Source organism: Hirundo rustica, chromosome 2, assembly GCF_015227805.2.
Source record: "Hirundo rustica isolate bHirRus1 chromosome 2, bHirRus1.pri.v3, whole genome shotgun sequence".
NCBI lineage: Eukaryota > Metazoa > Chordata > Aves > Passeriformes > Hirundinidae > Hirundo > Hirundo rustica.
The window spans coordinates 48,898,465-48,970,195 of record NC_053451.1 but is presented as its reverse complement, the minus strand read 5'-3'; the positions used below and the strand labels follow the sequence as shown (position 1 = coordinate 48,970,195).

Below are 71,731 nucleotides of genomic sequence, written 5' to 3'. Positions count from 1 at the left end.
CAGAAGAACTAGTCCTGAATCTACAAAAAGCATATTTTCTGGTCCTGATGGATTGCCATGTATTCAGTTACCTCTGTAGAAGGTACTGAATTTTCCCTCTAATTTTTCTCTAATGAACCTTCATAAAAAGTCTGTGCTGGATTTTTTTTTTCCAGATTTCTGCAATGTTAACTACTTTATACCAGCTAATGGTATGGCAAGTGATGAATCCTTTATGATTAAGTGCCTTATTTCAATTTTTACAGTGCCTGTGCTTTACCCTGAGGGGGGAGAAGTAGGAAAATGAGAATAGATCAGTGATACAACTTTGCCTTTTCCCCTTTTGCCCCAGTTTAATGACTTTGCTTTCTAATTTAACTTTTAGCAGACACATGTGGAAATCCTGTGTGCAAGTTTCACTTTGATCTCAGTATCAGTGACAGGGAGGAGGTTCAGGAGGGCAGTTCCCTTCATGCTGCAATGTACCACAAAACACAGCACCATAAAACAGATTACTGGCCAGTTTAATCTCACTGGTACAAGGGTGTAATGGCCTAAATACTTTGGTTTGACACAAAGGTTTGACTCTCCTTTTGGAAGGAGAGAAAAAGATAACTTGATTCCTCTACAGCAAGCTTTTGCAATTCTTTTCACAAAGATCCTTTATAAAAATCCTTTCTTAAAGGATTTTTGATGCTGTGTATTGTTGCATTCGCATATAATGTGTTTCTCAAAGTTCCCAAATTTACCCAAGTCTTTATAACTGCTTTGCTATAGTGGCATTACTAATAGGGGAGAATTTACATCAGTATTCAGTGTGGCTTTATCTTTGTGGCACAGCTTTTCTCAAACTGTATTCTGAGATTCTTGAGAGTCCTTTGCCATATCATAGATAAGCGTCTTATAAATACAAACTTTTATTTATTCAGAAAATGTGTGAAGTATAGAAAAAAACCTCAAATGCCTCAGTAAAAATGTTTAAGATTATATTAGGGGAAAACACTCAAAATGGACCTAATTTAGACTGCCTTTTTTGGGTCATTATTAACCTTAATTGCATATATGAGTATTCCTTAACCACATTTATCTTCCCAACATAACAGACTTGTGAGTTAACTCAGTCTTTAAAGGAAAGTTTATAAACTCACAACACACATCAGATTGCCTAAAATTCACTCTTTGTCCAATTCTGAGTCTTAGATTACTAAAATTTATATGAAATATGTGGGACTTGTCATGACAGTTTTTTCCTTTACCATTTCTTTTTCTGAAAGCTTTAGTAGAACGAAGAATTGTAAGATTATACGGAGTTCATAGAAATTACTTTTTTACATGAAATTTTAAAGTATTTTAGGCCAAGAAAAACTTAGAACCTCAAAAGAGATATGGATAAAGTAAATAATAAAAAGGGTAAAATCCTAAAATTTGTCTATTGTATAACCTCTTTCACATAGGTTTGGTGTAGCATGTTCTGGCAGACTACCACTGCATAGACTGGCTACTATTGAAGTATCTAAATGATACATACTAATTTTTGGTCAGATACCTTGCCCCTCCTGAAATACTCCTTTTATTATTTACTGCTCCCATTTTGTAATAGGTTTGATTTCCTGAGGGTGTGTGTGCTGCAAATGACGGAGCCCAAATAAGATAATTTCTCTGGAATACCAAATATACTTGTATAATTCATAAAGAAGCTCTCATTTATCAGGTTGGCCCTTTATTCATGTGGATTAGGGGTCCTGGTAAACCCTTCAGGTGAAGTCACTGAACTGGCAGGTGAGCTGCTAAAACTGACTGGAGGTTTTAACTTTGTTGTTACAGCAGAGCATCTGATTGTCAGGGTGTCTACTGCTCTGGTACAGGTAAGGTTTGTGTTCCATGCATATATTTATGCTTTGTGTCTCCCTGTTATTAAGCCACAGCACAGCACCTTGAAAAATATTCCAAAAAGAGAGATGTGTTTGTTTATTCCATGAACCTTGATCAATTACCCTAAACTGGTATTGATTTCAATGAATGTTAATTTGGAGAGCTTTCAGCTGACTTTCAAAAGTGGTGAAGGAGACAAAGCTGAATAGAACAAAACAGAACCTTAGTATAAAATTTCTTATTTTGTTATCATTAAAAATGCATAGCAGGCATAATAAAACCTCTTAATATTTTAGATTTTGGATTGTCTTATAAACTGGCATATAATTACCCTGGCTAAAGGAAGTAAAAATTTTTGACCATGTATTCCCTCCTCAGAATGAAAGTTGCATAGAAAAAATAGAAAAAGCCCAAAGGCATCCCCTGGGGAATGAAGAAACCTCATCCTGTCACCTGTAGGCCCTAGTGATTTAAAATACAGATGAAGGCTAAAGCAGAAGAGACATGAGAAAAGTATAGGTCTAAAGACTGAGTGCAGTCCATAAATCTAAGCCCCATGGGCTCACCCACCCACGGCTCCAGCAGGAGAGTGATTAGAAAAGGCCACACTGGCTTCCTGCAGGTTTTCCTTCCCTGAGCACCTGCTATGTGCCACTTGCTGAGCCCTTAGCATCACTTACCCCTGTGCTCTCCAGGCAGACTCCAGAGATGAGCTGTGCCACCCAAAGGCAGGGACAGCAGGACTCTGTCTTTGCACATCAGCTCTGATCTATCAAAGCAGAGGCAGAACAGCACAGAGATCCACAGGTGCCTAGCAGGAGCCCTGTGACAGCATCAGTGCCTTGTGCTGCCTGCTGTCAGGTCAGAGCTGAGGGTCCCCGGCTGCCTGGGGGATGCTAGTTGAGTAACCTCATCATGCTCCCATTGAAAAGCAATTGTGTGCTTTTGGATATTTCCAGCCCAAACTGAGCTATGGAAGACCATACCTACACAATAACTGTTCATGTGTGCTTGCCTGTGATTCCTATCAACAGCCAACTAGGGAATGAATTTGTAACTTCCCATACAATTCCCAGTCATACACAAATAGAGGTCAGTAGATAAGAACGTGTCGATGAATGGCATCTCAAAGAGGCCACGCTTTGTTCAGGGCCAAGCACAAAAGCTGACAACTGCAAACTGAGTAAGGGCCTCCGTAATGCTGTTTCAATGCAACAAAATGTTAAAATAGTTCTCATGCAGAGCATGAACCAGCCCCTCGTGGGTAAATAGCTCCCACTAAACTGCAAGGATGGGAGTGTCACAGGATGCTATGCCAAAATCCTTGCTGAGTTTATGGTCAATCCTTACCTCCCACTGCAGTCAAAGTAGGTTAGTCAGCATTTAGCCAATGGGCCATTAAATTGCTTTACTTGAAATGCTACACAGGGGCGAATTTTGCTATGCTGTAAACAAGCCACTGCAATACCAAGGACAGATTTGTGAGAATGAACAAGGGGAGAAAAGAGATTAATGTGGGGGAGAAAAAGTGATTGTGATTTGTTTCGGTTATTGTAATACAGGGCAGGATATTTCTCATTTAAATCCTTATTTTCTCTTATCGTGTTTGCTCAAATATGCACACATACAGACTACCCTTCAAAGAGTTTATCTGTGCTGGAACAAGATGCACCACGTCCATTGTGGTGGCCCCTGCTCTGAATTCCCAAGGATGTGATATTTGGTGCTGTCAGCACACACACCCCCCTCGCTATCAGTCACGCAGAGAGGCTGAGCTGGGGTGGAGATGGACATCCAGGCTGCTTGTGTGACTGATCAGCAATTTACAGTCTGTGACAGCACAGCACAGGCTGCTTAATAGTTGTGCACTGCATCATGTGGAAGCCTGCATCAAAACCCAGAATGGCTGGATGCATGCCAGCAGCAATTTTTTCAGAGAGAAAATGCTTTTACCTCCTTCCTTTCACGTGTGGTTTGTCTGGAGTTGCACACACAGTGCCAAGCTTGGCTCTACGTGGTGTACACACGCTGAGAGGTGCGAAGCCAAGCAGGGTCCAGGAATAGAAGAAACCTGCAGGAGAGCAAATGGTGATGGCAAAACCATTTCTCAGTGATGGCAGAACTGCTGGAAGAGGAACACACAGGGACTGAAATTAGAGTCAGAAGCAGTGATCCCAAACCTTCCTCCACTGATCATCATGCTTACAAGGTGTTTATTTAATAGAGCTCCCTAGCACACTACCTGTATCAGACTTACCACTCACCTCAAATATTCTCTGGGTGTCTTCTAAGAAATTATTATTTTTTACTCAAAACTTTATATTAAAAAAAAAAGGAAGAGAGAATGACAAAATATTCATATTTAATGAAAAAAACCTCAACCTTAAAATAGTTAAAAGTGTTAGAGCAAGTCCTGTTATCCAGGGAAAAATCAGAGCTCTCCTGGATCCCTGTGTCACGGCAGGGCCAGAGGTCCTGCAGATCTTTCCCCACAGGAGAGGTGTGTTGCACTGTCACGAAATGAAGAGACTTGTTTTAAGATGCCGCAAAATCAATAATCTGCATCTACATGTTCATGGATTAAAAGCAGAGGGAAAATAATTATTACTACAAACTGAGAAACAATTCACAGTTTTCAAGAAACATATAAGCATAGTTTTTTAAAAAGCACGCCACATACAGCACAAAGCTGTAACACGTTGCTGGGACATGGGCGACATCCTAATGTTAACTCCTGCCTTGAGGCCCACTGGAAATGAGACTCACTGCTCCAGACCCCAACCCAGCCACGGAAGGCTCTAGAACTATTGCTTGGGTACCACTTGTGACTGCGGCTTGGAAAGCAATAAGAAGAAAAAAAAAAAACCAAAACACACCTCTATGTCCACTACAAGCCTACTTAAATGTGAAAAGACTTAAGTTACTCGACTTGCAGAATTCTGAATTACTTCCCTTTAACAAATGATGTTAAATGAATAAAACACATCATGTTGACACAGCAAGATGTCCCCATTACTGTGTTGAACAATAAATCTTTTTCTGAAGCAAGTGGTAATGCATTGATAAGCACTTCTTACAGCTCCCTTCACAGCCTCACAAGGCCACTGCTGGCATCAGGTATCACCACTGACAGCTTTCAATAGGGCTGGTCAAAGAAAGCTGGAAAGATTTTACACCAGAAAAACTTGAGTCCACTGAAATGCAAAAGCCTTCTGAATGATGGATTTTACTAAGATTTCACTTCAGCACAAAACCTTTGTAAAGACCAGCCTGTTTAAGCCTTTTCAGAACAAATTCAGTTCTGTTTTCCTTTAGAAATGCACTTCAATATAGCTTTGTATGATAAATACATTGCAGAAGCAACCCCGTAAAAGTCAAACCCGACCATTTCAATCTACCTTAAATACTTTCCTTAATGTTTGTTTTGCAGAGATTGATGGAAGCTGGGTGATATTTATTGTTTTCCCAAGCAGCACTTGCCTTTTCCACCAGCACAGTCAGTGGGAAGAAGAGCGTGAATTTCATGGCAGTTGCAGCTGGAAGTCAAGATCCAAACCATAGCGTCACCTCAGTAACAAAGTGAAGCAAGGAGAGCGAGCGGACAGCGGCTGTCACACAGGATATCGCTTTTGCTGCCGTGGGGCTGGATGGAAGCAGAGAAGAAATGCAAAATAAACAGTGTTTGTCCTCATGTTTCATTCTTTGGCAGGTTATTCGGCTTGTTCAGACCATACATATAAACCTGACCCTGCCCCAAGCTTGGTGGCACCAGATTTCCAGTGCCCATCCCCGCAGTTTAAACTGCCTGTCCCTTCCCAAGTTTTGGTTATTTCTGTCTCTGACTCTTCCACCTAGACCTTATGAGAGGCAGCGACTGAGGATTGTGCAATGCTAAGATTAAATTAACATCTTAACACAAAAATCTCATTTGCCTGAATTAAATCAAACCCAAGTTTGTATCTGTTGCGCCATGCTGCCTTACCCTATGCAATAACTTACTTCTCTAATTAAACACTTGAAATACTGACCCAAGGTGGATCCTTACCATGTTGTTCTGCCAAAGGGCAGAGATTCCTAAGTATGAATGGACCTCATCTGCCAAACCCTGGCCCAAAGATACCAACAAGGGAGAGGCTGGTTTAGCCTCCATCAGAAGAGCTTTGTCCTCCTTGGCCTCTGATACACTCTCCCTGCTTGGGGAACAGGAAGGTTCCCCCCTACGCAGGCAATATGGCCCTAACAGCAAAAAGAGATGGCCAGAAAATGGGAAATCCACTTCAGGGATGCCAATTTTCTGACTTCCCCCCTACATTTTGGACAAAACTGTCTGCTTTTAGTTTTAAGATAGAGTGAGCAAGAAGAGTGTCCCAGAACAGCCACCAACTTAGTACAAGATTTTTCCCCTCCATTCAGTACCATTTCCAATATTGCCCAATTTGTTGAAGCCAACATATTTGGTTTCAACCAGTCACCAAACAGACAAAACCTCTTTTGTGGTCAGCAGCTGCTGATGCCTCCCTGGGAGCTCCTCGAGGAATCCTGGACATCATGAGGATAGAGCAGGCTCTTCACATCAGCACAAGTAACAAACATTTCCTCTGCATCCTAAATCTCTTGCCATCAGTTTGGCTACCCAACAAAAGGCAGCTGGATTCTTCTCTCACCACTGGCAAATGCAACTTTGCACCAATTTAATTTCTCAATGAATGGTCCACGAGTCTTCATGTGGAGGACAATAAAACCTCATGGTGTTTCTGCAAAGATGTACAGACACACCCAGTTCTCTGGGCTCATTAGTAAAGCTGACCTCAACAAAAGTGCTTCCATGTTCCAAAGTCAGCCCACAGCCAAGCAACTGGGTGGCTTCTTAGTGGGGCAGAGAGGGCAGATGGACAGTGTAACACCACTTACCCTGGGGAAAGATCCCTGAGGCTTTGTGCATCATGGGCACAGTTTTGGTTTCCAGCCCAAAAAGCCAGTTCTACTGATGGTAGTGATTTTTGGTCTATTTTATTGTTTACCAAGCTCTAAACACCAAGTTTGGGTTTTCATTTAAAACAATTTCACATCATTTTGTGCTAATAGATCATGTCTTTCTTTCTACTTAGAAAGCACACATTTATTCCCACACAACAGCCACAATACACCCAGAAAAACATTCAGGACATGGCTCTGGATGTCTTTGATTTACCAACATACTTTTCTGAAATTAGAAAGAGATGTGGTACTTGCACATTGTTAATTCAAGTACTCAAACATGAGCAAATTTACCCACTGGTCTCTAAAGGGATGGAATAGTTATAATTTTCCACTCTGAAATTACTGTTCTTCTTGGAAACTACATAACCTCTCACTGATGCACTTGGTCCTCTGCTTAGCATAATAGGTTTTTGCTTGTGGACTGTGCAAGACTAAATAACTCCAGTTCAGCTGTCTTTAAAGGAAAACGGAAACAAAGAAAATTGGGATTTTGAAAAGTAGCACAAACTTTCCATTAAAATTCATAGAATCATAGAAATGTTAAGGTTAGAATAGACCTCTAAGATCATTGAGTTCAACTGTTAGCCCAGCAACACTGTGCTTACAGCAAAACCATGTCCCCAAATGCCACATCCAGCCTCCTTCTTTTGAACACTCCCAGGGATGGTGGTTCCACTACTTACCTGAGCAGCCTGTTTCAATGCCTGACCACTCTTTCAGTGAAAAATTTTTTCCTGATATCCAATCTGAAACTCCCTATGTGCAATTTGGGGCCCTTTCCTCTTGTCCTGTCACTTGTCACCTGGGAGAAGAGACCATCTCCCCGCCCCAGCCTCACCCTCATTTCAGGCAGTTGTAGAGAGTGATAAGGTCTTCCTTGAGCCTCCTTTTCTACAGGCTAAACACCTCCAGCTTCCTCAACAGGTCCCCATAAGCCTTGTGCTCCAGACCCTTCCCCAGCTCTTGCCTTCTCTGGACATGCTCCAGCCCCTCAGTTTCCTTCTCATAGCGAGGGGCCCAGAACTGAACACAAGAACTGAGGTGTGGATCCTCTGTGCCAAGTGTAAGGGTACCAGCACTGCCCTGGTCCTGCACCTTATACTGCTGATCCAGGCCAGGATGCCACCAGCCTTCTTGGCCACCTGGGCACAGCTGGCTCATGTCCAGCTGCTGTTGACCAGCACTCCTGGTCCTTTTCCACCTGGCAGATTCCCAGCCATAGTCCCCAGCCTATAGCTCTGCCTGGGACTGTTGTGATCCAAGCGCAGGACCAAGCCCTTTGTCTTACTGAATCTCACACAATCAGCCTCGGCTCTTTGATCCAGCCTGTCCAGATCCCTCTGCAGAGCCTTCCTCCCTTCCAGAAGATCAATGCTCCTGCCCAGCTTGGTGCTGTCTGCAAACTTACTTCCCACTCTCATGCCCCAGTTTTGCTCTCTATTGAACAGTGCAGACAATTTATTTTTTTAGAGATGTGTCTGACTTGCACCCACTCTTGGGATGGGCAGAGCCAGGCTGGGCAGCTCCCTCTGCTTGGGTATATTTCTGTTCTTTTCTTTCCAGAAGCAATAGTACTCATTTCTTTCTGAGGCATACACATCTGACTAATCCCTCAGGAATGTCTCAGGGGAGGAACCTCCCACAGAAAGGCACAGTTACTTGCAGTATAAACTCCCACCAGATGCATCTGACCCTGGGACAAGGCTTACACAATGTCAGGGAAAACTTTACTTACTCCTGTTCACCTCTCCACAGGTGCAGTCACAGATCTCATCACACTTTCCTTCTGCAAGAAAAAGAAAAGCCCAATCCACTCTCATTTATGGCCTTTAAATGATTTTGAGTTTTCCAGAAATTTGAGAACTGCTTGCCCCTCTTCAGAGCACTCAGACAGCGCCTATTGTTGTAACCCCCTCTCCTCAGGCCTCCATCTCTGCCTCCTGCAGCCAGCCCAGCACAGGGCTCAAGCACAACCTTCTCTGCTGCAGGCACCAGCAATAGTGCCTGCAGAGGTGTAACCAATAGAAAAAGAAATGTAGCTTCACCCACTGCTATCAAGTCAAACAGGTGATTCCCGTCTCTCTGTGAGCATCAAATCTGGGAGCTCAGATAGCTGCTTTCTTATTTCAAAAACCCACACTTCAAATGTCTTTAAATAAATTTTAAAAATAAATTTTAAAACGTTTGGACTTCGAAAGGTATTTCAAAGGTTCTGCTGAAATTCTCACCCCTTGTCCCCACTTTCATGCCGTGGCTTTCTTTTCTGTTGAACATCACGTCCTTATGTCACCTTTGCTCGGATCCCTGACCAATACTACAGTGGTGGTCAGAGGGTGAGTAGGAACTTGGATCTGTTTGTCCAGAGGCTGGGTGGACAGCTGCCCAGACCCAGGCTGAGTCTCCCTGGACTCTGGTGGGTATCACAGGACAGGACAACCATCACATAATGTGCAAGACCTGCTCTGTGACTGTGCTCAGAGCACATCCCACCCTCTTCCAGGGAGGGATGGAGACAGTGGTGTTGCTAGCTAGTTTTAACTTTAAGTCCAGTGATTTTCCACAGTCTCTCCTACAGAAGTTGCTCCTATTTTTGTGGGAGCTGCTCAGATGCTTCAGAGGAAGGCTGGAAATCAAGCCATCTCAAGGCTGGAAGTCAAGTCATCTGAGGTCACCTCACAGGGATGTGAGAGCCCAGTGAGCAGCAGATAGACCCTCTGTCTTACTGGCACTCCTCCAGGGTTAATCTAGCAGAAACTGCTGTGGCAGTACCCAGCACGGTTGCTGGGTCTTACTGCCACTCGAGTCATTCACCCAAGGGAAAACCCACAGCAGGCTCTGGACCCACACAGTGCAATGGGAGTGGGAGCAGCATAAATAACAAAGTCATGTTCCTGGGGGCAGCTGATGAGAAGATGCCTGGGATGTGCAGCTAGAGAGCAAGGTGTTAAATAAGCACAGCCTGTGCCTCCCACGCTCGGGAGGGAGGAAGAGAAGCAGAGAAGGAGGGAGGGACTGCAGGCCATGCTCTACGTGCCCCAGGGAAGACAGGAACACGTGTAGCTGCTCAGCATCAGTTTCCCAATACATTAAGCAAAGAGGAGAAAGAAAGACACAGGGCTTCAGTGGCTCTGAAAGCTGAGATAAGGGCAATGAGGCTCTTAGTCCTCGCAAGCAATGTGGTTCTTATCTGCCCCGATAGAGCACTCCTGCTGTCATTTTTTTGAGTTGTGCTCTCAAAGGCCTCACACCCACTCAACCACAGGCTTCAGGGGAAAACCACAATGCAAAAACACCCTCTCACCCTTTCTCCCCAGCTGCCCCCTTTTTTCCTCACTTTCAGGAAGTGAGGAGAAAGCACATCCACAGTGACACAAAGGGGTTGCACGCCAGGTGCATGAAAGCAAGCACACAGCTCATCCCTGCTTGTCCTTGTGCAAGCTGAGAGCCAGCAACTCTGGAAGTCCACAGAAAAAAAGAGAAGGAAGAAAAGCTCAGCCTGCCTGCGGAGGGAGGTGGGAAGTAGAGCAAGAAACATTCTGTTCTTTAGAGCATTTACAAGATAGAACTGAAACGATAGCTTCAACTCCAGCATCTCTCAGTTCCTAAGTATTTGACTTCAGATGAGTAAATGCACACCGACTGCCAGCAATGGGCATGGCTTGCAGTAGCCCTCTTGTTAAAGGATAGAAATGAGCAGAGACACAGACTTCTTGTTTATCATAGCATGATTTTTTTTTCATGTTGCACCTGGTTTATTCCTCTTTACAGCTCAGCCATCCCGACTGCAGCTATTCACTGGCTCTGGCTGCAGCAAGCCCCTACCGTAGGCTTCCCTTGCAGCCTCTGACTGCTGGTTATTTCCTGCTAAACTATGACTCCATGGATTAGTTTGCACACTCTGAATGCAGGCTTATACCTAGATAGACTATGGCTGCAGGTTCCAACAACAGGCTCTAACCACAGAACCAGACTGACCTCACAGCACTGAGTCTCTCTCCCCATCTTCTTCACGAGCCTCTCATTCCCTCTTCTTCAAGGTTTCTCTTCCTTCACGATTCCCCCTCACGAGCTAACCCACTCCCTTTTATCACACTTACCTTTATTGGATACAGCTGTGACTCATCAGGGGCGAGGCTGTATTGGGTAATTAACACAGCTGTTACTTACCAGGGACGAGGTCACCTGTGTTCCCTTCCCCTACAGGCAGGTGCTTATTTGCAGAGATTATATGTGAGTTACACATTCAGGAATTACACAATTTCTGCATAGAAAGAAAGAGATTACTGTAGCTTCTACAGACCTCAATAGTGGACATAGGTGATATTTTAGATAATCACTCTATGACTATATGATTTTAGTATCTTCAGATGTGTGAAGGTAAAAGATGGGTTTCTGAACGTGCCTGCACATTGGCTGAAGTTTAGATAAGAGCAGCTTCATGTTAGACATGAAGACATTCTTATACAAACCTGTGAGTGCCTTACTGTGCCAAGTCAAATGTAATGGTCCCAAGTCTCTCAACCCTTGTATTTTCAAGAGTGAAGTTATGAGACTTTCCTCAGGAAGGTTTGGGCAGTGGAAGCAACCCTTCACTGAAGGAAAGCAGTGGTACTGCAAGCGTTTGCCTGAAGAAAGCAGCTCCTCTTGTTGGTGAGTTTTGTTCCATGGCTTCCTTGTGCCCCATCTCTGCCTGCAGCCATGTCCCCTTCAAACGCAAAGTCACCTGGGCTCCTGGCATCCCCACTCTGATTTGGGACCCAGCAGATTTGTAACCAGGCTTGCAAGTGTTTTGGCAGCACACAGCAGTGCTGCAGGGCCCTGCACAGAGCTGAAAGCCCTGTGCACCTGGGGAGCACCTGTGTGGAAAAAAAATGCTGTGGGATTGAAAGTTTAGAGTTGAAGAGGAGCTCCAGGCAAGCCCCCACTGAAGAGAATTTGTGTTTCTGCAAAGTATTTCTTTATAGGAGTGATTTTACTCTGGGGCTCGTATGAGCAGAGGAATTGCTGTGTTGAGAGCAATGAGCTGCTGTGCTGAGCTCTGGGGTGTCTGGCCATGTCTGAAGCAGTGCCACAGAGCCATGGCCCTGAGCTGACAGCCAGGACAGCACAGCTCTGCCCCCAGCTCCGTGCTGGCACACCACATCCCCCGGTCCGACAAGTCAGGCACTGCCCAGTGCCCTCCTCCTGTCACAAGCAGGTGGTAATCCTTACTGAACACGAGTGCCTTTACTTCCTCGAGGGTTCTAAATATGGTCTGGTCCCTACAGCTCTCCCTGGAGGAGCTCTCACAGCCAGCCTCAAGGCATCCCATTCCCCCTTCCTCTCCTTAATCAGCAGCTCAGCATGAGGACCACCAATGGTACACCCTGGAAAAGCCTGGAAACCTCCCTGAGCACAGCCAGGCAGCTGCAGGGGCCCACGCCACTGCAGTACCAACCACCCTTTGTGAATTCAGCAGTGTGATCCTGAGTCACTACACGTTCCTCTTTTTTAATTTTAGAAGTAGTTAACTCCTCTCCTTTTTATTATCTCGATGTATTCCTCCTCTCATACCCATAGGATTTCTGTTACTCAATTTCCCACCAGCTGGCACAAAACTCTTTTGCTCTGCCCTAATATGTGACCCCAATCCCAGACTCCTGGGTCTTTTTTCACTTTTCCTTGAACTTCTTCAATTTCATTTGTGACTGTTTTCCTACGAAGCAAGGTGGACTGACTGCAGCTTTGCTGGTGTCTCTGCACATGGCAGAACAAGCACAAATTTGCCTTCTGCCAGCAACCCAGCAGCTCTGGGCAAGAGGGAGCAGATGGAGACACTGTAGGGACCAAACATTTTGAGAGAAAAGTTAAAAATTAGGAGAAAAACAAACAAGTCTCTCATCTCATGCCAAAACCAAAATTGTTTTCCTACTACGGAGAAAGAGGAGAAAGAAAAGCCCAGGTCATGGAGAAAGCAGCACCACAGATGGAGCTGAGGGCCTCTCTTGCCTTGTAACCTGGAAGTTGCACAGAGGCAGATAGGGTACATCTGCAACTTGCTGCTACCAACAGGGTTCCAGAAAACACTGCCACAGAGCAGAATAATTATCTACTAATAATTTTATAACCTTGAATTAGCAGATTCTTGTGGGTGGTGAGCAAGTGTATTGTGCTTCACTTGTTTTGTATATTATTATTATTATTATTATTACTGTTACTATTATCCCTTCCTTTTCTGTTCTATCAAACTGTCTTTATCTCAACCGCCAAATTTCACTTTTTTTCTCACCCCTGTCCCACTGGAGGGGTGGTGTGAGTGGCCATATGGTGTTTAGCTTCCTGCCAAGTTAAACCATGGCAGCAGGAAGATGAACTTTGAGAGTGAAAGCAATGGGTGTTCATGGTCAAATCATGAAGTAAAAATGTAGCTGTGGTGTGCCAGTCTCAGCTCTATAGAAAACTTTATGTGTACCTGCTGCCTGGTGAAAGGAAACCATCGACAAAGTGGTATCAGCCTTGTCTCCAGTTACCACATTTAGTTTGGAAAAAACCTATAAACCTCTTGACATTTATTGGTTTTGGAGCGTAAATGGGCCATTAACCTTGTGCACATTGTGCTGCACCAACAATAATATTTGAGTAAGTCACAGGGTTACTGTAAAGTAACAGCTGTACTTTGCTTTGAGCTTACTGGAGGGAAGGTGCTATTCTTGCATATTATTACAAGAAGAGATTTGGGGTATCAAAACAGCACTCTTTTTTTTTTTTTTTTTTTTTTTTTTTTTTTTTTTTTTTTTTTTTTTTTTTTTTTTGTGCTGAGTACATGGGGATGGAATGGCACAGGGGCCTGAATTGGGAAGGGAAAGACTGAACGCTGGAGGTTTTGGATTTACCATGCTCCTCATGAAAACCATGATTTTTAAGAGGGGTTGCTCACGTGGTTAATCAGCAAAGAGGGTGTCTAAGTAACCGAAACATAAGGACAGTTGCCTCATCATAATTGTTGATCTGGATGACAGTAAAGGATAGCTTAAGGGGAAAAAATATAAGAAATATTGCACCAGCAGTTAATTTGAACCATTTCCAACAATTCAGCTAAGCCTAGAGAAAATAAATATATGGGTTTAAAGATGGTTGCTATAGAAACCAGAGCAGATTTTATAGTTGCTTATGAGAGTAAAGAAGGTTCTGATTGATAAGACGATCGCATTCAAATAGTCACTATGGAAACCCAAGGTGACCTGGAGGAAACGTGATTCCTCTCATTTTGTTCCTGCGGGCAGATGAAGACAGCCTGGATGGGGGAAGGTCTGGGCTGAGTGCTGAAGGACACCACAGCAAGGCAGCACTGAGCTCACCGTGATGCTCGAGGTGCTCAGTGCTTCATACTGCAAAGCTCTGGCAGCACTGACCTCTCCATCTGTGAAATAAATTTATTTACTTACCTGTAAATGGCGGGGAGGGGGGGGCTGGGGAGGTTTGTCTCACTGAAATTAATAAGAACTCTGCAGATTTGAGAGACCTTTCTATGTATCCAGTGCATCAAAGCAAAGAAGGCCATTTTCACACCTCCTATGGAGCTTGGTGCTCAGGAGCTGCCTCTGCTTTGCTGAAGTGCGGCCACAGAGTTGCTGAGCACTTTTTGCCTTCGCTAACAGCACTTTCTGCCAGAAGTAGGACAGAAGAAAAAATGTGATTGTGCAAGCTTCTTTCTTGTAGATTGGTTATTCAAGGACCAAGGTGGGTCAGGCTGCACATGACGTAAACCAAAAACTGAGCAGTAGCTTTATCATACCTCAGTAACCACTTGTCATTTGCTTTCAATATCAATTTTTTCAGACAGTGGTGGAATATTAGATTAAAGGGCAGGTGCTCAGCACTCCTGGACACAGATGAAAACTAAATTTATCCCAAACGTTTGTTTTTGTTAATGCCATGGATATCAGTTCCAAGTTTTTGAAACACACCAACTCCTCACAGTAGGCCAGACCCTGCCTGGTTCCTCTGCCCAAGCCTAGCCACACTTTTCTCCTGTATTATTTAGAAAATCCTTGATTCACACTCCCCACATTTGATCAAATAATAAAGATATTAATCATCAGAAATGTTTATTATTGGTGGTGATAGCTATCAGCCTCAGGAAAACACCAATATTTCTGTAACTTCACCAAGCTTCCAGTGTAAACATGCAGATAGGGAGAAAAAAAGTCATTTGGAGAAAACCTGAGGACTGAAAGAATAGAGCACTGAGCAGCACAGCTTCCCTGAAGCTCTCACTTTCCGGGGTTAGCTGCCATATCTGGTAAAAGTGGTCAGGAAATTCATCCAGCACAGCTGCCAGGTTGCTGACTTTTCTAATAAGCTCTGATGGGTTTGGAAATTGCCCTCCCATGTAGAAACCCTAGCTGTTTTTGTACATCACGTAATCCATAATGAAAAAGAAAATAAAAAAGAGAATACTTCTTCAGTTTGCATCATCAAATGAAAAGTTTAAACCTGAGGCTGCTCCTAGAAATGCAGATAGCACTGACAGACACTGAAGCAGGGAGAAATGCTTGGACAGACATTATCTTGAAAGAAATTCCTACTGGTTTTAAAGATAAGCAAATTCGTTACCTGTTATTAAAGCTGTTGACTTGTGGCTGGAAATAGAAATTACTGCTTTAATGTAGACATAATGACTCAGCTGCAAGAAAGAGAATGAGATTAATATTGAATAAAATATGCTCACAGAAAGGTGCAGTCTGCCAGGTAAGCTCCTGTTTTGATCTGTGTCCATAGAAAGGAAATACATGGGTAAATAAAATGTACAAGTTAAGCTCTTTGAACAGAAGAAATGAGTGTAAATGTGTGACTGACTCTTTTATCCTCAGCACTGCTGCTCACGCTCTCCATGACCACATGACAGAACACCTCAGTTTTGGGGTTTTTTTAAAACCATGTAACTAAATCTCTATGCACCTTTTGGGAGATATTTGTCACGCTGGGAGACAGAACAGATATAAGTCACACTGGGAGAACAGCTATAGCTGTTCTGGGAAAATATTCAGCATATAAAAGTCTCCCAAAACACATGGGAGAGTGCATGGGAGCATGACGACTTTCTGCACTCATCGGTGAGGATAGATAGCGCTTCTTTACCAGTGCTGTGCATGGGTAGGGAAGATGCTTTTCTGCGAGCTTATTACCCTTTTTCTCTGGGCTGAAGGGTGTCGGGGCTTTCCCTGGCATTCAGGTGGTTTTAGAGTCTTTCTTGCCCTCTGCAAAGCTCTGAGCCAAATGGATGAAAGAGACGGAGTGTTTGAGCTCTGATTTTCAAGGTTGTGTACTTCGTTTATTGTTTCTTATCTGACAGTTTTCTCAGTCCAACAGGTGTGTGCTGCGGCTTGGACTTCTGAAGACTCCTCCTGAGCTGAGTTGTCCTTATCTTTTATACTAATTGCTACGTATTTTATATTTATTATTTCTTACCAATGTCTACCACTATTACTAAAAAGGTCATCTTTACTCTGACCCAATCCTCACTAACTACTTTGTGCCACGTCACTGCAGAAATGGAGTGAGGGAAGGAGAAATGAAGAAGAAGGAGGCAACGCCCCAAATTCTCTATCTTGTCCCTATTCACTTTAATGCTATAAACCTAAATATACTGTTTTTCTACCCTGTGATATACTAAACTACAGTCTTTCACACTCTTGTGGCCTGCAATGCTTCCTGCAGTGCAAGAAGCCTCTCCCATGGACTGAAATCAAAGCCAGTGTCTCTCTGAGCTCTGAGCTGGGGTCCCAGACCCCCCTGCCCAGGTCTCTGACCCTACAGGGCAACTAAAGGAATGCCCTGGACTCCAACATCAGGGGTCTCAGAGCACCCCTCCTGGAAGCACATGCTGCTCAGTATTCCCTGTAAATCATCCCAACTTGAACTAGCTCCTCTGGGCCTCAGCTACCCCATACCAGAGGCATAACCTGTCCCTTACAGCCTGCTTTTGTAAGCTCCACTTTGAAACCCATCCAAGGAGATAGTATGACTTGCTCTCTTCTTCACCCTTTCCAATTTTAAAGAGAAAAAACTCCCAACAGCAACACAAACTGCACTAATTATTGTGATAGCAGCAAAGCGTAATTTTGAGAAAAGTTTGTGAAAACATCCAAAAATCGTAGGGAGTTGAAATTCTAAAACTCTCAACATTGTGGGATGTGTTTTGCCTCCAGAATCCAATCCTTCATCTCTTTATAAAGTGACGAGTAGCTGTGAGCCTTATTGGTGCTCCCTGGTGAATACCATAAACTAACTGATGGATAATGTAGGGTTTCTCCAAGGAACGTGCAAAGGCAGTAAGCACCATCTGCTGGCTTCAGCATGAAAGAGAAAACCAAGAGTTCTTCATCTAGTTGCATGTCTCTTCGGCTCTTCTGCCTCCAGTTTTAGGGCAAACTCAAACTGATCCAACAACACCAAAAACCTCAAACAGGACGGGTATACCTAACCAGAGCAAGACTGCCCAGGGAGCACCAGTAATGCTGCAGACAGATCAAGATAAGATGGGACAAAGTAAGTTAAATTAAGTGATAATTCACAATAACTTTGTCAGCATTCAAACTGAGCATCATTAAAAGCCTTAACTTTTCACCTGGCTTTGCATTGTATTTTAAACAAAAATGCTTACCCCTGCAGAGAATGTGAGCCATATGTTGACAAAGCCTTAAAAAAAAGAAACAGCCAAGAAATCTTTTGCAAGAAAATCATGTGTGCAGACTTGTTTTGCCCCCTCAGTCCCTGATCTCGGAGAAGGATGTGGGGATTTGGCACAAATAGAGTGGGGCAGCATTTTGTAGACGGTTAATTCGCATTGTAGATGTTTGTTACCAAAAGACCAATGATTAAGCCAGTGAGAGCTGAAGTTTTGCCACTGGTTTGGCAAAACTTCTCAGCAATTTGCAAAAATTGAACCCAGAGCACCGATAAAAGTAAAAATACGTGAGGACTGCCCGTTTCCATAAAACCAACAGAGCCAGCCTCAGCCTTTTGCATTCAGAGCAGGACAGAAGTTGCCACATTCTGGTTAATTCACAGAAAGGCCCAGTCCTGCAGCCCTGGGGTCCAAGACCATGGCACGTGCCTGCAGTGGGCATGCAGAGTCCCTGGCTGTCCCTTGGCTTGGCCTGGGTGGCAGTGGGGCCCCTCTGGTGTGAGCTGCCTTGTCCCCCTGCCATGGGAGTTGCGTGTGCCGGCCAGGCCAGCACTCAGCAGCTCAGGAGAGATGAAGGGCATCTCTGTGTATCAGAGGGGTATTCCCTGCTCCATCCCTCCCCAGGGGGTGCTGGGGTGTGATTGGGATACGCAAAGCAATCACATGGAGACGAGAGACTTTCGCAGGGCAGAGAGTTCCTCCGAAAGAGCTCAAGGCTGAGCCAAGCCCAGAGCCCCTCTGCCTGTTTATTTCTTACTTTTTATACATTTGTGGGTCTGGCTGTGGATTGGCTTCTGGAGTTATCACCTCCCAGCCGAATGGCCAGACCAACTGTCAGTTACAATTGTTTTCAGGTTAGAAATATGCAAACAAAGGACAGAGAATGAAAAACAAAGGATTTGTTTATGTTACATGTGTGGGAAAAGGTAGAAACTGCTCCTAATATTGTACAGTAGCTAAAAGGTCTGACTCCATTTTATGAACAATCAAAAGGCTTTAAAAAACTCAGAAAAACCAGGTTGACACTGGGGTTTGTGCTGGGGAGCACTGATGGAGGAAGGCTTGCTCAGGTGCACCAGACCCGGCTTTCTCCCACCTTCCTCAGCCTGAGCGCCGCACACCCGGCTTTTTCTGCCAGGCAGGGATAACAGGAGCAAGACACCTATTTTGTTGGCTCTAATCGAGGGATAATTCTTCCTCAGAAGATGCTTCAATTAGCATTTGGAGCTGTCTCCTTAGACCACATCTGCAATATGAAAATGTTGAGTTTTAGTTGTTTTAACACTACTCTAGCTTTTGGTTAGAAGATGAAGCACGGTGAGTAATCCCATCCTGACTAGGTTTGTCCTGACAGCCAGCCATGGAAAATGATGGCAGTGGCTGTCCTGTGCTTGCACAGCAGGAAAATTTAGGAGATGACTTAGCTCTCTGCCTTGCTGTGGTCAAGTCAGTGATCTCTGCAACATCGCTGCTCTCTGGTTTGATTAAAATGAATCTCTCAGAGTTCCTTGTATCTACAACCCCTGACTTGTTGAGGACACTATGAATGACAGGTGTTTGAGGTTTCTCTTCAGCACAAAACCCTCAAGACTCTTATTTTAGTCTTTAATCTTCAAATTAGAGAGGTTAACGGTGAATGTTGACTTTGCTCATGTGACCAAAGTCCACTGAGAATGCCTTCCTGAGATCATGAGCCATTATTTCAGTGTTAATCCCAGCACACGGGATATCTAATGCATCATTAAATACAGCTTAATCATACCAGTATCTTTAAAAACTGTTTGTCAGCAAAATCCAACTTCATTAAAGACTCTGCTAAAGCATCCTCATTACTGCCTGACTGTAGCTCCACCATAACGTGTTCACGCATCGCGAGGTTTATTGCTTTATCATCCCACTAACCCCAGTCTTTTGTTTGGCAGAAGTCCTGCCCTTACCTTTGTTTACAAACAAATAACACTATGCTTCCCAGGAGCTTAATTGCTCCTCTTTGCAGTACTACATTTTAATATGGGCAGCTATTTGTAGGTACTTATTATGTCTCCTCATAGTACCTGGTAATAGACTGTGAAGCACCATGTGCAAAATTAGCTGGAACATGGCTTGTTAATTATAAAAGGTGTCATAAAGCACATGTTTCATTTAACAAAATGATTAGTTATAAATATTTTATTGCAACAGCAGGCTGTTTGGTGTACCATGCAGTAGTTACCGGGGACGTTTTCTTGCATTGGGTCCAACCCCGCTTTTTGTCATCTGAAAGAAAACCCACTTACTCAGTGCTCTCCTCAGGCAAATGGCCTCCAACTCCCACAGCAGAAGGCAAAATGCCTTTCCTTGGGAGAGGTAACATATTTTCCTCCATCCCCAGTGTAAAGCAGGGAATGGCTAGGCATGAGGAAACTGGTCAATTGGCACTGATTGTCAATCAGTGTCACCTCCCATTTGTACCGAACACGTCTTACTGCCAAATATTTTGGAGGCAGGCCCTCAAAAGGCATTAACTGCATTTCACCTTCACTCACATCAAGGACAGGATGCACCCATGCACTATCATTTATGTCTGACTTCAAGGTCAATAAACACCCAAACACATAATGTGGGTAGAGTGATAAAATTAAGATTATAATGAAGAGAGACAAAGTGACCTATTTAACGATCAGCTTTGTACATCCAACAGAATATTGTGGAGGAACATCACCTAAGACTTGAACTGATATCAAGGCCAGGGGGATCCAACAGTGCAAGCAGGAACCACTTGCTGTCTTCCCAGAAGGAGTTCGTTGTACTGTGGAACAGTGAGATTCAACACCCACTTGGGCTTCTCCTTGAAGTCTTCTAAAAAAAGCACATGAGGAGCTGCCACCCCCACGCTCCGTGGGCAGACAAGGTGCTGCCGCCACGTCAGGTCTCTGTGTGCGGCTGTCCTCTCCTGCAGCCGAGGGGAGACACCCCAGACACCTTCCAGAGAGGGAAGGCAAACAGTATGTGACCCTCACCAGCCTGAGTGCAGCATAGCAGCGTCCTATTAAATACAATGGAGGGTGGAGAGACGACAAATCCACCTGGGATCAGCATCCAGCTCATCACTTAAGGCACGGACAAATCAGTTATTCCACAACCCTCTTTTCTGCCAGTGGGGCTTCACAACACATGGCTGCATTTGGGAGTGTCATGGTAAGGCTCCTGTGGTTTTTAGAAGAGTGTCCAGCAATTATTGTTGCACAGGGAAAGAGGCAGGGATAGTGGTGTGGATCCTGCCTTTGGGCCAGTTTAAGCAGGATCAGGAAATTAGGATAATTTTCCAAATATATTGTTCAATTTGTACAAAACCTAAGCAAATTCTTGTCTAAAATAGAATGAAAAATTGCACATTAAAGGAGAATTTTAATGTGAAATTTGAATCTCATGTAATACTTGCTCTCTTTAATATACTGCAAACCTTTACTAAAATCCTATTTATGAATTTCTGGGGCTGCAGTTCTTATTCCTGTTTTTGCTTGAAAGATTTATCCTCCTAGTGAGAAAAAACAATTACAAGACCCCAGATCTGTCCCACATGCACACACACATACTGAATTCTTCCTGTTGCAATGCAGACTTTTCCATGAATAGTTTTTCAACTTGCCTATGGCTCTGAAGAGTGTGTATGGTACAACCCTAAAACAGATGTTATATGAAGAGTAATTGAATCAGAACACTTTATTTTCACAGCAGATTTTTACTCAGCTGGAAATATTTTGATTTCATAGTCTTTGTCTTCATGTTGATTTCTGGACAAGTATCATAACTTTAGGAATATTTTTTTTCCCAAATATGGATCAGATTAGGGTTCATTTTTAATTAAAATGTTGTATCTGTCATGACAAAGCAAATGTGAATGTAGCCCAATTTTGTTTAATACTGTTTGCAGGGTTATCCTATAGTTTTTACTTAAGGCAAAAACCTCACCCTCACACATTCCGTAACCATAAACAGGTAACCACTCTGGACATGGAGAGAAAAATGAATGTTTAAAACGTATCTTTTCCATATTTTAAATTGCTAATATTCTGGGCAATTCAGTGTCTACAACATTATATGGCTGTTAAAGGATCTCCTGTCCTCAGGATGAGGTCCACGGAACAGAGCTATGCTCTAGCAAAAAGCAGTCTTGCTTTTCAGGTTTTAGTTTTTAGAAATTATAGTTCATAGACAGTGTTATGCGGACTCATGCACTCTTTCATTACCCACTTGAACTTCTCCACAAGCATCGACCTGTGGCCTTTTTTTTCCCAACTCGTAGGAATGGAAAACACATATTTGAGAAATGTTATTTTGGGTTTGCTTAAGGATCATTCATAACTGAGCATGTCAGTGTGAGCTTACACTTCTGAACAGTTCTCTCTAGAAAAACAATAATTTTATTAAATCAATCATGAGTTCAGTATTCCAGTAGCTGATAAATTCCAGATTTGTATTTTCTTAGGCTCTTGGGAAGGATCCTCTCACCTGACTCCAGCAGATTATTGCAACTGGGCTTAATTCCCTTCTTCTTTTATACTATTAAATAAAGTGAAAATGGCTATACTGTTAAATAAAATGAAAACCTGTTTGGCTACTTTTTAGACATCTGGATACAGTGGTATAATTATAGTTTAATAATGAAGAAAAACTAAATCCAGGAAAGAAGCCCCGGGTTTTTTCTGCAGTTAAAAACAAATTATGGTAGTTTCAGGATCCTTTGAAATACATTGTTGAGAAAAGCATAGTTTGCAGCTTGTGAAAAGTCTCTGTAGGTATGGTAAAGCGCTTTAACGGTGTCACAGATCAGGTTAAGTTATGGATCTTGTGTACAAAAGAGTGAGACACGTTTTTCTGGATACCCAGAAAAGACCCTCCTGGGACTTGTGAGGTGAAGAACAGCTTTGGAGCAGCGGTTGGCAGGTTAGACTTCTCCCCAGGCACCTGGAATTGCAGAGCTGTTCTCTCACTGCAGCCTGCACATCCGTTTGCAAATGTGGATACTCTAACCTGAAAGTGGCCACTTTTCCATTCTTCTGCCACCTCTGAAGCTTGCTTTCTGATTTGGACTGATTTTCTTCCTTCTTACATACCTTGTCTGTCTTCTGACTCTTCCTCCTCCCTGGCTCATCAGGCTTGCTCCTTTCCCTCATCTCTCAGTTCCACTTTTCTCCCTTTCAGGTCTTCTTTTCCACTTTTCTTCTCCTTCCTGAGGCTCAGAGTCCAGTCCACAGAGCAATTTCTATGGAAAAAGTGGAGAAACTGTGTGAGCACTGCATCCTCTTCCCGCAGTCCTGCCCTCTGCCCAGGCTGTGTCACCTCCTCAGGCAGTCCTCCCTCGTGGCCATCAGGGCAGAGCCACAAATCCATGCACCAGTTTCGAGAGATGTGATCATGTCAGGTCTGTTTATTATGTAAAAGTTCACAGCACTATCCCCAGGACTCCACAGCAAGCAATCTGCCAAACTAAAACCTTGCGCTTTTAATTTTTTGCCAAAATTCCCATGCTGGATCAGCATCCTGAGCTGGGGCGTAGCTGGAAGCACAGGCAGAGGTTTCAATCACGCCAGCCCAGAGCCACGTGGGAACCTCCCAGCACAGCTCCAGCTTTTCATCTTGTGAGCAGTATTAGGAAAAGGGTGTGCATTTAGCTACCTAATTACAAATAGTTTGGAGGGTGAGCAAAGGAATAGCACTGCCTCTTTTGCAGTACTGCAGCCTGCTTTTTATAGGGTGCCCAACCTACACCTGCCTTTCTAGGCAAGTGCCAGGCTTCCTCCTCCAACAGAAAGGAACTTTACCTCATCACAGCTGTTGTCTCCTTCTCTCCTTGGCCCACTCTGGGCATTTGTTCTCATGCTCTAAGAGAGACAATAATTTTGCTGGCAAACCCATACCTGAAATACAGAATTCAGCCTCTGAAATTCTTCAAGAGTCGTTTTTTTGTCCAAAGTTGCAAAGTAACAGAAGAAAGCAAGTGTTAAAGACAAAAGTCACCCATGGTGCTGCTAGTCACACCCACTTTGACGCTGTGCAGTATATTGCCCCAGCATGTGGAGTTAGTGCTTCTAGAAGTGGCAGCTCTGGATTAATCAGCAGACGCTTCTTTCCCTCTCAGATTATTTTCTTAAATAAATTTACTATATTTATACAAGCAAGATCCCGTTTATACATACTCCCAAAATAAGACAATGAGGATACAACTTGAGGATACTTTGAAGGAAGCATCCTGTATTTAATCCACTGCTGTCTCCTCGTTTCAAGCTGAGCGTCTCCTGGTGAGCTGCTGGGAACACACTACGCTCACAGAAACACAGAATGGGTCAGGCTGGAAGGGACCACAGGGGTCATCTGGTCCAGCTTCCCTGCTCAAGCAGGGTCATCCTAGAGCCCATGGCACAGGACTGCTTCCAGATGGTTCTTGAATATCTCCAGTGATGAAGAATCCACAGTCCCTCTGGGCATTCTGTTCCAGTGCGCTGTCACTCTTTAATATGTGTGTAGCTCCTAGTAAAATCAAATGTGATTATAGAGAAGCAAAATATTTTCTGTACCTCTGCAGTCACCCAAGGAAAGTGTTTTTGTCTATTTTCCTCCCCCTTTCTTCAGATGAGAGAGATGTGGCATTTGCTGCAAATGTTCTGTACACTGTTATTTGTCCAGGAGAATGACAAACAAAAATTTCAGATTTTCACAGAGCTGCTTCCATCAATACTTTACTGCACGAATAAGCTCCTTGAGCAGCAGTAATTAGCAAGATCCTGAGATGGTGAGTGACGGGGCAGAGCAGCACTTTGCTTCATTATCAGTACACACACTGCAGGTGGCACCAGCAGGGATGGATCCACACTGTCACATTAGTAATGTTGTACAAACAGCCCAGAGCCAGGATCCAGCTGCTGAGCAGGAACCAGGTAGATCCTGCAGGAGAGGCAGCAGGATGAAAGCAGCAAAAGGGCTGGCCACAGCAGGCATTTTTGTATTCTGCACGGGAAACCTTTGGGAAGGGTCTTGAGGAGAGCAGGATGTAAGAAGGGCAATACTGAAAGTGATGGAAATTTGCTCAGCTCTCTTCCCCTTCCAAAGGCAGTCCCAGCAGGTTTGTACAGGTATCTCCAAGTGACTGTGAAGCCCAGCCCTGACAGCTCCAGCTGCTGCTCTTGTTGGTGGTATCTCTATCTCCCCTGCAGCAGAAGGTCCCAGCCAGACTTGACTTCAACATTCTTTTAAACCCAGGCTATATCCATGCCAGCCTTGGCTCCTTCTCTTGCTGATGCCCTGAGGTAGAGTTGCTGTCTGACTCCTTTTCCTTTCTTTCTTGCACACCCTGACTGCATCAAAGCCAGATATTGACAAGGCAGGGCCCCACACCAGCTGCAGCAATGCCTATTCATGCAGCCGTCGCAATAGGAGCATGCAATACTTAACATTTATATTAGGAATTTTGCTTCATGGGTAACAGGCAGATTAAAATTCTAGTTCTGCCCTCAAATACCAGTGTCTGCTGCTATTCTTTCTCACCCATCCTGCTTTCTTGAAATTGAATAAATAATTGGCTGAAGAAAGAGATGGCATTTCTTTATTCAGAGAGATTTGGCTTGTGGAAACCTGTTATTCATGTCATGCACGCTCAGGTCCTGCACACAGCCTCAGCATTGTCATTCCCCAAGAAGCAGCTCATGTCACTGTGTCCTCTCAGAAACCCAGCCTGGCTCAGAAGACAAAGCAGCCAACATTCATGGACAGAAATTTCCTCCAGTTAGTAATTTCTCCTATGCCTGTCTAGCTGCATCTGCTGCCAGAGGATTCACCTCCTTGGTAGCTTTTCCTTTCTTCAGACAATCCCATGAGCTCCAGCATCCCAGCTTCTGTTTCTCAGTGTAACCTCTGTTACATCCACACATTCTTTTACTTTCTCCTCCATCCCTTGGAGGCTGAGCTCAGTCAGGAGAAACAGAGCTTCAGCTCAGCTCCACCCTTGGTGGGTTCTCTGTTGGTTGTGGCCTGACAGACACAGGCAAGTGTCTGCGAATGGCTGAGCAGCAACCCCCTTTTTGGGAAGCTCTTACTATGAAAATGAGAGGTTTGATTCCTCTGTCAGATCAGAGCTGCTCACTGCAGAGCCAGTATCTCGGACTATGTGGAGTTACAATTGCAGAGCCATTTGGATATGGTTTGGGCTTATATGCCACCTTCCATCTGAACAGCCAGCCATGTAATCAGCATGCCAAACCCATGGTTTTTTCACACATTACTGGTAATTAGGTTCTCCCAAACGGCCTGTGATAGCTCTGTATCTGGCTATCTGGCTCTCCTCTTTGCCAAGTCCTTTTCATGGAAGAGACATTTAGGAGTTGAGGGACGCACAGTGCAGGATTCATCACACATTTCCTTTCCAGAGGCTCTTTTCAGGTTTGAAGTGAGCTGAGCACTTGTGCTCTCTGGTGCATTTACTATGAGAGACAATTCAAAGGAGCATGTAGTGACGAGACAAGGGAGAGTGGTTTCAAACTGAAAGAGAGCAGGTTCAGATTAGGTATTAGGAGGAAATTATGTACTGCGAGGGTAGCGAGGCACCAGAAGAGGTTTCCCAGAGAAGCTGGAGATGCCTCATCCCTGGAGTGTTTAAGGCCAGGGTGGATGGAGCTCTGAGCAACATGGTCTAGTATAATGTCCCTGCCCATGGTGAGGGGTTGGAACCAGGGGATTTTTAAGGCCCCTCCCCAACTAAGCCATTCTGTGTTCACTAAGCTTGTTTCATTTGTATCCCCTCCTTTACCATATTACACAGATTTTCTTGTGCTAATGTATTTGATATGTACCTATTGCAAGCACTTCTGGTATAAACTCCCATGGTGTAGCTCATAATTTCCTGGATTTATGTAGTCATTAGCTCAGTGGGAACCTGCTCCAGATGCAGGGCTCTCACCTGTCACAGCAGCTTCTATCAACAGGAACATGTTAATAGTGAAAGCAAAAGAATGATGCCTTGCTTGGTGTTTTTCCAGCATGTACTCTGTCTGCATCTATGGAAAACACAAGTGGAAACTAAATTAGGGGAAGAAGAGAGCTGTGATATAAAACACAATCCTGAAAAATTCATTTTCATGTGACAACAAGTCCCATGCTGTGAGACTGCAGAAAAGACTCGGTTTTGCCAGAAGAGGAGACGGTGATTTCTAAAATGTTAGTAATCAAACACACTGTGTAACTGAGAACAATATGCACGTAGCCCCAATCCCTATAATCAAAAAACAGCTTGTCTCATCCAGGCTCCAGCATGCAGAAAAAGAAAATCCAAACATCCCTGATGCACACTTGAGCAGAGATTACAACGAGCAGCACACTTACAATCCCTGCCTCCTGTAAATCATGCCCGTGAGCATCCGTACAAAATTGTTTGATGCAGCTGTGGTCCATATTCCAGGTCATATGTGAGGCCATCCTGTAGCACAATGTCACAGCTGGTCAGCACAGCTGAGCTTGAGGGCTGCCTGGTTCATGCATTACAGGGATTTTTCTGTTATCTTTTGCAGCCACAGAGTGAGAGTTATTTCTCCTAGCACACCAGCAGTGGGGGAGGAGGCGGGGGAAGGCTGTACGTGACTGCCACATTGAGTTGTTAGCATGAAATTCATGCACAAAGCTACAAGCAGGCCGAAAATCCTCGAGTGCTGAGCTGTTGTCACATAGGCTGGAATTTGTGTCGTGTCCACACATAAGCCAGGTACCTGGCAGAGAACTGAGTGGTACCAGGAGCTTTATTTTGTCTTCGACAGCCTGTATTGCTCCACTGCCTGAGGTGTTACAAAGAGCTTATGAAATAAAAACAAGGCAAGGCAGTAGGGACAAAGTAAGGGAGAGGAAAGCTGCTCCAATATTAAACTTGCTAGTGTTATGAAGTTAACCAAATAGCACAAAATCCCTGAAGCATTTGCTATGAACTGTATTTGTCTGCTGCTACAGTGCTTCAGCAGAAGTAATGGCATGGCAGGGCGAGGAGAACACTCCCTATCAAGTTGAGCACTGGAGAGCAATTTCTTGCCCTGTACACGTCAGAATTCCTTGCAGATTTGGGATTTAGAGGAGAAGCTACTTGCAGCGTCTCTCCATACTTTTCTTCTGCCCCTGTGCACCACTCTTCATTTCACAGCTCTTCAGTGTGATCATATGCAGCATAATGTTTCCACCTGAATAATTTACAAGCTAAAAGCACTTAGGAAGGGTATGACAACATTTGCAGAGATACAGATGCAAAGATGGTTTTCACCTGGCCATTGCAAAGTACCTTTTTTTTTTTGAAAAGTACTTTTTTGTTGCCATAGGAAGGCACATCTTCCAGTGAATAACTACTTTGAATGTAGATCAGTTTAGTGAAATATGAAGTGCATTTTAAGCTTTGTTTGGATCTCCAAAGCTGCCTTGCTCTTTGCTTAAATCTTCAGGACACGGGAAAAATAGATGGCAAAATGTAAAATAGCTTCAGATCAAGCTTTCATGATAACCTTCAGCAAATGGCAGTAGCATCAAGGGAACTAGGAGGGACACACTGCTGCTGCCCAAATGATCAACAAAACACACTCTTACTGGGACAGGTAGCACCAGGTGGACGATTTTTGTTTGTTTGTGGTCTTTTTGTTGGTTGGTTGGTTGGTTGGTTTTCTTTGGAGTTTTTTGTTTGGGTTTTTTTGTCATTTTTTTGCTGGTTCTTTTTTATAGTATCAGTTTTAAATGCAAAGAGAAAAAAGACAGAACATGCAATACATATGGGTTTAGGATACTTTTTCTTCTATTTAGACATTTTTAAGGAATACTAATGGCTTGCCTAAAATGATTTTCTCTGTAGACTTCATATCATGGGAGGTGAGCAACAGAGCTCTTCTAAGCAAAACATCATCAGTACTGATATCAACTATTGCTTTGGAAGACAACATTCTTTCTGGGTTTGAGTGTGTTTTTGTTTTTTTTGGTTTTTTTTTTTTTTTTTTTTTTTTTTTTTTTTTAGGGGGGCATATTTTATGAAAAAGGAAAAAAATCATACCATTAAGTTTCTGTTACCTAAAGCATCCCTCAGCCAAACTCATACAGAAATGGAGAGGCTTAAAAAATAATTTAAAGTTACAAAATTATTCTTTCCAATTGTCAATACAAGCGCTAAATAGATGAATAAAAGGCTTTTGATGAAGGTGTTTTCCAGGTTTATCCAACATCTTGAAAATCTTTCGATGAAGGTGCTTTCCGGGTTTGTTCGCCAGCCCTTGAAAATCTTGACAATACTGTTAATTTTTGTTTCCAGCTCTCAGGATGTTCTTGTTATTATAAATGTAATGTATTTGATATTTATCCTTTACTATCAAAGAAAATGGAAAAAACTCCACTTCTTTCATTAGAAAGCAAGTTCCTTGTCCACATACCTAGAAGGAAAAACCTTTAAGCATGATCTAGATTCCTTAAAAAGGAAATAGATTTTCTGAATAAGTGATTTGGAATAAATTATTTTTGATCCAATATTATGATTTCTGTTATCTAATTCATGCTGTAGAAGAAACGCCATTGTCAATACCAAATTTATTTCTAGATAATCGAATAATTCTTCACAAAAAAGATCAGCTGAAATGAGTGAAGTGTAAGAAAACTTCCTTCTTTTCCTTTCACTTGTAGCTTATAGTTCACTCTGAAAAAAAGGTTGTAGCTATTTGTCTCTATCACTCCTGCACAGGCTGTTGTTAAAGCCAAACAGAACAAAACTGCAGGAAAAGGCCTGCAAAAATGCCAACACTGAAAGTGAGAGTCTGCTAGTCTCACTTTGAAACAAACGATACCGATAATTTCATGTGCTGTATCATTCGTTCAACATTTTCCCAGCAATGTACAAGCTTATCGTGATAAGCAGTGATTATTATAATGATATGGTTTATAATAAAGAGTAAAAATAAAGATTCTTGTCCATAAAATACTGATGTGGTGCTACACCTACACCTTTCACTGACAAACGTGTAAAAGCACAACTGAAAAAACACACATTTCCTGTGAAACACTTCCAGACTCTCTCATTTCCAGTAACTCCTCAATGGTTCTCTGTAAGACCGATTTCTCAATGCAAGGAAATTTTAGTGGCGAGACTAAACCCCAAAATAACCTAGATGCTTGGAAAAATCACCTAGAGAATGATAATCGTCTTCATGAGACACTTTTTAAATTGCTATTGAATGGTTGTAGAATATTGACTCCTTTAAGAAGGAGACCATCTAAATGGGCATGAGGCTACTCAGCCATGAAACTGAACCTGTAAAAGCTCCACTAATGAGGACTCAGACTCCTTAACCACTTTGCTGTGAGGCTGTGGCTTTCAGGAATTAAAGCATCAATTTAGGCTGTTTTCTCTGTGTGTGCAGATAGGTGGTTGCATGTTTAGGTCTCTTCAAGGAGCGCTCTCAATTTCAGGATCCAGAAGTGCCTTTAAGGCCTGGGTGTCCACCACAGTCACATCCTGGCTCCAACCTGGAGTGAGTGGCACTGTCTGACATGTTCTGGCTGAAGGCAGAACCTCACCTGACTTTGGTGATGGGAGACCCAGACCCCTGACCTCCCACTCTTCCTCCCCACTGCGTGACTTCAGGAAATTAAATCCGCTTTAAAAGTTATTTACAACTTGTAGGTTAAAACAACTGGCCTGACCTAGCTCTGTGTAACTGCTGCACTAATGATGGCAGATCTAAAACACAGCCTGTCAGCTTTCCTTCTTTACCACTGCTAACAGAAGCAATTTTTCAGGACATGGAGGTGCCACTGCAGGACATGGAACATAGAAGAGGAAGCTGGGATGGGCAGCGAAGCACAAATTGCATGTACATTTGCACGAATAGAAAATCCCTCTGACCGTGCTATTTCTATGCAGCTGCCAAAGACAGAATCCAACCAAGGGAAACCAAGGAATTATTTTTCCCTTTGAGACTTCATGATATCCTTGCTTGCAAGGAGCTGCTGCTGTGCTCATACCATACAAGGCATAGATATAATACCTTTTTATCTAAACTTGTACACCACAAATCACATCTATGAAAAAAGCTGAGTCTGAAGAGCAACTGAAAATAGCAATTATAGGCTTAATATAAAAGCATTTAAATATTTCATGACAGATTGAGGAAAACAAATCAACTTACCCCGCTCCAAAGAACTCTGTCTCTCTAGGCAGGACCCCAAAGCCAAACATAAGCGATGAAGTACGCGTTTAGGGGCCGGATTTTCAGAAGCGCTAAGAAACCACAAATTCCATCAAGGCAGAGGTATATAACAGCTGTGAAGACTAAGCTACTTGTATTTAAGTGCTTTAACGGATATTTAGCAACCTAACCTCATGAAACAAACTTTGAAGGTTTCATTTACATACCAAGGGCAAACAATCCCAGTTTCAGGAAGAGAAAAGCCTGGGCAGCAAGAGGATAAAGGCGTTGCTCATCCTCTAACCTGAGCAGGTGGCGTGGCCACCTCGGCTGCCCCCAGGGATGGGGCTGCCTGCCTGCAAGTGTGCAGGATGCAGGTAGGTGACCAGGAGAAGGGACAGGAGAAGAGCTCGTCATCGCTGCAACAGCGGCAGCCCTGTATCCCTGAGCAGGTTGCAGCAGAGGTGCTCTGTTTCCCTCTACTGGTAAGATTTCAAGTGGTCTTTTAAAAATGATTCCTGCAGGAGGTTTTCTGCTAGAAGTGTCCCAGGACCACTGTGGACTGTTTTGCATGTGACCCCTACTCAGACTTCTGTTGTTCTTCCTAAAATTCCCCCTTGGCTGGTGTCCTTTGCCCTTGTCTGTCTTGCAACCATGCCTGTTTAATGTTGTTGGCTTCAACAGGGTTGGGCAGGAGTTTAAATTACTGAGAAATATTTCAAGGTGATTTATGGATATTTGGAAAGGCTTCATTGACTTCTTAGCTTGAAAGTCATTCCACAACACTGGAAAATATTCTAGTCAACTTAACAAGTCTTTTAATGAAATGTTGCTCTTTGGTTGCGTTCAGAAGCCAGAACAGAGGTTCTGTTGTTGGAAAGCCTCAAGATTACGAGGTGGTAAGAAGATGCAGTCATTGTACACTGAGTGCATTATCCAGGTATTTCAATTGCTCAGCTAAACCACACGGCCTGCAGCTGGCTCCAGTAAGACTTCATGCGTGACCCCCTATTTGCAGCTGCCAGAGAAAACATCAGTGTCCACGTCCTTTAGTGGCCTCTGGAAGTGTGCAAAACTAATTTGAGAAGGTGTTTTCTGAGCTTTCACAGAAAGCACCTTAAAGAGGGGCGGGTTTCCCATCTTACAAACTTCTGTTGCCTTGGAGACCGGCAGGCTTTTCCTTCCCTTCCACACAATCTCCCTGATGCCAGGGATTTCCCATGTACTGTCCAAGCAGGTGCAATTTTGGTCTGTGGTAGCAGTAGCAAGGATGAGGTTTTAAACTGACAATACACTTCATATGTAAACTTCCGTTTGTAACAAGAACAAATGGAGAATTTTAACTCCAGAAAAACTAACTTATGGTTAAATTTACCCAGATACAGAAGTGTCAATACTGTTCTTGAAACATCCAACCATTCACGCTCAAGGACTAAATTCAGTGTGACTGACAGACTGATTGAGCTATTGGACATGTCTTGGCAGTATGTTCAAACCAGCTTTGGTTTGGCAAACTGACAGGTGCCTTGAGTAAAACTGCAGTTAAGGCCATACCACCTCGTGGGTCTTGCGGGGAGTAGGAATTTAAATTACAGTTGAAGAAAATTACGGGAGAAGGAGAGGAAATTGAATGCTCTGAGGCAAAATCAGTCTGTAAATGCCTAAATACCCAATTAAACCTCTCCTGATCATTTATGAACACAGCAGCAGTTGGAGTTTTTTAGAGATACATTTATAGCTTTTGTGTGCACACCGAAATGTCAAAAATGTATCATAGGTTTTAGGTTTCACTGACTCTTCCAGTTTTCACATCAATTTGTAGTTACTTTAGTTTTGCTTTTTGATTTAATTGGGATGTATAATTTAGGAGTGCAAATTACCAGCTCAGATGAAACAGCAGTTTAATCAAAAAAAAGGAAAGTATTTAGTGGTGAGCAGTGTACACTTCCCAGCGTTGTCCCAGGAGGCCTGCAGCCAAGGGCTGGGAGGTGCAGGCAGGTGGTGCTGGGGTGGGAAGCCTGCAGTCTCCATGCATGCACAGATATTTCCTATCTGGAGTCACTTTTGGAAGCTGTCTGTTGCTGAGCAGCTGGCTGGAGCACTGCATTCTTGCAGCCCTCATGAAGGAGCAGGATTACGTCCGGGCTGCTCCCACTTCAACACCTAATTTTTCTAAAAAACAAAAACTGCCAGGACCTCACTGATCTGACTGTAAGAGCTCCAGTTTCCGGCCTTGCTCATGGTCAGTTTTGCTTTGTTCACTGATGGCTTGTATTGACCACCTTTAAACCAGGTACTTGTGCACTGTAGAAGATCAGTGCCAATGGGTTTTGTCTGCTTGCATTGCTGCCAAGAGCACACCTCTGAGCACTGCCAATGCAGCCGAGAAAAGGAGCACTTCACTGCAGCCCTGGATCCGAGCTGTGTTGCAAAGTTGTTAACACTGCATGTTAGCCCTGCAACTTCAGTACGTGGTAGAGGAGGAACTCGACGGAAAGTAACTGCTTAAATCAGCCTAATCTCTACTGCTGAAGATAATGGGATTCCAATGACAGTACTCTGAGATTAGCTGGAAGATCATGACTGCCTGCAATAACTGTGGGCATAATTCAGCTTCCTTCTGCACTGTTGTTAACGTGCAAGAAAGCGTGAGCTCGTGTGGATGAGCTGATCTCTGATTTGCAGGAGAAGCCATTAGAAGAAAAAACAAGGATTACGTAGTAAACTGAGCACAATTAACAGGCATTTGAGCACAATAGACATTTTTCCAGAGACACTTCTGAAAACAGAAAGGGCCACAATGGAAAAATCACATGATTTAGAATTTCTCTAGGGAGCACAGTGTGGGAAAGAATGGTTCTTTTTGTCAGCCCTGGGTAAATGATGAGAAAACGGGCAATTTCAGATCTCATTGCAACTTGGAAAAGAGAAAGCTGAGTGATGCTGGATCATACATCTCATTGCTCACAAATTCTCAGTATTTTATAATATATTTTGCTTGGCTGGAAGCCTCCGTTTTTGTGCTTTTTCCCAACTGAGATGTTAATGAGCATGAAAGCTTTAATAATGGCAGAAGGACTGGTATCTTCCTATCTGATTCTGCTCCTTTTTGGGGTCAAACATTTGCACAAGATGATCAAGCCCTAGATAATGAAAGGGGAAAAGGAGGCATTGAGTCTTTTCCATTTAACATGATCTGATCCCAAACATGCCTAAGCAAAATATCCAGAGCAGGAATCCCCGATGAGAAGTGCGAGACTTCGGTACTTCAAACACACATGCAGTAATTTACAAGTTCTTCTTTTTCTCTACCCTTTTCTGTCTGTTGCTTCTGTGTTTTGGTGCCCGGTGCCTCCATTAAATTATGCAGATTTCTATTAGAAGAGGAGGAAGACAATTTGCAGTTAAAATTTGTCACAGGACAGCAAGTCTTGGTGGGTGGATATGACAAGTCATGTGGTCTTGCTCTCAGTTTTGCACTGATTTTCCAAGTATCTGTCGTCTCTGTTTCTGTGTCTGGAGAAAGGCAGGATTACCTAACTCTGTCTGTGAGGTGCTTGGTGCTAATGGGGAGAAAACAGGTAACAGGAGCTTATATTCTCCATTTGTCACTAAGAGGAGAACCATAAAATGAACCGAATCAAGGAATTTTGTGCCCAAGAACTTGAAGGCCTCTTCCATCATGAAGAGTAGGGCAAAACTCTTACTCTCTTTCATGGTCTGCTATTGGACCTAGACTACTGAATGTCAAAAATAACTTCTTTAAAAACAGGCTAAAATACAATTCACTACCTTCACTATTAGCTAAGAAAAAAAATGGGGGGGTCTATATGTGAGACAGGAATCTCAGCTCTTATTACAGTTGATGGAGACTACTTGGTACCACCAGCACAGTCTAGACAGTGATTTAAATGGCCACAACTGCAACCTGCCTTTTTTGCCAGGCAAGTTTGTTTGGTGAGTGCTTGTTGCTGCTGTCAATTACTAATGAAAGAAGACAATGGACTTTGGTTCAGGATAGGCAGCAGATGTCCTACAGTCAATATATCTGCTCATTAGATGAGTTAATCTTTTTAATTTCAGCCCAATACGTGATCTAATTATTTTTACACCTTTTAGTCACAATTTCATTTAGCCCATATTTTCCTCTCCTGCCAATGAAAGCTTCACATGAGACAGCAGAGTTGTTGCTGAATTCTAGATGTATAACTTATGTTTCTTATGTTTCTCCTTTACTCACAAGACCTATCACGCAGAAGAGATGTGGATTAATTTGACAGATTGTCCTCAACAAATTCACTTTATCTCTTACTCATTTTCATGTTTACAAATTGCTAATTTGTCCCAGAATTATTTTTTCCCCCCAGAATTCAAGGTTTAAAAACCCCTATCCTATTGTGCTGACTTCAGCTGGGGTTAGAGTAAATTATCTTCACATATCTGGTATGGAGCTGTGTTTTGATTTTGTGCTGGAAGCAGAGCTGATAACATAGGGATGTTTTAGTTGTTGCTGAGCAGGGCTTACACGGCACCCAGGTCTTTTCTGCTCCTCATCCCACCCTGCCAGCGAGTGGGCTGGGGGTGCACAGCGGGTTGGGAAAGGACACAGCAGGGACAGCTGACCCCAGCCGACCAAAGGGATATCCCGGAACATGTGGAATCATGCTTAGCATATAAATCTGGGAGATGAAGGAAGGGGAGGATGTTGAGAGTCATGGCTCTTGTCTTCCTAAGTGACTGTGATGGAGCCTGGCTTTCCTGGAGATGACTGAACTCCGCCCTGACCATGGAAAGCAGTGAATTAACTCTTTGTTTTGCTTTGCTTGCACCCACAGCTTTTGCTTTATCTAATAAACTGTCTTCATCTTAATCCACAAGATTTTATCATGTTTACCATTAAGATTCCCTCCCTCCATCCTACAGCGGTAGCAAGCGAGCAGCTGCTGAGGCTGAGGTGCTGGCTGTGGTTAAACCATCACCCTTATAATTCTGTGGTCTTTTTTCTTACTTTTATTCTCTCAATGATGAACTCACATAAATCATGAGCTACCCTACCTAGTCCATATAAATATTCTGTTATAAAACCTGTGTAAGATTAGGGGAAGCCAAGGCCATTTTCTTAGTGAACTGGCTGTGCGTGTACCCTATCATAATTACAGAAACTGAAAAAACTTCACGTGAGAAGCAATTTACTGAAAAATCATGATCTGGAATGTTTTACAAGAAGCTTTAACATAAATGAATTTGCTATTTAATGTGTTAGGAGCAACAAGAAAATGCACAAACTCAGCTGGCTGCTATCCTACAGGGAATCTTGTAATGTTTTTAACAGGATCAATGTGAATACAGAGTACTGGAAGAGCAAAACACAATTGGGCTTTCTTTGCCAGCCATTTTGCACTGTATAATCTTCCAGTTAAAAACCCACATGGTTTTATTCACACAGATTGTACAATGTACCAACAACAAGGTAACTGCTAGAATTACTTTGCTTATATAATGTGAATAGAATCTGTGCTAAAATCACAGTTCAGTCCCATGATGTTTTTGAGATCAACCATTCCAAGATGGTGCAAAATACAAGAGGCTGGGGGTTTTTTTCATCCAGCACAGTGAGTCACGGGAAAAAAAGAGACCTCTGAGTGCTGCTGTCATCATAGTGGGGGGCAAAGCCTGGCCCCCTTCAAGGGGGTTCCCTCTGCTCCGCTCGCTCAGAGCAGCCTCACAGGCATCACTCACTAGGATGCATAGACAAACGGAATGCTGTGTGTTTCATCTTGGTAGGATCTACGAGAGAGATGTTTCTGTGTTAATTTTTCATAAGGGAAGGCTAAGGGAACATCATTCTCCAGCTCTGGAACTCTCGTGTGGGTGAGACTGCAGCAGTTTTTGTTCACGTATCACTCCTGCAGAGTTCTCACTACAGAGCAGCATGCTGATAACTTTTTGCAGGTGTACATAAGAGAGGACAGATCCTTTGAACATCCAGGAAGATTTTGTTTATACTTAATATTACAAACCATGCTCTTATATGTTTATCATTGTTATCTTGGGGGGGGGGACAAATCACAAAATAAAAATATAAGAGTATAGAGAAAATATTGTCATCTTTTTTTTCAGACCACAGGAGTTTGTCGCCATGGAGATCCTCCTGTTTTGTTCAAGAGTGATTCAAATCTTACAGATGGAGCATGTGTGACCGAAGCAAAACAACATCACCAAGAATTCACATTAAACATTTCAGAAAGAGGATTTTGAACACCAACCAACATCCACAGACTGTTCACGCAGAAAAAATAGTGCTTCCGATTTTTTTTCTTTCTAATGTTAAATAACTGAAAATTTTCTTTCTAAACATACCTGGATTTTAAGGAACTTGGATATATGAGCTGAGGGCTGGCGTACTTCACTATTATGTTGTGGTTTTATACAAAGAATAACTCTTTCTAGGAGCTAAAGTACCTTAAGGACACAATGAAGCTAAAACCCCTTGAAAAGCCTGGTTTTAGTATTACTTATGTAAGTAGAGTTTTTAACTGAAGGCAGCCAAATCGTGCACTAGACGGGGCCAAGAGCAGGACAAGGTGGTTTGTCAGCAAGCCCATGGTTGCCCCTGCAGCAGCTGGAGCCACGCAGCACAGGCAATCTGGAGTGGGCACAGCTCCAAAGCACTGGCAGCTCTGGAGTCACGTCCTGATGGCCAAGAGCAAATCTGCAGCTCCAGGAGCACCTCTGGGAAAGAAGAAAAACTGGATATTTTCCTACTGTCCTGCCTCCTGCAGCAGAGCAGACTATGCCGTTCCACTTTAGTCGCTGCTCAGCCTGCAGAAATGTATTTTTAAGTGAGCGTGGAAGGCATTGCAATGACAACCAAGGACAGACTAAATTAGTCTGAGAATGCATGACAGACTTTCTCCCTAGCCTGCCTTTCTGCTATGCTGCCCACCTGACTTTCTGGTCTGTGGCTGAGGTAGAGCTGAGCCCTCCCCTTCACTACTTCCTCCACCAGAATTCCTGTGATGCCAAGCTGGAGCTTAGCTCTGGTACTGCCAGTAGTGCCACAGGGCAGTGAGGGGAGCACAGGGAAAGTGCAGCTCAATTCAGGGCAGAAAAGAGCCCACTGCGCCTTCCAGGTCAGAACTGCTGCTCTTAATCAGATTCCTGAAGAGAGGAACATCCTTCCTGCCAAACATCATAATGTGTTGGTGGAGAGGGGGAGAAAACGCAGTCACACAGTGTTAATTAGAGGAGAGCTGCAGCTCTAAGAGATGTAAATCTGTGTTTAAATGGCCCAATAATGAATCAAAACTCCTCCAGCCGTATTGCACAAGGAATAGAGGCAGTGTCCACCCAACCTGGTGAGAGTGCACACTTTACACCTGACGGGGTTTGCTGTCAGCCACTGTAATTTCATGCCAGAAAAGGCATCGCTTGTCCTTCCATGGCGCATCAGAAGATCGGTTGAAGCCTAAAGTCAGATCAAATATCCTGATGTGATCCTGATAGAATGGAAACTGGGTATTTAGCCTTAATCAGGATCAGATTTGTCCTGCTGGACCATATGGCGTTAATCAGTGCAGAGGTGCAAGAATAATAGCAAGGTCTACTGTCCTAGTCCTGGGGGAAGCCTGGGCAAATCTGTGGTCCATGGAGCTAGGCAGCCTCACAGAGAACAGAAAAGGGTCGGGCACCATTCAAGTGGGACAGGCTTTTCTGCAATGGCTTTACTCTAGGAATATCCAGGACACAGCCCAGATGCTGAGATGGGGCTCTGCTTGGGTTTTTGCCCCTCTTCTTCCTCAGTTATTTTGGTAATAATACAAAGGAAAGGTTAAAGATATTTTCATTATCAGTGAACAAAATAACTATTTAGAGAAACTGAATACCTTTGAATTCACAGTGTTGCAAACAATATACTAAGGACAATGTAGGAAACCTGAGCTGAAAACTTAGCAACATTTGTACTTAGCATACATAAATCTTGGGAAAATGTAAACAAACAAACAAACAAAAAATCACTGCTATTAAGAGATTTTTTTTATTAAATTCATCAGCCCAAACCAATGTTTTCTCTATTTTCAAGGGGTGATCTTTATGAAAGTCAGTAATCAGTTTGTACTGGACATGGTGAGTGAAACCACTTAACATCTCTTTCATGAGTCCAAGATGTTTTTTATTTTTTTTTTTTTTCTCATTGGGTTGAAATACTTCAATAAAAGAAAGTATCAACAAAATAGTTCTATCTGACACGTAGTGAAAGTGTTTAAGAGAGAATATAGTGTTTCTTTTACTGGAGATGAGGCTCCTTACAATCAGTTTGCATAAGTTTATATGCATCGATGATACCCCCTGGTCTTTTGCAGCCAGTGCTCTGCCCTTGCAGGTGCCAGAAATGCACTGTCTGCAGTAATGTCACCTTCAGGAATACTTTGAAAAGATTTGCATGAGCTAGGTTCAAAATTACTTGACCTACTTTTTCTCACTATCTCTTCTGAAAAATTATTACAGGATCCTTCTTCTGCCCTCTGGTATCCAGCTGGGATTCTTTGGCAGCCAGTTTCCCATTTAGAAAAGCCCTTCTCTCTCTTTGTATTTATACTCTGTACTTGTTTCACTTCAGATGTTCCCTGGAGCTGATCTGTGGGAATTGTACACTGTATTCCAGATAGTTTCTCAACGTTGGCCTATAAATGGGCGCTAGTTTTGGGTGCTATGCATGGGTAGTCTCTAGTCTTTGTCCTGTACTGATTGTAAGTAGCTCCCTTTGCTCTAAGAGCTTTTTGCCATATTTTTATTGTTTTGTTGTTCTGTTTCTAATTCACTTTGATATTCATTTCTTCCCAGTACTTCTTAACCAAGAAGAAATGACATGTTTTGTTGTCCATGTTTTCCTTTCCCTCTCAATAGGCTTTCCTTGCTCCTGGTGTTGTTTTTAAAATAATTTTTCATCCAATTGACCATGGTGATCTTCCTTTTGCTTAGAATGAAAACTCATCATAGGTAATGCACACAGTTTTTATTTCTTTAGACTAAAGATACTGTCAGCCCTTTCCATGGTCAAGACCTTTAGTTCCTAAAAGCAATAATTAACTCCTCATTTTATTGAAACTTATCCTTCTGGAAATAATGGCATTGTTATTCCATAAACCTACTTGTGTTTATACATCCCAAAATTTCAGATGTATCAGTTCAAAATCACCTCTGCCAAGGTATTTTGAAAGGTCCCTCCTATTTTCAAAATCTTTGCGTTGTAGAAAAAAGATGTTGACTAGCACATCTTGGAAAATAGCACACATGAGTGTTAGCATTTTCTCACTGCATTATCTCTTAAAACTGAGAGCTGTGGGAGACAGTGATTTCAGCTGTCCTGTTTTGGACTGGAGTAAGAGTGCTTAGTAGCGTTGAGAATTATTAAATTGTAATATCTTATTTCTGCCTAAACTCTGGTCCTATTGCCTGCATGAATATTTAAATTCTTTCTCAGAAACCTAGAGCAGTTTGGGCTCTATCACTTTGCTTACCATCCTGCAGAGAGTGCTGGGATTTCAGAGGGATATGTGCATTAAAGGCTTTGTTGTTGTGCTGCCACTTTTCCTGTTGAGATTGAAGGCATTGCAATGACACCTACTGAATTGTTTGCGTGGATCCCCATCTCAGGCAAGTCAGGAATGACCCTTCTTGGAAACATCCTAATGGGAGCTGTTTCCAGCTGACTTCAGCAAGGGGAGTATTTTACCTGTTGACTTTTCCCTACCCTGCCTTCTTGTTTCTAGGGCACTGAGATTCTCAGCACTTTCTGGTGCTGTAGCCGTGCCGTTTCCCAGTTTTCCACCTCTGAGCGCAGTTTACCAATAAAAAGCCACAGTCTTGGTGATCAATCTTAGCTGCTGAACCTAATGTTGAAGATAAAACAATGGACAAGCATTTCATTAATTCCTGAAATCTTTTAGGTTTAGAGTTCCTTAGGGCGTGACGACTGTGAGGCACCTTCCAGTCTCTTCCACTGGCTAGCTTCTATTAAGTTGGTGCTCATTTGCGAGATACAACATGTGAGCCAGAGGAGATAGGTGTTTGAGCAGGAGAGAATGTTCTGAGCGCAGGCAGGACGGAAACTGGCGTGGGGTCAGCAGTGATGAGGTCCACACATGGGTGGGCTGGAGTGCAAACTTTGGCTGCTGGGGCATAGGCAGCAGGGATGAGAGATGCAGACCAGCAGTACAGGAAGGCTGATGTCTGAGGACTGAGGACTGTCTGAGGACTGTCTGCTGAATCACCGTTCTCACTAAAATCTTCCAAGCAAGAAGGGTGTCCATGGGATCTAGACAGCCTTATGATAGGGAAGCACAGACACAGACACGCAAGGGGTTGTCTTCCTCCTCTCACACCCTGCCCTCAGACATTCCCAGGGGGCATCCAGCTCTCAAAGCTTCGCTGCTCCTAAGCTGACTTGAAAGACAGACTTTTGGGTGTTTTTCTATTAACAATATGCAAGAGGAGCTGAGGAAGGGGGAGCAGAAATCCCCTCAGTCCACGGGCTGCTTTAGGCTGGGGCTGTACCAGTAAAGCCGGGGCACAGAAAGTAAGGAGGCCTTGGCTGTTTCAGGACCTGTACTGGTAGGTGGGTCTGGAGTGGCAGGGACCTCCCCATGCAGGTGGGACACTCCTGGGGACACTGAGCTGGGTATGCCCCAGCAGGCGGGTCTGTCAGCGGGAGGGTGCTGGCTTGGGAAATGTCTGTCTGGTTCCCTCCCTTTTGCAGATGCTCTCTGTGTCCAGTATCTCCACCCAGCCATGAGCAGGCTGCCCCAAGGTTAGGGAGCTGAGGCTCGTGCGTGGCCATCTCCCGAGGAGCCCGTACTGGCGGCACGTGCGTGAGCACGCACCCCCTGTGAGCACGGCTTTGAGGACAAGCTGCGGCTCACTCTCCTCTGCCACGGCTCTCAGCTCCTTGGGTAGGCGGCAGCGACAGCTGTGCTGCCTGAGTCATTCTCTGTGGGCATTAACTCGGCTCTGCAGGCCTGGTGGCACTGCCTGGCTCTCACAGAGCAGCAGCCCTGCTGAAGGCCCCAAAAGTGGGGGTTCCAGATTAGAAGGTGCCTGTGGATCCTGCTGCCATCCTGAGAAGAGGCTGGCACGATCATCCTGCAGGCAGAGCTGCAGGAGAGTCCGTAGCAAGGCCGGGCACACGGGCAACGTGGTTGCTCTTGGGAAAGATGGATGCAGCCACAGGTAATGTGGCTCAACAGGTACTGAGAAGTGGCTGCGTTCTGAGTGACGGGCAAGGCATGAAATAAGGACAGTTTGCACCGCACAGACCATTTTCAGCCAGGACTAGAGCCTAAAAGATCTGCTGGTAATCAAATCAGATGTTCAGCATAGCTGTCAAAGAAAAAAACAGAAGGTATCATTAGTGAAACAGCTCATCAGTGTGGGGAGAGTCTCTCCCAGTGACTTATTTTCATACCATGATCAGACTTTTAAAAAACCAGTAGAATTAAACCGGCGCTTGAAGCTGCCCTCTTGAGACTTTATTTGAATGTAAGATATTTCAATTATTGTGTATATGAAGTTCCCATGCTAATATACAATCTGTGGAGACTTATAATGTGTGTTGGTTGAAATCTGAGCTAAATTAATATAATCTTTTCATTAAAAAACTGAGAGATAAACCACTTGGCCGCAAGTGCCTCAAGGAATATTGAGCAGAAAAGAGGCAGAATAACTGGGGAGTGATTTGAAAGCAGCCCTTATGGCCAATTGCTCAGAGCTAGTGCCAGAAAATAAGGGAAACCTTCTTTTATTAAACATGATTGCTGTGACCTTCTCTGGTTAACCTACAGAGGGGAAAATGAGCTATGCACTGTGCATGATTTGCCGTTCTTACAGCTGGGCTACATTTCAGTGACCCTGCAGAAGCTGGAATGTTTATTTTGATTTATTTTTGCCTCATTTTTGCTCAAAAGAGTGAAACATCTTCTAGGGCTGCACATTGGTCTTTGAGTACTGTGACTGCCTACCCATTTCTCTTTGAGTACCGTGACTGTGACCGTGAGTCCCGCTGTCACCTTCCCTGTGAACATCACAGCCGTGCATATCCCTGGCTCCCTCCTTCCAGGTATAGACAGACAGGCTCTGTGATGGCCAGGAGCACTGTCCTCCTCTCAGTGCAGAGGTGTTCCTGGCCCTTGAGGGAGAGCTGATAAGGTAAGCTTTCTCCTACCCTTCTTCTAAGGCAAACACCACTTGTGCTCCCCTAGGGATTGCATGAACGAGATGGAGAGCAGCAATCTGATGTATTTATGTGCAGCAGAGTCAAGAGGGCCCCACTGCACCTGGGATTCTCATGAGCAGAGCTCCAGAAAGGCCCCTTGGTGGGGCACAACAAGGACAAAACACAGGCCAGCAGTAAGAGCGGAAGGACAAGGACAGTGCCATCGCGGCAGTGCTTGTGTATTCTTGTCAGCCTCAGAGGTTTTTTGCAGAGGTACACTAATGTATGCAGCGAAATCAGGAGTGTAAGAAAATTCCCACAGAATCCAGACTCGGTGAGCTAATTATGGATTAGGTCATTTTCTATGTGCCTTCCAAGATGACTGCACATACCTAATTAAGATGCCTAGTGTATTTCATTTAGCCCAAATGGTGATGGAGGAGGAAGGTTATTGGTCTGGTGTCCGGGGCATTGGCAGGGTTGACTTTTATGTGGATTGGAATTAAGCAGGCTTTCAGTTTCCAAGGAATAAAGTTAAGAACAAGGCTCAATCACACAATTACTTTGAGGAACAGAGAAATCACAGAAAACATTTTCTGAAATCACGAGATTCCACTGATTCATCTTTCTGTGTCATTCCTTGGCTTTGGCTCTCACTTCAGGAAAAATGTGCATTTGACTTAAATTTAAAACAAGGTTATTTAAAAAATACAACAATCACAGGATGTCTGAGGATGGAAGGCACCTGGAGATTATCTAGTTTGAGCCCTTGCCTTGCTCAGGCAAGGCCACCTGGAGATGGCTTCCCAGGACCATATCCAGATGGGTTTTGAATACCTCTAGGGACAGTGACTACAGCCTTTCAGAGCAACCTGTTCCAGTGTTGGATCACTTGTAGGGTAAAAAAAAAAAAAAAATGTATTTTCTGTATTTCCAGTTGTTCCAATTACGTCCCACCAACACATTTAACGCCAATCAGAAAACTCCGACTTCTTTTACTATCTCCCAACCTCAGGTATATGTTTATAACATCCCCCTGAGCCTTCCCTTTCTGGGCTGAACACTCCAAGGTCCTTCAGCATTTTCTCATATGTCAGGTGCTCTGATCCCTTAATTACCTTCATGGTCCTTCGAGGGACTCTGTCTGGTATGTCATATGTCTCTGGGACTGCTGAGGGAAAGCTGTGTTGGAATGACCAAAACAAGGGTGGCACGGGGTACGTCAGCATCTTCTGTGCCTGTTGTCACTAGATCCCCTTCTCCCTTCCGCAGCAGGCCCACAGTTTCCCCTTTGCTGCCACCTGCCAGTGGCCTTTTTCCTGTCCATCCCCACGCTTACCCTTTCACCACGTGATGTGCAGTGACCAGTACCAAGGAGAAGCACGTGAGCATCACAATGCCATTGGGAAGAAGAGAGAGAATTCATCCAGGCATGGTCAGCCCTGCAGCACCCATCTTCTCAGAGCCACTGGATCCCTTCTCCAGTGTAGTGTGCCAGGCCAAGGAAATATTTTGGTGAACTGTCTCTAGCCCTGGGGCTGTACATTGCACACAAAGCAAAATGTGTACGAGATGGGTGGGGACTCTGTTGGATAACCACAAAAGAAAATATTTTATATCACTGATGCGCAAGGACAATCTACCTACACATGTAAAATAAAGAGTGGGTGTAAAAGGTAAGTGCTCTCAGACAAAGAAAACTTTCATGTGAGGAGATTGAGTTTCGAGTGGTTTTTCAGAGGGAAAAGCCTCTGGCAGTCTGTGAATGGCCAAATGCTTTTACATGACAAGTGGCAAGGAGCCAGTAGAAGTGAGAAGTGCCTGTGGTGTCTGACCGAAAGGGCCACCCACACCTGCTTTGCAAACACGGTGGAGGCAGTGCCTAAATAAAAGTTGCATAAACCATGCAGAGTTCACGTATGAAAAAACAGTGATGCTGAATGTCAGCTGCTATGCAGCTCGTGGGGCTGTGGTGTTTAATGTCTCAGCTGTGCTTTCTCAGGTGTCTGTAGTCCCATTTAAGCTATCCTGTCCCTAAGAAAGCAGTGGAGAGTGCAACCAGTCAAGACTCTTTGTGTGTCATGGCCACTTGCTTTGTTACAGGGACATTTCTTATGCCCTTCTGACCACCAAGCTCATCAGTGAGGTCCGGAGCGTCCCAGGGAACCTGGCGACCCATGTGCTTGGATGAGAACAAAACCTGCAGTAAGTAGTGCCATTATGAATAGGGCTGCTGCCATCTGTTGGTTGAAATCTCATGGGAAGCTGGAAGAATCCTTGAATTGACGATGCCGTATCGGAGATGTGGATATAACGAGAAAAGATATTTTAGTTTTAATGGTAAGTGTGATAAGCTCATGTTTTGGAAGTCATAAGGGAGGGACAAGATTCTTGGTCTGCATCACCTTATCTACTTGCTGACCTGCACATCCGTTTAAGTCCTTTGCTGAAGAACTGGTCAAAGTTTTAACTTTTCAAGCTGTGGGTGTACAAACATTTCTCACTGCAGCACTGCCACCTTCAGCAGCTTGTGCTGCTAATTGCTCATGGACTTTTCATAGCTGAAAGTCATCTCTATTGACTGCCACCTCTGAGTCAGAAAACTGACATGGACCAGGAATAACCCCTCACCTCTTTTTTTCTTAAGATTAATAGTAAGCTGGATAAGATTCCAGGACTGATCTCTTATGTCCTCCCACAAACAGCACAGCTGAGGGAGGAGGCCACCCATCGAGGCTGCTGAAAGATGTCCTGCTGTGAGAAATTCCTGCCTGTGTCACCAGGGCTCTCAGCAGGACAGACGTCTGTAGACACTGCCTAGATTTGTAAAATTTGGGACCAGCCTATGAAATGGCTGTCTATCCAAAGTATGCAACTACCCAGATTTCTGCCTCTTTTTCTCCCAAGCCCAGAGTAGTTCAATATTAACATTCACTTCACAAAGTTCTGCTCTAGTCTCTGCCTGAAAGTCACAGCTACAAAATAACTGTTAAAAGATTATAGATTGAGCAGCCCTGAGAGATGACAAATGTTCACTTCTCAGCTTTCTCCACAAGTTTGTTAAAAAAATCTACTTGCAACAAACATTTCCAGCGTGAAGGGTTTCTACAGTGAGTTAAATTGAACCTCCAGTCTCCTGTGCCCCCAGTGATGGGGGTACTAGAGGTTGTGCTGGCTTGAAGGCAAAACTAGCGAGAGACTCCAAGTCAGAAAAAAACAATTTAATAGGAGAGAAAAAAAAGGTAAAACAAAATAAAACACATGCAATGGTACAAAAGATCACTGACAGAGTCAGAATACAACCTGAAACCGTGGTGGTAGCAGTCCAGATGAAGTGGTCCTGTTGAAGCAGTGTTCCCACAGAAAGGTCTGGTAGCTCTTGTCCTCTGGGAATCCAGTGGGTAAGGCTGCCTGTGCTGTCCCAAATGCCAGATTATATCCAGGTGGGAATGCTTGGCTCCTCCCCCTGGGCGGAGCATCTCACAATGGGCTGATATCGTTTTATCAGTTTTGTAATGGGTCCTTGATTGCCCATTAAACAGAGATAGCTCCTGGAGGGAGTTATCTACGAGTCATGCAGCAGGGCATTGATGGCCATTAACAGAAGATAGTCTGGAGGGAGGGGGCAAGGGAAACACTGCCCAACCTAGCTTCAACAGCTCATGTAGGTGGTGATAGAACACATACTTTGGGCACATCTTACATTGTAACCTAGGACAGAGGTTAATGCTCATATTAACAAGCTGTACAGCAATTTCTCCTCTCTGCATTCTGCCAGGTTCCACTTGCAGCTCCATGAAACCTGCCATACCTCACCAGAAACAAATTTCTTACAATGTTCAGAAACAGCTACTGAGCGTACTGAAAAGGCAGGGTACTTACCCCAGGATGTTTCTTGGCCTTCCACTGGAAATGTGCATGAGTAGAAACCAACATTTAGCAACTCTAGCAAACATGTTTCCTTTAGGCTTGACAAAGTTTTTGTTTGACTTGGAGTGGGGGGTGGTTTGGCAGTTTCCAGATTTCTTTCCGTGTAGGTCGGATGGAAAGTGGAATTCCAAATCATTCTGATGGCTGCTACTAACTTGGGAGGATGAGGAATTCTTCCCCATACAGGACCTAGCACTTGCTTCTTCTCACACTGCTCAGGTCACGCTGCAGCTAGAGGTCCAGTTCCTTTTGCAGTCAGCCACGCTGGTAGGTTACTGCACTGGTGTTTCCCACTAACTTCCAATGGCTACAGCACGTTTTTGAAATTTTAGGAAGTTTGTTTCAGTTTCTGTGTGATCTTGGAAGAACTGGTGGAAACCAGACAGAGAAGAACCAATTTCCCCAGTACTTTAGAACTCCAGCTAAACTCTTGTTCGAATTATAGGAAATACTGAAGAAAGGCTCACTTTCTGGAAGCCTGCCTGTGGCTTTCAGCAGAAATTTAAAGAATAATTAGCTGACTAGGTTAAACACTGACTTACTCACTCTTGTAAATCACAGCTCTTCATTCTTATTTTGCTTTTTTTGCAAGAATTACAGGCTGAGGATGTGTTCTTGTAGTAAGGCAAATACATGGGTACCTACAAAGCTTATATAAAAATCATTGATGAATATACACTAGAGATGTACACATGGTTATGATTAATAAAAGAGGAGGTAATGGCCCTGACCTTCTTTACCCAACACACTGCTCAGTTTCTGGCTCATTCCTTTATTCAGTTTTGCATGTGGTCCATCTAGCTCTTTCCATGAGAAAGCTCAGACACGGCTCTGAGGAGGGTTCACTACCCTAAATGCAAATTTTATCTATCTTAGACTAATTTACCACTAGTTTGATCATGCTTTCCCTAGTGCTAGGGATGAATAACCATTCTGCAATCACCTCATCCACTGCCTTCATGATTTTGCAAATGTCAGTCATAACCCCCAATCTCGTCTCCAGAGCCTTCCTTAGAAGTTGCTTCATGACTTTGATCATTTTACTTTTCCTCTCTGCCCTTTCTCTAACTTCATTGGAGAGGACATAGCTCAGCATCAGTAGGAATGCCTTCTGTGTGGGTTATGAAGTACATTTCCCTAACTCCAGACACAGTACCCCCCTATGAAGTGTCTTCCAGCCTTTCTGTCCCACAGGCTACCTCATCAAGGAACAGTTTGACTGTTCCCACCATGTTGTCATGACCACATCTTATTGCACAGGGCTGCATGGGCCAGCATGGACCCTATACAGGAAGTCCTTTAAACTGCGTGAAGATCTATGATAAACACAGGTGAGTTCATCCCCTTATTCCCTTGTACGTACAGTGTGAGGTCACCCACAAAAGCACCCAGTGGTGTAAAGATCAGATTGACTTTCCAGCAATGCCTCTTCTCCTCTCTGAGTGCAGGGCAGTGGCGGCAGTGTCTGTCTGGTTGCTCTCTGAGGGTCGTGCAGCAGCAGAGCTGCGCTGCAGCCGCAGGGCTGTGGGGACAGCTGCCCGCTGAGTGAGGCAGAACAGGTTTGGCTGCTAAAGGCAGAGGTTCCCTGGAGTGTTTCACAGAATCAGTTATTTTCACAAAGTAACATCAAAACCAAAAGTCAACACGCCAAAGAAATGGGAAAAAAGAACCCAAAAACCACCCCAACCAAATAAACCCTCATAGGACCAAGAAAGCACTTGGCAGTTACTGAAGATTTTTCTAGCCAGTCGAATGACTAATGTCTTTCCTGAAACTCCTGGCCCCCTTCCAGCAGCCAGCCAACTACCATGACCACTTGACAACCCTGCCTTGGCTCTGGGGGAGCAGCTGCTCCCCAGTGCCCCTCAACAAAAACCTGGGGCAAGTGAACCTCCTGCCAGCCAGCAATATGAAAATGTTTAGTTTTGCAGAGAACTCAGAAACGCAGTGTGTGGTTGGGGTGGTGGTGAGGGGAAGAGGCGTGGCCGTGCCTGGTTTGCTGGCTCCACAGCCCTTCCACTTTCTGTGGAATTCCAGCAGAATCATATCCGTTTGTATGCATGCGTCCATCTGTGCATTTTTAGAAGTGTCTCTATTACACTTGCTGCAAGGCTTGGGCCCAATGGAGAAAAGAAAAATGTGGTTAGGAGGAAATAGTAATGAGCTCTCACAGACTGCTTTTGTCTGACTCGGCCCATTAGAGTCTGTGTTTTACAACTGCGTGATGCAAAATATGCCCGTCATTAGATGGCACAGGAAAAGCAGTGCTTGTCTACCTGCTTTACTGCGGGAACCTGCTGGTGTTCTGCTAAAGGTCTGCAGATGGACAAAGAGAAATTAGTGTCATTAAGGAATATATCTTGCACATCAGCTGTCTGTCAGCCCTGCCCAGGGTCACAGCTGTGGCATGAGATGTTGGGCCAGAAGCCAGCGTCTTTATTTGCTCTTTTGCCCCAACACAACCATGAAATCAAGTTTATTGACAAAGAAATTAGTTCAGTTTTCATGAGAGAGGTCGGGTGGACTCAGGTCCATGCTGGCTCTACCCAGTCTTCGTTGTAGGATTCAGTAATGGTCATATGTCTTCCCCATCCCTCTTGGTGCAGCTCCATTGCTTTTGGCACAGCAGCACCCAGCTGACATGCAATGGAAGGAGAATTGAGTGTGGAGAACACAGAGTCTTTTGGGTCTTTTGGATTTCCTGAGTTACATTTCTGTTTGAGTAAGAGTCAGTCTGCTCCTAGACAGCATTTGCCTTTCTTGCTCCCCTCCACACATCTCCGAAGGAGAGGTTAATTGCTGTGGGGTGCAAACCACCCAAAAGAGATTTTGGCTAACTTGGGACAGGAGTGAAGACACGAAGGGAGGATAAAGCTGCACCAGGGATTGACAGTGGTGGAAATGAAAATGGGGCTAGATATGGCTGCAGCGCTGATGAGGGGCAGTGCATGTGCCGTAAGGGGCAGCAGAACAGGGTGGGGGAGAGCAACAGCCCTGATGGCCTCCCATGTCCTCCTTTCCGTAGATCTGCCTCAAGCTGATGGAAGGTGACATGCCCATCTATTTCCAGTGCTGAGGGTGCCTGTCGTTTTATAAATCTAACCTGATATCTCTTGTCCTGTCCAGACTGTAAGTAGCTGTGCAACTTCTGGGCATGCCAAGAATGAAAATGGGAGTGGTGTAAAATTCTGAGAGCTAAATATATTGTTCATGCTGCTTTTTCTGCTTCTTTATCCCTCACTTTCTTAGATGCTTAACACATGTGTTCTAACACGAGGTCCTGTGAGAGTGTAGTGCTGCAATAACTCTCTCTGTCTTCCTGTAAGTACCTTCTAAACATTAACCAACACTTCCTCTACAGGGTTTGAGTTTGTTCTTGGGAATCAGGGCTCTTCCTTTAAAATGCTTCTTCAGTGCAACAACATGGTCTGCCATAGCTCTGCCACATCTCAGCATTCACTCAGGGCAATCAGATGCAGTTTAGAATGATTCCATCATTTCATGATAGGTTTCTGCCTTGTGCTGACCCACTTCTCTGTTACTCTTTTTATATATGTGTTTGTGTCCTGTTTTTTTCTGGGATAGAGATAATTTTTTTCTTAGTAGCCGGTACAGTGCTTTTACAGTTTTGGATTCAGTATGGGAATAATGTTGGTAACAGTGTGATGTTTTAGTTGTTGTTAAGCAGTTCGCACCCTAAGTCAAAGAACTCTCAGTTTCCCCGTGCTCTGCCAGTGAGGAGCTGCACAAAAAGCTGGGAGGGAGCATGGCCAGGACAGACCTGAACTGGCCAAAGGAACATTCCATACCACAGAACATCATGGCCAGCATATAAACCGGGAGGGTTAGCTGGGGGGGGGACAATTGCTGTTCAGGGATGGGCTGGGCATTGGTCAGTGGGTGATGAGCAATTGCACTGTGCATCACTCATGATTTATTTCAATTGAGTTTTATTATTTTTCTTAATTGCTATTGTTACTGTTACTGTAATCATTAGTATTAGTATTAGTATTGTATTTTACTTTGATTCAATTATCAACTGTCCTTATCTAAACCTACAGGGTTTCTTTCCCTTCCCCAACTCTCCTCCCCATCCCACGGGAGTAGAGAGGAGTGAGCAAGCAGCTGCATGGTGCTTGGTTTCTGGCTGGGGTTAAACCACAACAGTTTGTGTATGTGAACCATCCCCGACATAGTGATATACACCCATACAGATGGAATAGGTGTATTTCTGATGAAAGACAGGTCTGATAATTGCACAAATAAAGTACAGATAATGGAAATGAAATCAATGTACCCAGGCAGGAAATAAGCAAGTGCAATATGAAATGCACATTACACCACCGACAGGTATTTTAATATAGCTTGTGAATAAGGGATTTATTTATAAGGAAAATGCTAAGACAAAACCTCAGAGTCTAATTATTTATCCAGCTATGCAATTATTAGTTATAAATCTCTAGAATGGCTGAGAAAGTGTTTGGGGAAATGCCAAGTCTGGCTCAGTGTGAAATGCTATTGCTAGGAACTGTGTTATTCCTAGCAATATATTATGGCCAAAGACACCAGAGACTTTCCATTTTCTGTGAGCCCTGCCTTTTTGCAGCAAAAAATGTGCTTTCGGTGATGGCTTTAATATCATGTTGCAGGCTTCAGCCACACAGGGGAGGAGGAATGGAGGCAGTTCCATTTAATCCAGACCTTTCTGGATTAAATGTCTGTTATGTGGTTGCAAGGGACAACAGGGGACCGGGTTTAATGGCCCAGGTGATCCCTTCATATTCTGTACTCATATCCTCTGCTATTCAAATGGTTCCTTGGGGATCTCTGCCTGATCAAATATGAATGGCACTAAATCCTGAGACCTGTTGGAAAAGCACTGACCTGAGTGATATAATATGTGCTGAGGCAGAAGAGGAGTGTCTGAGTTAGCCTGGCTCAGTTTGTCTTACCCCAACCCCAAAACGACAGTATTTGTGGAACCAGACAGTGACAGGTCTTCAGGAGCAAGGGACAGCACTCTGCTTCCCTCACAGCTACTGCACAGAGTGGTCCTTTGTTAGAGGGGAACACTGGCCCTGTTTCAGTGCTCTTTGCACCTTCCATCCAAGGTACACCTAATCCTGTACCAAAAATCTCAACGTCACTAGATTTTGCCAATGGTAAAACAACAAACTCCATCAAGTAATCAGTAGGGTCTCCTGGCACACTGAGCACAGTATACTTTGCCCCCCGAATTTTGGATATGTGTCATAATTTCATCTTTTCCCACATATATGATGAGTATAAAAAATGAGTTATGTAGCATTGTATAGTTCTGACAGGGCTATACCAGAACTGTGCACTTATGGTAGGGATGGATACCTTAAGCAAATCTCCCACAAATTTCTGCTGTGTTTTATAAGGAACGACCAAGAAGCTGGTCCAGTAATCAACATTAGGTCCCCTGTTAGTGTAAACCCTATCACACTATCACATGTATTACCCTAACCAAACATGGGAAAAAAGCCAATTGGAATTTGCCATCTGGGTTAGAAAACCCCACAAAGCAACCGTAAAAAACACTGACATGTTTGGGCTGAAACTTCTAGGAAACGTTTCCCAGCTGACACTTGCCAAAACCCAGTGCAGACTGGTTTGTACTAGGGTTAGGAAGCTGTCCATGTAGAAAGACTTCCTGGAATGTGCCACCTTCTCAGCCTTGGTACAGCTTCACTATAACAAAGAGCTGCAACACAGACTGTGCTGAAGAAACGATTGCTGCATCACCCTGTGTTCTCTCAGCCCAGAATGGAGGAGAGGAAGTATTGAGGATCCTGCCAAATGTTGTCCCAAGCTACACTTTCACAGCTGCTGGCCCTGGATTTGTTTAGGCTCTTCTGGAGGCCCACATCTGACCTGTGTCTGCCCTGAGCCTGCCTGCATTTGGTGGCATTTTTGCTCAAGGATGCTGACTACAAGATGCAGGGGGTGTGACTGCAGGTTTGTGTGAGCTTCCCTGAGTGGACTGGGCACGATGATGGGATCCTTTACTCTGTGGGCTGCTGCTCCCATCAGCACAAGTCCCAGGACATGTCCCCTCACCCGAGCCTCGAGGAGAGTGTTCACACCCACCTCGATGCTGTTACTGCCCTTGGGGCTGCGGCTGTGTGGAGCTCCCGTGCAAGAACTGTGCCATTCCCCAGGCCAGCAGGGAATTCTCCTCCCCTGGGAGATGTAAGGAGATGGCTGCTTCTCCACTGCAAGCCCTGGGGCAGATTGGTACCATCCAGGCTTGAGGTTTGTGTGTGACTCATGGTCATCAGATGGTGGAGGGAGAGAACAAGCCCTGCCCAGCTGTGGTTTGAGGGCCTGTGGACTAATCCTTCTCTCAATTACAGTGCTGAATTTTTCATGCTGCAATAATAAAAGCCATTTGTACCATCCTGTAGTCATTTGCTGAATCGTTTGACAAAGAAACAATTTTGGCAGGGTGTCTCTTAATTGATTTGCAGCATGCATCACCGCTCTGTTCCCCCTGCCTTGCTGGACAGCCGTGGTGTACTTTGCAAAATTGGCTGGCAGCAGAAATTCATCACAACATAACATCAGCTGCACTGAGTCAACCCAAAAAATGCTTGTCAACATGCTCCTACCTCTGGTGGTGGCTGAGAGAGAGATCCCTGTGACTAAGTGTAAGCACAAGGCAGACAGGATGATACTCCCCAGGCCTCCTGTTAATTCTGGCTGTATTTAAAAGCAGCATTTGAGCCTGCACAGGATAAGCCTGCACTGACCCCGAGTTCAACACCACAACTACTCAGGCATCCTCAAAAGCAACCTCAGCTACACTGAGCAGAATACTCCTCATAGACAGAGATGAACACAGCTTCCCACCTTGCAATTAACCTTGCAGAAGATCTAGCCTCTCAGGCTCTTTCTGCAGATAGCTGTAACCCGCATAAACGAGAGGTCTTCTGCCTTTTGATGGGATGGAGTGGTTCAGGGAGAGGTTTGCTGAGTGCTGGTGCTGAAGCAGAGGTGGGGATGAGACACTGGGATCAGGACTGGGAAAGCAAGGGTTGGGACAAGCACATAAAGTTATGAACCATCTCCTTCCAGTGCCTGCAAGACATCAAATGCACTCAGTGGTGTAGGAAGCCACAGTGTTTCCATGTGATGTGCAACCTCACAACTCAACCCTACTTACCCTCCTAATCTGCATGGTGGCAGCACATGGGAGACCCATTCAGATCCCCTCACACCCCTCAGCGGCGCAAAAGGTTTCCCTGGGGCAGCTCTGCGCATCACGCAGCTGTTGGTGGGTCTAGAATGCCCATGGTCACAGATGAGTATCTCTGCATCCCACAGGAAGCAAACACCCGGCACGTTGTGCCCAGAGCCTGATGAGCCCTGGGAATGCAGCCCTGGTGGGATCCCACTGTTTCAAATTAGCACATCGAGTACACTGTCATCTGAAAGCTCCTCTGACCACACATGGCAGGGGAAAACCAGAATGTGTCACAGGGGATCTGGGAGAGAGGAGGGAAGAGAGGCAAGGGGTGATTCAGCATGCCAAATCAGCCCACCACAGAGTGAGTGGTGATGCAGGACGCTCAACACCTTGGAAACCAGGTCAGCCTCTTCCAAACACATTTTACAGTGAAATACTGGAGGCAGCTATTACTGAGGTGCAAATGTAATAAGTCATGAGCTCTGGGCTGGCAGCGTCTAAGAAATGTCAGGCTTGGGGAAGCACATGCAATCCCACAGAGAAGTGGTGGTTCTGGTGGGATGGGGACCTGTCACCTCATGGGAGCAAACAGCCTGCTGGCTCAGGGCACCTTGCTGACATGGCTGGGCTGGGAACAGGTAGGAGTGTATCACTGTTTGTCCCCTTTTCTGATTCTCATTCCTGCTATAAAAGACTGCTTCCAAGGCAGTGTGAATTGTGTGTGAACAGGAAAATTTTGGCTGACTTTTGCCAAGGAGTTGGAGCTAATGTGTAATTAGCAATGTCCAAAATTAAGCCAAGTCTGTGCTGCTGCCAGCCCTTTCAGAAGGGCTACATCTTTCTATTTCAGTCAGAAACCCCCCCACAAACTTACAAACCAAAGACCCTGTTTGGGAAATGAAAGTACACTTCTGAAATATAGCAGCCCAGGAACAAAGCCAGCCGTGGGTGGGATGAGCAATGACCAGCAGGGTTTTTGGTCCCCAAGCTTGGGCAGGGTTCCCTGCTGCTATTTCACATCTGTGAGCAGCGTCACTGGTATGTCATGGGTAGGGTCTGCGCTGTCAGAGAGCTGCAGCAGAGGCTGCAAGCTGGGCAAGAACCCCAGGTCAGTCCCATTTTCTGCGCTGTGTGGGATGCTGTGCAAATCCTACAGAGAGTGTGAGGGGAGAGAAGGGAGGGTTGGCCTCTGGGGGACTCTGTGGTGACTAGGGGAAGGAGACCTAAGCCCCACAGGATCATCTCAAGACCAATACATCAGCACAGCATTTACATCACACAGAAGAGACACACCGTGAGCCTCACAGGGACCTCTGTTAAGGTGCCCACATACAGCAATGGGGATCAGGAAGTTGAGGCAGGTTAAAAACAAGCAGTAAAGGGGGGAAAAAGGTTGTTCTCAGCTAGATCAGGTCCCTGTATGGCTTATCAGCTGGCTCTGCCAGTAGGTGCTTTGATTAGGAGGGATATGGAGGGGACAACAGAGAGGGATGAATAAGTGAAGCTGGCACTGAAAGGAATGCTTGGGGAGTGTCCTGAAGGGAGCAGGGAGAGTGGGCACATGAGATTTGGGGAATGAGGTCAGAGCTGAACCAAGCAGTTGGGTCGTGCCAAGAAAATGATTATTTTCTGCTCTTCAGCAGTACCTCTGCTGAAGGCAAGTGGAGTGAGCTACACTCCAAGAAACCTCAGTATTGTGAAACAGCTCAGGACTGAGCTGCAGCTTCAACAGTGATAAATGACTGCTGCTTTGGCATATGTCTGAAGCTGTCTGGGCTGAGAGAAGGAGGTAAATCTGTCCACCAGCAAAGGTGTGTGGTCCCCACAGTGGTGGTGGAGCACAGGAACACACGACTGCAGCCTCACAGCTGCTGTCAGGGACTTCCACCATCCCCTCCCATCTGCTGAGGGCAGTGGGAAGGCTGGCACTGCCTTTTGGAAAGAAATTCCTTTGCTGCAGCAAAACGAATAGCAAGAAGCATCTGGCCAGGAGATACCATGCTGTTCTGTTTAATCCCAGAGGACCAAGGGGGCTCTTGCTGGATCAGACTGACACCCTCTGAAGTGCTGTGCCAAAAGCATAAAAAACATTTATTTGGGGAGGAAGGCAGCAGTAGCACTCTCTTGAGAAAACACAGGAACAATAAATCAATCGTATGCTTGTACAAGTGGTGGCAAATAGCAGCACAGCAGGCAGCAGCCTGCTGCTCCAAAGCCTCCCAAAGCATCCCCTGGCCTTGCAAGAGGTCAGGGCACACAAGTAGGCTCCTGCCAGTTCCTAAATGGCAGAAACAGCACTGCCATAACCGCAAATTTAAATCCACTGCAACATCATCACACATTTATTTCCTTAGGTGAAAAACACATCCCATTTCCCCTCTGCACCCCACGTCACAGCTGCCCCTTTGGTGTCTGCTTCCCTTCCCCTGAGGATGAGCAGGAAGTTCCCAGAGGACAGCATCTGAGCAGCTCAGTAGGCAGCCAGCACCAAGCCCCAGGAGCTCCTCTGATGAAATCATCTCGCAGTGTGAAGATCCTCACAACTGAAACTGAAAAGTTATTTATTTCTCCTCTAAAGAGGAAAAAACATCTCACTGTGGAAGCCGTTTGTCCTTTGGGGCAGGAATCTCACTTTTGCCGGCTTCTGCGTTTCCATGCGCTGGCTGGAGCAGTGAGATATTCTGGCAGGATGGAGCAGAGCTGGTGTTCTCCTGCCCACAGCCTCCCTCTGCCAGGGCAGGTACAGTGAGGGGCAGAGTTCACCCCTCCTCCCTGCATGGGGCACGGGGAACACAATAGTGCTGCTAAGAGCACCCTTTGCTCCACTGCAGCCGGTCAGCAACGCACTGGCTGATTCTCCACCCTCAGCCCTCAAAGCATTGAACTGCCTTGATAGGAGCCACAGCTGAGGGGTCCTGCATGCTGCTCCAGGGATAGCAGTCTTCTTTACCCAAAGGGACTGTGAGGCCTGTATCTGTCCCCCACGTGCTCCAAAGGGATACCGTGGTGTAGAACGTCCTTCCTGCTCCCAGGAGTCAGCATGTTCTCTGCAAGGGTGCTGGTAGGCTCTGCTGGGCTCTGCAGAGCCCCACAAAAAGGGTTTTTTTCATGGGAATGCTCATCCTGCTCACTCCAGCGGGAACATGAGACCAACTTAAAAATCACACAGCTTTGAGACCAACTTAAAATCACACAATGAACGGTTTTACCACTGTTCTCAGTTTTTACTGCCCTTCCGCTTATCACAGGTGGATTATTTCCAAGCATAGCCTAGTCTTCCTCCAAGCGCCATCTGCAAGTGCCTTGGGCCAGTGCTCAGTCCCATCCCAACAGGGCATTGGAAAGGTTTCTGTGAATATTAAACCTGCTACTCTGCTAGAAGGAAGTAACCTCAGAGCAGGTGAGAGTTGAAGAAGGTGTCCAGGCCCAGTCTTTTCTCCATGCCAGCAGAATCGCTTTCCCAGTCGTCAGAGACACATTCGGAAACCTGACCTGGCATTGGTGTGACTTAGACCAAGCTGATACTGCACAGGATGATTTTTGAGCTCTGGGAAACTTGGAATACAGGAAATACTGCAGGAAACCCTTGTGGCTGGTGCACACAAATTTCTTATTTCACTCAGATTTTACCTGCTTGCTCAGATCCTGTGCTAAGCAGCACTGCTTGCTTCGGCGCGGGTAGGGAAGCGATCCTGCTTCAGGAATGAGTCTCCTGTTTAAAAGAATAACAAAACCCAGCATTGAATAGTAACAGTACACCTGTTCAGAAATGCGGATGCTCTCCCATTCCTGCCGGGCTCCAAACCTTGAGGGAACGGCGGGTGCCACGGCCAGCAGCACCGGCGTGCCGATGGGGCGAGTTTCCACTAGAGGGTTGTAGTGCTGTAAGGAAGCAGACGCGGTTACCGTGGCAGATATATTGCATGCATTCCAGGCCTTTGTCAGCAGATCAAAAGCAACCAGCGATATCCCGGCTTCCAGCAGTCTCTGCAGTCTCTGATGTGCGCAGGCTGCCAGCTGCGAGAGGGCTGGTGCCTGAGCAGCCCGCTTCCCTGCCTTCCCTGACAGCCTCCAGCTTCATGTGACTCAGCACCTACAACGTGGTCAGAGACACAGATAGACAGACAGATGGACGGATAATAGATAGATAGAGAGAGATGGTAAGTGAAACACGGTGCCTATGCACGAGCACTGATGGACAGAATGTTTGTTTGTGCACCTGGGTTCCTGATGCACGAAGAGCCGCGAGGCGCGGCAGCGGCGCGCCGTGGCAGTGAGCCAGGGCACCGCGGGTGAAGCAAAGCCCACAGCCTGGCAACGCGACACGGCGAGCGGGGCGTTTTGCAGCGTCAGCACAACGATAGCATCACAGCGTCGTCCAGGCTGGAGGAGACTTACTAGGTCATTGAGGCCAGCTGTTAGCCCAGGACTGTCAAAGTCCAACACCAAACCGTGCCCCTCAGTGCCACATCTACACAGCTTTTAAATACCTCCAAGGATGGTGACTCCACCACTTCCCTGGGCAGCCTGTTCCAATGCCTGACCATCCTCTCAGGGAAGAAATTTTACCTAATATCCAGGCTTAACCTCCTCTGGTGCAACTTGTGGCTATTTCCTCTTGTCCTCTTGCTTGGTTGTTTGGGAGAAGAGACCTTTCAGGTAGTTGTAGAGGGCAATAAGATCTCCAGCGCCTTATCAGTGCTGTGTACAGGAGGTGATCACTTCCCTGGTCCTGCTGGCTACACTGTTCCTGATCAGCAGAGCTGGGAAGCATTAGCTCTCCATATACAGCTTTGGCTCCAGGCCAGGAGCTGCCATGCTGGGCAGTGCACCGAACACATGTGCTGGCCCCTGGAGTTTTCAAGCCAGTCTTAAGCAGGGGCCATCGGAGGGGACTGCCACTTCTGCCACCGACCACGTCCTCAAGTCCGGTGCTGCTCAGCAGGTCCTCATAGGTTCTTGTGCATGTGACCCAGCATGCATTTTTATAGTGGTGTTTGTATTTTTGCATGTTTATCTGTGGAATCATAAAATCATAGATTGGTTTGGGATGGAAAGGACCTTTAAAGGTCATCTAGTTCAACCCCCTTGCAAAGAGCCTGTGTGTGCAGCTTTCTGAGTAGAGGGTGTGCTAAGTGCTGACAACTGTACCAGTGAGATCGGAGGGGTTTTGCTGCTGAAAACAAAAACTGGAGCTGTGTAAGACTGTGGGAAAAAGCCCAAATATCACTGATGTTGCCTCCTTTTCACAGAAAGAGTGGGAAGGCAAATGCAGCCACAAGGCCTGCCTGTAATATGGAAAACACAGTGTGACATTCACCAAGAATTTACATAGTGATCAATTTATGTTGCACCTGTTCATCTGATACCATCACTATTTCCATTTACAGATAGATGGAAAAAGGACTTTGCCTACATTTTAATATTCTGTTATCAGAAAGGTTTTGGGGAAGCAAGTAGGAGATATTCCTGCAAAATTAAACTTTACAGCAAAAGATGAGCTTTGGCTTCTTCTGAAAGATGACCTGATCATACCTAAGCACAACTATGTAAAAGCCAGCCATCCAGGTGACAGAGAATCACAGAATATCTTGAGTTGGAAAGGACCCACAAGGACCATGAAGTCTAACAGAGAGGCCATAGAGTGCTATGATAACTTATCTGACCCAAAATAGACACTTGGATCTTCTTCCCTTTACGGCTGGCTGGTGGAGAGACACTTATGCTAACAGGGGAAAGTAGGAGTTTAAGTGAGCTGTTTCTTGATATCGAGGACAAAAAAGCCCCAGGGGAGACTCAGCCATCTGAGGAGACCTGCAAGGTGGACATATAGAGCTGGGAGAGCCACCTCCCACAAGTGATGGTTTCCATTGACAAGTTCCAGACCTCAGGGAGGCCAAACAGACTGGAGAGCAGGAACTGGTGCTGGTGAAGGTTCTCCTGCTCTGAACTGGCTAAAGGTGGTGGCAGCATGAGCCTTTGCTGATCCCAGCAATGCGGAAGAGCTCTGTAGCTCCAGACCACAGGGGTTATCCCTCTCCTCCTGGGGTGCTGCCATCCCCTGATGGGTTGACACCGTGGGACAGAAGGGTAGTGGGTCTCCACCAAGGATAGGCAGCTGACATGAGCTATGAAGAGAGCTAGGGCAGAAAAGTGTGGTATGGGGAGTAATTGGAGTATGTTATATGGGCGGGAAGGAACAGGAGTGCCCTGCCTGGGAATAAGGTGTCTCAGCAGCTATAGGTTGGAAGATTAGATTAATTTTTTTTTTAATTACCTGCTCTAAACAGTGAGAACATTCATAATCTTCATGCAATAAATGCGTCTATTACAAATCTTTCACATCTAATATTCCTGTAGAGCACACACACAAAAAGAAAAAGATGCATGTGAATTGCCAGCTGCAGAGGAGAGCAGCCTTGCACAAGCACCTTTGCCCCATGAGACAGCACCAAAACCCTCCAGCCTTAGTGTAGTACAAAGGCAGATGACTTTCTGCACCTGCTTTTGTGAGCAGCTCTGCAAACCCTCTTCTCACATAGCGAGGAGTGTCATTCCCTCCCGAAGGAGTCATAAAACACTGCTTTATCCGTGCTGCATGCAGCAATCAGACAGGCTTAAGAGCTTAGGCACTCGTAGGGTGGCAGTGCTTAAAAACATCGCACCGACCTGTTTGCCTGCCTCGGTCTGCAGCACTAATCAGAGCTCTCCCCGGCGTGGCCTTGCGGGGCACATTGTCAGAGCTGGAAGCAGAGCACAGGACGTGCCCACGGAGGGGGACTTGTTCAGTTGGGTCCTGTCGGGGCCGTGCACAGAGAGCCCAGCGTCCCTGCCCTCGCTCCGCTCTGCGGCCAGCTGCTGAGCCACGGAGCGCTGGGATCACGCCGCGGGCGAAGAAGATGCCAGCAGACACATTTCATCGCTTTAGACTGTTTTAATAAACAAAGCCAATCCAAACAAACCCAACCCCACCGGCGATACACCGGCTCCTCATTTACACACCACTCCTTTTCCCAGCTCTGGGAGAACAAAGAGGCTGAAGTGCAAATGAGATTGTCAGTGTGGTGAGTGTTATGCACATGAATATTTATCAAGGAACACCAGAGAGGGGCCAATTTGCTACCCTCCTGCAACAGCAAGAGCTTGGTCATCAACAAGTCGGAGGGACAGGGTAGGTGAAGATGCTGGTCCACGCCTTTGTGCGGGCAGGGGCGTGTGGAACGCCGGCGAAAGGCTGTTCTTGCATCTGAGGATGACTCGGGGAGCCACCAGTCAGGAACGACACTGGGAGGATCCTGGGTTTTGGGACAAAAGCTAAGTACAACACAACTATGAAGCAAGAATACAATGTCCCTTCCAGTCATGCAATCAGCTTGCAAGATGCACTTTAGGAAAAAAAAAATTCTAAAGAATTAACTGAAAGTTGTTACCATTCCTTGGGTGTGCCAAGTGCCCATGATAAGTTTTTTTTCCTGAAGAAAGAAGCAAGGCTAAATTAAATTACAGAGCTTGTCAAGCGTGAGATTTACAGAAATCTCACTGGGTTATGGGTTCATTTCTTAAACGGTTGAATTATAGCAGCTTCTGGGCATCAATATACGAAGCATGCTGACCCCCTAGGTCAGGGTTAGGGGGGTCATACTCCCCAGGTTAGGGTATGAGCAGCAGTGGAGAGATCGCGCTGGTTATTGTCTTAATGTGTATTTCAAAGTCACTTCCAAAAAAGAAGACGAGATAGTAGTTGAGAATTCCAGCCACAGACATGAGGAACAGGAACAAAATGATGCGCTTTCCAAACAGGTAACCAGGAGTGCTGAGGAGACAGAAATGGGAAAAAGCAATTTGTTAATGCGCATCATCTCACACGAGAACCCTCAGACTTTGGACTCAGCAGCTGTCGAGACCAACTGAGAAACCTCAGGGGCTGAGAGAGAGGGGGAAAATTTCTTTTCTGCCTTGCTGGGCAGTTGAGAGGAGCGAAATGTAATTTTCAGGATCCGTTTGGGTCTGGATTTGGGCTTCTGTTCTCGGCATAGGCTGCTGCTTACAAAAGCGCCTGCTGCTTACCAAAGCGCCTGTTCAGAGGGACTTGAATGTGTTCTCATCCATTACAGGCTGTGGGACAACTCTGTTTCACATGTGTGTAATTTGCTTTATTAATATAAATAAAACATAAGTATTATTATAAAAGGACAATCTCATGCAAATAGTGGCACAAACATGCAAACCTGTGTTTGTAGAGAGTCCTGTGAGCACGAGCTGCAAAGCCCCCTGACCACAGTGCTGCTGCACATCCGACATCTCCCACAGCTACCCCCATTTATCCAAAAGAGAGGGGCTTTCCTGCACTACCCAATGCCAGCACCTCTTGCAGGCAGCACCACAAGCCAGCAGCTGAGCATGTGGAAGTGGCAGCATCCAGCTGTGCAGCTATCACATTCTGGATTTTGTAAAGAGGCTCTGCAACTCCTTACCTCTGAGTCCTCTCCCCGAGGTAGCCCACAAAGTACTTCTGTCTCACAAACAAGTACATCAGGCCAGCAAAGGCAGCAGGAGCTGGGTAAAGGATAAAACAAGGCATTAAAAACACCAGCCCAGGTCTCACTGTACACACTGTCCCCATCTGCTGCATGCCCTGGAATGGAAATGGGAATCTGCAGTCTTGGATTATGAGACAAGCACTGGAACTGGGATGGAGACCTCTGCATGGGAAACAGCACTTGCCTTGCCCTCACACCAGCTTTTCTGAAGACTTTGTGGGTGTAATCCTGCCCACAACTGTGCCCACTGCAGAGCACACACTCACCATCATCCTTCCAGCACCTAAAGGGGGGGCTACAAGAAAGCTGGAAAGAGGGGCTTTTTACAAGCACATGAACGCATAGGACAAGGGGGAAAAGGCTTTAACCTCAAAGAGAGCAGGTTTAGATTATATTTAAGGAAGGAGTTATTCATGGTGAGAGTGATGAGGCACTGGCACACATTTCACAAAGTTGCAGATGTCCCATCCCTGGAAGTGTTCAAGGTCAGGTGAGATAGGGGCTTCCAGAAACCTGGTCTGGTGGAAGGTGTCCCTGTGCCTGGCAAGGGAGCTGGAATGAGATGATCTTTGAGATCTTTTCCAACTCAAACCATTCTTTGATTTTGTGAAATCCAGTGTGAGTCGTACCAGGCTCAGGAAAGAGAATGGTAACTCAGGTACTGTCCTCACCAGAAATAGAAGGCCATTGATAGAAGTACTTCACTAGGAGCAGGTGGAGGTTACACTTTGGTTCAATACTAACTTCTAAGCATATAACAAGGGGCTTTCCCCCATTATGCTAGCTCTTCCCACAACTGCAGACAAAACTGCTTCTCCTCCTGGTCAGGAAACTCCTTTTTCCCCAGCAAGAATAGACATGTACCCCAGGTAAGCACTCATCTTAATGTTAGATAAACTCACATTGCATCGAAGGGGATCACAATTAGGAATGCAGGACAGTAGTCCTGGGTTGCCCTCAGCACACAGGAGAGCTGGCAGTTCTGGCAATTTAATAAATTGAGCCCGTTTCCTGTCCCAAGGCTGAATAATGTGGCAATAATCCAGCAACCAAGTACTAAACCTTTCACCCAAAACAAAGGGAACTCATCCATAATGCCAGTATGGGAAATGTCCCTGGCCTGGACTATCTTGAATCCAGTCTGGGAACACATCTGCTGGCATAAGCCAAGCCATGCCACGAGCGTGCTGCCACTCAAGCAGCACGCTCCATTCCAGGACAGGAGGGCAAGAGAGGTTCCCCTGCTGCAGGAGGGTTGGTCCCTGAAAGTGAAACTGCCAAACTGCTCACCATCCTTCGCTGAATGTGGTGCCAGGTTGAAGGGGAAAAACCAACCGAACAACCAACCAAACAAAAGAGTGTTACCTTGGCTGCAGAGAAGGCCAGCACACCAAAGCACAGCGAGAAACGTAGGGTATGCATGTCCGCAGTTCTGGCTAGAATGGAATTTATAGGAGAGAAATCAGAGCACTGGCGAACAGAAAAACAAATCAGTATGTTTCACCAGCAGAGAATGGTGTCAGGTGAATTTGGGCTGCACTAGTGCCCTTAAGAATAGATTTTACCCCAGAGCGGTGGGAGGCCCCTGACCTGCCAAGGGCTGGGCTCCTCGCCCACATCTGCTTCCCTGTTTCCTCAGTCAGATAATGGATGCTTTTATGCTGCCTGAGGAGGAAAACAAACCATCCTGTGCCCGTACGGCACCTGTGAAAGCCACTTTCTCCCTAACCTGTTTGACCATGATAGATGCTGTGAGCTTTATTGGCTTAAAGTCCTTTTAGCTGAGTCATATTAATAAAGCTATTGGATGAAACCAACAATGTAGAATTGCACCACAAATAAGAGTGTCTCACAGAGCTAACACATGTCTTTGTAGGGGAATAGGAATGGTTTCCAGCTGCCTCCTTTAGCTGTGAATGCTTTCTGAGGGGGAATATTGAAGAAGTAGAGAGTGATTCTATGTGGCAAAGGAGTGGAGAAGTGGAGAGCTGTGTGCCAAGGGAAGCGCCAGAGACCAAGGGATTTGTACAAGCTCTGCCACCCACCTGCTCCTCAGCAGGCTGATGTCTCTGCTGGCTCTTTCCTTTTGAGCCCTTGGGACTCTGGCTGTGCCTGTGCCACACTTCCAGCAGGGAAGAGTGAACTGGTTCCCAAATGAAGGGACACAGTACTTGTGATACTATATAGATGCAGCACATGACGGCAAGAAGGGTGCTGGATTCAGCCAGCAAATATATCCGAAAACCTCATGTCAAACACAGCTAGGGATAATGTACAAAGCCTTCATCTGAGGGAATTTGGAATCCACCCCTGTCCCCACAAAAGGTTTGGATTTAATTTTAATGCAGAGCACGATAAATCCCACTCTGCCCTCACCGACTCCTCAGTTCTTGTCTACTCACTTGGCAGTGTAGACGCGCTCGAAGGAGGAGGAACCCTGCCGCTGCAACCCCTTGCCATTGCAGTGTCTGCTCTCATGCTCCACTTTGTTAGCAAAAAAAGCTGTGAAAAAACCACAGAGTATTCAGTCTGAGATGTCATCAGAAGCTGGGCTTTGTGAGCTCCGCTCTGTTCTCATGAGCATCCATGCTGGACAGATGGCAGGAGAAGACACGGGTGTGAGGGTGCAGGATGCAGCCAGTGTGCTCGCTCTGTCATCCAGGTTTAACCAAACCCTCCATGCATCCCCACACGTCTGCATGTGACTGGTAGCAGGCTCTCACCTCCAATCCCTGCTTCATCCCAGCATTGCACTTTGGGCAGTCTCTGCATCTCTGCTGCAGAAGCATTGCCCTGACCCGGTCCTTTCAGCTCCCATCGGGAAAAGAGCTTTCCAGTCAGAGCTGCCAACCCCAAATCTTGCTCTCCAACAGAGCAGAGAGACAAGGGAGTCTATTCTCTTTTAGTGAAACCCACTTGCCAAACTGAGGACATGCTGCAGGGCTGGTTCTTTTCCCAGAAAGGCCCAAAGAAAGCCTGGTCTTAATGGTTGATATCTGTGTATCCTTTTAAGCAACAGAGTTGTGTCAGAGTGTTAGCTGCTGCAAAAATGCAGCACCTCAAGATAATGTATCATGCTCTTGACAAACACGTTTTATCTGATGACACTAAACCAGAGACCATCAATCATATGTCTAAATACACCAGAGAGAGCTCTAGCAGGCTACAAGCTGCAAGCTTTCTGTTGTCATGCACCCCATCTCAAGTGCGTCCAAATCATTCTGTGGCTTGGAATATTAACCTAATATATACACATAAAAGATATCCCATCAGGAAATACATTATTATAGCAATAAATTTTTACTAGATAAACTGCAGGATTTCATCTCTGCAATCTGAAGAGTTGCCTCTTTCCCCCCCGCTTCATTGATGCTGTAAATAGGTATTTCGTACTTCCACTGTCTTTAATAAAAACTACTGAGTTTTTTGGTTCCCAGTATGGTGGGATCCCCTGGGTACATACAGCCCCTCTGCAGAAAAACCCAGGGTGCTTTAAGCCAGGCTGCAGACCCTCCCAGTGCCACCAGCACAGTGCACTGGCTGCCTCCTCCTGGGGGACACAGACCAGACATCATCCTGCGGCACAGAGTTCTCAGCACCTCCACCTGCACACCAGCCCAGCCTTTGGCACGAGGTTACCCTGCCCACAGCGATTAAGAGGACCTAATTAAAGAGGACCAAGTTGAACGGCACGTTTTTGTCCAGAGCTGCAGCAACGGGAAACCACTTCCTGCATGTCTGGGACCACATGGATGCACTGGTAGCATACCTCCTCCCTTTCTTTTATCATGCACGGGAAATCTCTAGAAAATACCACAGCTTCCGAGAAAGCCAAGTAAGCTATTTAACTTCCTCTCCACTGCTGCAGGTGCTGCCATTTCCCAAACACCAGGCTGCTGCTGCAGAGAGGCTCCAGGATGTCAGGAGGCAGGAGGGTGCTTTCACAAGCCATCGTGAGAGGAGTGGGCAGAGCAAGGCTGGAGTGGAGAGGTTTAATTCACCTCAGCTGTTCCAGGAGATAATACCCTGAGGCTCCAAGGCTGCACAGACTGCCCAGAACCTTAACAGTGGCGGTCCCACTCTGATCAAGGTAATGGGCAAGAGTCCAGTGTAAGCGTGGTTGTTTCACAAGTCCATGCCAACAGAAACTGGGAACTGGTGATCCCACGTAGCCGGCGCTTGCAAACGTGCCCCTTATTTCTCTCCACTTTGCTTCCTCTCTCCTGATCTGCTCAGCAATGACCACTGATCTGCCCTGAAAGCTGCTGGATTGCGACATCTCTCTGGTAAAAGAACAAAACTTCAGGCTGCATGCGTCACAACTCAGCGGTATGCGGCCACATGAGTCATTCCGTAGGACGTGGAGATTCCATCATGAGCAAGGTGACGGTAAATGGACACCAGACTGAGGCAGCACCGTAGCCCACATCCATCTTTAGGAATAACAGCATTCAAGCTGTTTTCTAATCACAAATTTACGTGGTACTGACTTCATGCACTTAGAGACAGTCAAGCAGAGGCCCAAGTGCTTTGCTGAACGAGAGCCACAGCAAGAGTTCAGTACACCTGATACCCCTTGACAAACATTTCTACTGCCTTCATAACTGCATTCACTGCAAGACCGCATATTAGGTCTGGTCCTTCTAGACAGAAAACTCGGGAAGAGGAAATCAGATGGTGCAAAGCTTGAAATCATGTCTGCCTCACGTGCTTGGCAGACTCTGCCAAGCATCTTACTTCCCCTTTGTAGCAGCTGGGTCAATAATCTCATAGACAGATAAAAGCACATGGATGGAAGTCTGACACATGTGAGTGAGAGAAAAAAACCTGTATATAAAGTTATACGATTACATGCGCCATATTCTGGTGATGTCACACGCCGTGCATTTACCAGAGAATAGCATTGGGTTAAATGATGTGGCATTTAGTGCCTAGGTTGAAACTAAACCAGTATGAATCTCCTTTTTTTTTTTTTTTTTTTCTCCTTGGCAGCTAGGCTCCCACCACCTCCCCCTCTCTGTAGCAGCCCAAGAATAACCCATTTCCTAGGACATTGTGTTCAGTGGGAATCTCCCATTGGTAATAAGAAGCCTTCACTAAAGATTTCTGGAATTTTCACCAGCTCCCCATCCCACTGCTGGATGTCTTCGAACCTGGACAAACTTACTGCAGCTGAGGCAAAACGCAATCCTTTCTTTGTATTCTGGGAAGAATTTCCTGCTAAAATAAGTATTTGTAAGAGAGGATGAAGAAGTTAAAATCGAATTTGCACAGGAGAGATACTAGTTTTATTTAAAAAATCTTGAAGACTATACAAGGGACTATACAAGGTCTGAATAAGAGCTAGAGAAAGAAACTTCAGCATCTCAGGAAATGTACAGTGCTCTTGGAAGCGCAGGTAATTGAGATTAGTTATACTGCAGGACTTGGAGATGCAGAAAAGCAGGAGAGTTGCCTGCTTCATAAACAGCCCACACAGACTCCTCCAGTTCTATCCCCTTCACCCAGCTCCATGCAAAGGTCTGACCCACTGCAGCCCCCCAGGGACTCCATCCCTGCCCACGGCAGCAGGGCTCCAGCTTGAGAGCAGCCCCGGCTGACCACAGTAGGGACCTAGGTCAGAAAAAGAGGCCTTAGTCCACAAAGCAAAATGCATATTGCCACAGGCTATCCCAGCATATTAGTCCTTACGTTAGCTGAAGTGTATAACAAACTCACCCTAGAATGACAGAGAGTAAGACCACGTGACTGCCAGGATTCTGCCACAATGTCACACAAAACCCTGTGCTTAGAAGGCTGTTTCTAAAGCCAAAGCCATGCCTAAGCATGCATGCACTTATAACCAAAGATTATCTATCCAAAGATCAGCTCAGCCTATGTCATCCTGAACTTTCTTCAGCTCCCTGCTATCCCTTAAATAAATGTTTATTTTTGTCTTACCGTTCTGGACAACGCTGATCAGGGTGACGATGGCAAGCAGGACAATGTTCCCCAGGGTCTCCTGGTCCATTTTGTGACTGGGCTGTCCGGGTGGATGGTGCAGCGTCGGTGGCAGCTCAGTGCTATGATCACAGAACGAGGAAGTGAAGGTCTTATCTCGAATCATGAAACACTTCCTATGGCTTCACAGGAGAGTGGCAGCACCCTCTGCTCTCGTGCCTGTCAGACCAATAACCGCAGGCTCGCTCACTCATCATGTACAGACCAAGGCCAGGGGAAAAAGAGATTACATGGCTGCAATCTAAGAAGATACATAATGGGGAAAGATACCTATTGCCCTTCCTACACACAAGCAAAACCTGGGTATCTAAAGCATGTCCTAGCATTTGGCCGGCTGTCTGGAACAGCAGAAGGCTGGAAGAAATGAGTCAGGCCACCACGGCACTGTCAGCAAGCGCCCGACCACTCCACAAGTAGCTGGGAGAAGAAATAATATTGACAAGTCTCAGCAATGGTGTTGCTCTCATGCAGATGCTCTTCCTGGCCACATCTCCATCAGTCTCACCAGTGAGGACACCCCGGGCCTGCACGTCACAAACCAGAGCTCCTGAACCCCCTGGCATACTGGAATGGGCAGTACACCAGTGCTGCGAGCACAGAAATATGTCTTTTGTTAGCAGGCATGGATCCTGCATCCTTCCCCCTACAAATAACTCCTTGAAGACAGTGACAGCTACAAGCATGCAGCATTTTACAGGCTCAGACTTCACAGTTGTGCCCCAGTTTTAGTGCTTGAAGCCCAATATAGCTGAGCACAATTGCTGCAGCATGTTCACAGCTCGCATCCAACCCCTTGATGAAGCTGGCACAGAAGCACTGGCTGCAGTGTTGGACAGAGTGGTGGGTTGACCTTGGCTGAACATCAGGTGCCCACCCAAGCCACTCTATCTCTCCCCTCCTCAGCTGGACAGGAAAGAGGAAATAGAACGAAAGGCTAAGGGGTTGAGAAAAGGGCGGTGAGAGATCACTCACCAGTTACTGTCACAGGCAAATCAGACCTCTCTCTGGGTGGGACCCAGCCAGGTAAGAGTTCCCAGCAGAAGCCAACCTGAAAAACCCATCTTTTTCTATGGGGACATGCTTACTTACAATGGTGGTTTTTTACGCAGTCTATCATGCAAATTTTTATTATTCAGTCTTACATATGGAAAACTCTCATATATTTTGGGTATAAACAAATACACAGGAATGAACTGGCTGAGAGGTAGGTGATTAACACTGTGAGCTCTGACACAGTTATCAGAATAGGAAAAGGCTGTATTCCTGGGGTGCCTTCCCTACAGTCCATATAGATACGACTGTGTGAGAAGCAAGGCCATAAAGAATGTCAAGGTTTAGATTTGGCTTGTGATTTTTTCTTCAGATTTTTAACTTTTGCCAGATTTGCTTAGTAAAAAAAACCCCAAGTCCAAGAACAAAAAGAGAAGCACAAGAGCTCTTTGAGAATATTTTTATTCAGGCTAAAGTTCTCTTTTTCCCCAGAATACAGCCTTTTCCTGCTTGAACATCAATGTTTATGGTTTGTGGTGTATCGAGCAGAGGACTGTAGCTGGTATTTAGGGATGGTATTTAGGGATGGTATTTAATGCTAAGCACCTACTAATCTTCTGAGAAGAAAAATCCATCACTGAAAAGCCATTATTGAATTAAGCCAGAAGAAGAATATTGTCTAAGCAGAGATCAGTGTTATGACTGCAGAGAGAAGAGCTGTGCACGGGCACGGGCAAGCAGGAGGCAGCTGCTGACAGGACAGGGCGAAGGGGACAGCGCAGGTCCTCAGGATATCTGTGGTAGGAGGATTCCCAGTCATCCTCCTGCAGCAGGCACTGAGCCTTCTCCTTCTTCCACCGGTTTTATGCCTGTGCAAACCTACCAGGCAGCCTGCAGCTTGCTTTTGATTTACAAGTGGCAGTACAAGCACATGAGCCTGCTCCAACTTGCCAAGAAAACACACACGCCTCCTCACTATCAAAGATTTCCCAGAGGTGACTCCTATTCAGCAGAACTCTTGTACAAAAGAGGGTAGGAATCTGGCTGCCGAGGTGGGAATGTGCCGTAATGCAAAAACCCCACGGCACACCAGGAGTTTATGCCAGCAGGATTTCCAGCTGGCTGACCCAAGCTCCCATCCCTCGCCCTGTGTGCTGGCCACATCGTGAGAGATGAGCTGTGGATGCCTTTGCTTTCTCCTTGTCCTGCTCTTTGTTTTGCAGCTCTTTGCTTTGCCGCTGCTCAGTGCCTCTCACCACACACTCATCCCCACTTTGCTCTTCTGCTCCTCCCCTTCTGATTTCCCTGTCCTCCGGCACCGCTTTGGCGTTTTGGCACTTGACATCCCCAGTGCTTTTCTGGAAACCCAGCCTGTTCCCTCCTCTCACCCGGGTTTGCTCCAAAGCCATCCCACATGTATGCGTGGAGGAAAGCAGGGTTTCACACTCCCCCCTGCAGTAAAAAAAAAAAAAAAAAAAAAAGAGAGAAAAATCATGACATCAACTCCAGGGCTTGTTAAAACGATTTCTTGGTGCGCAGGGAGGAAAAAGCTTTGCCAGCAAGAACCTCTTTGGTACGGCTGCCTTAAGAAAGGAACTGCAGGGCTTTGTTTTATTGTTTGTTTGTTTGTTTAAGTGCAGCATCACTCTGAGGGCTCTGCTTGAGGAAAAACAAGGAAATCAAAACGGCACATGAAACATGGAAGAAGAAGTCCCCTTACCATGGCAAGACAACACTGTTGTATAGCCAGACAGAGCAGAAACCTTTTGTGGGGAGGAATATTACCTTTTCATACTCCTTGGCACTGGAATAGCTGCAGGGTAGAAGGAGATTCCAGCAATATTTTGCACTTTGGGGAATTGCCTCGGCAAGGGAGGACTAAAATGACTCTGCTAACAGTTTTTTTCCATATCTACATACTAAATGGTTCCCTCTCCCTGAGACCTAAACACACATAGGATGACTGTCTGGATAAGACAAAGTTGGCACCACTGGAAAACCCTGTCTACCTGGGAAAAAGATCAGTGCAAAACACCTCCATCATACCTCACCGGGCATTTGAAATAAGCGATTTTCCTGAGTAGATATTAAAAAAAAAAAAAAAAAAAAGGTGTGGGGAGAGGGTTACACACCATGGGGAACAGTGCCTGCACCTTCTGCAGCCCCCAGCTGTGGTCAGAC

The 71,731-nt window shown here is 45.3% G+C and overlaps 1 protein-coding gene and 1 long non-coding RNA gene across 2 annotated transcripts; both read right to left on the bottom strand.

Annotated features, from left to right (window-relative positions):
• Positions 1-5,341: 5,341 nt before the first annotated feature.
• LOC120748739 (uncharacterized) lies at positions 5,342-10,879 on the bottom strand. The gene is made up of 3 exons (XR_005699408.1): positions 10,807-10,879; positions 8,567-8,617; positions 5,342-5,494 (listed from the first exon to the last, which is right to left on the bottom strand). It is a non-coding gene; the product is annotated as an uncharacterized LOC120748739 (long non-coding RNA).
• Positions 10,880-60,991: 50,112 nt separating this feature from the next.
• ALOX5AP (arachidonate 5-lipoxygenase activating protein) lies at positions 60,992-68,621 on the bottom strand. Its single transcript, XM_040056094.2, has 5 exons — positions 68,501-68,621; positions 64,963-65,062; positions 63,926-63,996; positions 62,495-62,576; positions 60,992-61,833 (listed from the first exon to the last, which is right to left on the bottom strand). Exons 1-5 carry the CDS (start codon positions 68,568-68,570, stop codon positions 61,671-61,673), a joined length of 486 nt encoding a protein of 161 aa, XP_039912028.1. The 5' UTR covers positions 68,571-68,621; the 3' UTR covers positions 60,992-61,670.
• Positions 68,622-71,731: the final 3,110 nt, after the last annotated feature.

Coding starts and splice junctions, on each gene's coding strand:
- ALOX5AP (XM_040056094.2), bottom strand. CDS start 68,570: ATGGACCAGGAGACCCTGGGGAACATTGTCCTGCTTGCCATCGTCACC. Junction 65,063..68,500: donor GATCAGCGTTGTCCAGAACG/GTAAGACAAAAA, acceptor GTTTTTTCACAG/CTTTTTTTGCTAACAAAGTG. Junction 62,577..63,925: donor TGGCCTTCTCTGCAGCCAAG/GTAACACTCTTT, acceptor TCCTTTACCCAG/CTCCTGCTGCCTTTGCTGGC.